Raw genomic sequence first — 72,089 nt, 5'->3', positions numbered from 1 at the left:
TCATCATGAAAATTTTATGCATAAGACTTTTTAATTAATAACAAAATATGTTTTTATGAAGTATTTTATCATTTTTTTTGCATTAAATCTTCTATCCAGACATTTCTTTCTTTTATAATGTCAGAAGCACTTAGTTTTAGCCATCTACCAATTTTGATGCTTACATTACTATTCTCCACAAAGATTAAAGTCAATTATATAAAAACTACATAAACGTTATTAAAATAGTTCAATCTTTCTGCTTAATTATTGATGGCCTCAGTTAAAAATATAATTTAAATCCCTCTTCAATACCTACACATTAAATTATTTTTTTTTTCTCTTGCCGTTTCAAGAATTTAAATTTGTCGATTTATGTTTATATAACACGTAAAGTTCTTTGCGGGGTTATATCCTTATACGGCCCCGAGTAATGATTTTAATCAATTCTTTAGTAGCAATTGTCTTAATATCGTACTTAATGCCAAAAAGCATTATCACTTAAGTAAAACATTATTCGTAAGAAAGCCCATTTATAAGCTCATTTTAAGAATATTCGTCGCAGAAAATAAAAATAAAACATGCAAACAACGAAGTTTTTGCAAAAGATGTCTATTTTCATCTCTGTCATGAAAATAATATGTCTGCGATAAAAGTTACAAATGAGATTTTATTTATATTTTGTCACAAGAAATTTTATATTATAGAAAATACTTTTTTTATTGTGAAAGCCCAAAGTAATGTGAATATAATTTAATTAGATAGTGTCAAAGTTGAATGTTTAACTAATCACGAACAAGTGCTAAAAATCAAATATAATTCCGTGCTTGTTCATTGAAAATGTAAATAAAATGTTTTATTTTTATAGCATTTTTCAACATATAGACCTTGGAGTAAATACATTAATAAGTAAGTTTATTTTTAAAATTAGACATAAAGAGTAACAGGAAGGTTTGCACGTATTATATTTTTATGTTAAATTGAATTTGTTTGCCATCGGCCTATCGACTAGTACCGAAGCTTACGCTGAAATTAGAGTTATAAAGAAGGCATTAGAGAGCATCTCCTTTGAGCACCGGCAGGGGCTTTCTAAGGGAGGATTTGGAACCAAGAATATAGTAGAGGTAGCTAGAAAGTGGTGTGATCCGATATAGAGCGCGGTAGTGAATGTAAATTGAAGAATAAGTTAAGAACAATAATGGTTTTAATAAAATAATTATATTTCTATTCAATTGTTCAATTATTATTGCTACGCATCGGGGCAAGACTATTATTGTAGTAAACAACTCTTTAGACTTTAATTTAATCGTTGTTTGTATATTTATAAATCGTTTTTTCATTCGATATACTTTATGCTACGTTTTTTATCTGTTACGCTTATACAAAGAAAACAATTTCAAATTTAGAATTATTGATATGGGCAAAAATTCACCGATATTATTCAAATAAGTTAATATACAAAGGGTCGTTTGTTTTCAATCATTATCTAAAATAAAAATCTTTTAGCCATGAAAACCTATTTCATTTGATACCCATATGATTTGACCGCCAACCACCACTATTTGATTTAACCCAATTTTATTTTATATTTTTGTCACATACATATATGCTAAAGTTAATGTGTTTTTCAATTTAAGTATCATATTATTGTCAGAAATGTAATTTTATTATTTCATGTTATAGGTTTAATGAATTTTTTTTAATTTGCTTTGAAATTCCGTATTTATTCTACACTAGAGAAAAGTTTGCTGTAAACGTCCCTAATTTTTCTTTTGTCAAGTAATTCAAATCTTATGTATTGTAACATCTAAAATAAAAGAAACCTGAACATAAAGATATCAATCGTAAGTGTAATCTTTGATATAATATTTATAACGTAAAATACTAACAATATAAATAAAAAAAAATAATAAGGGATTGAAAAATATTATTATTAGTATTAAACATGTATATAGACACTTTAGACGTTACAATAAAATGCCCAAAATACTAGTTTTCTATCAAAACGTTGATAAATTAGTATAAAAATGGAAATTTTACAAGGGAGAGCAATTAATGAAATAGCCACAGGGATATAATTTGTTGGAAATGTATAGCTTATAATAACATACGCACTAATTACATATGTAGTCGTAACCGAAACAAATAATCTTTTACATAAAAAAGGAAGGCATGTAATATTTTATTAAGTATTGTTTTTTTACATTACTTTCCAAAAATTAAAGGATTATAAAAATCAGATAGGACATCAAAAAATCTATGAAACGGGGAATGCCCAATCAATTTATTAGACTAAAATTATATCGATATAAATGTGACCTGATAGTTTTTAATGGGAAACCCTTTTTTCTTTCAATATATTATAATTTCTATAGACCTTCAAGACATGATATTCGTTCATATTTGTAGGAGTAAAATGGTCATTCTTTTTATATAAAAATAAAACTGCTAAAACATAAAAGTACTTCTGTAAAGTATTTTCTATACTCCATAGTAACCTTCTTGGTATTCAATATATATATTCTTAACAGATAACATTATTTAAACCTGACCAATCTTTAAGTATACAATTTAATTTGTTCATTGTTTTGATTTTCAAATACTTATTGGTTTACTTCCAATTTCATACACCGGAATAAAAATTATATTAAGTACATTTTAAAATAATTATTCGATCATTAAGTGTGTTTTTTTAATGATGAACAGAAATTAGGGCTTCATTTTAATTCTTTTTTAATAATTTTAAAGAATTAAATATTTTTTTATGTAGTTATTTATACCTATTGTGATGCCTTTAAGAACATAAGATAGAAAAATTAACATTAAGTTCTTTCATCTCTGCTTTTTCTTATGCTTCTCATATACATCATTACCAGATAACAATTAGAGGCCTCGTCGTCTTTTAAACATAAGTCACATAATCGATCATATAATAGATATAATGGGTATGTAATGAATAAAAAAATACTATGTAGAAAGCATATTTGTTCTAAAAACAAACAACCCCAAACTATTAAATACTAAATATATAACCACGTTACCAAAGTCTTTAACTGATTTGGGAAAAGTGCACTTACGTGAATAAATAATCTATCTGAAGGATTGTACGTAGTCATCATATTACAAATCTAAATATGTCATACACGATCGAAAAAGAAAAACAATAGCTTAACATCTTTAAAATACTTGTTGTGGTATCCACCACTAGGGAGAACATTTAAAATATTTTTTAAGCGATTTTATTCTTTCTTCTATTACTTCTTACCCCTCTTTGGGTAAAATATTTAAACTAATGTTGAAGGGGGAACTGGACGAATATAAAGGGAACCTTTTAGAATATATTTTATGGCATCAGATATATCATATAATGATTTATCATTTGTACAAAGTACTAGTTTGCATTTAACTGTCATTTTACAAATTTTTGTTAATTTATATAATGATATTGGTCTTTTTTTTATTTTATAATTGGCTATAAATTATCTAACATGAAACATACATCTACAAATCATTTCAAGTCAGTTTTAATTCTTATAAATTATCGAATAATAGTTTGTACATGGAAAATATTCACTATTATTCATGTATGGTCATTTATGAGAATGTGATTTTGTTTTTATTAATAGCCTATCTTTTATATTAAACATTTGTAATGCATAGTGCTTAGAGTTGATATTTACAGTAAAATTCAAAAGGGTTTGTTCCTATATCTAGAATTTACTTAAAGATTTAAATTTATTTTTTTTATAAAAAAAAATTCTATTGTATATGTTTTAAAATGTACCGTATTTTATACGGTTGAAATAAAACAAATTAAAAATATGTAAAATGTAAAAATTTTATTTGTCTAAACTAAAATACAACAAAACTGTTCTTATTTGTCAAAATCAAAATATAACAAGCAAAATCTATTTGTCAGTTATCTTATAAAAAAAAAAGAAGAAGGTAATTTCTATGGATATTAAAGATTTAAAATTTAAAAGTAGAACAATTTTAGATAGTAGGGGAAATCCAACTTCAGAAGTGGATATAATATATAAAAATAATATTTTTAGATCATCTTGCCCAGCTGGAGCTTCAGTGGGATCAAATGAATGCATTGTTTTAAAAGACAATAGAATTAAATATAGGGGAAAGTCGATTGACGATATACATCAGATTATAAAAAATGTAATAGTTCCAAAACTTATGGAGACTACTGTAAATCTCTTAGACTCATTAAAAAATGATGAAATAATGTTGGAAATAGATAAAAGCAATAATAAACAGAATATCGGGGTAAATAGTATTTTGCCCTTATCTCTAAGTTTGTGTAAATTAGCAGCACACCTTAATAATCTTCAATTGTTTGAGTATATTGCACAAATCAACGGAAACGTAGCAAATATGGCAGTACCTCATTTTAATATTTTGAATGGAGGAATGCATTCGGGTAATAATTTTTCAATTCAAGAAATAATGATAAAATTTAATGCTGGGGATATTGAAAAAAATATTGAATATGGCAGTGTGTTCTATCAAGAATTAAAAAATGTCATTATAAGAAGATATGGTAGTACATATACAAGTGTAGGAGATGAAGGAGGATTTGCGCCACCCTTAAAAAATGTGGACGAAGCTATGGATCTTTTAAAAGAAACTGGAACTTTGTGTGGTATTACTGATTATAAAATAGCTATGGATGTAGCAGCAAATAGTTTTTATAAAGATGGAAAATATGATTTAAACGGAATCAAAATGACTTCTAATGAATTATGTGAATATTATTTGCATTTGATACAAAAACATCCAAATATATATAGTATTGAAGATCCTTTCAGCGAGGATGATACAACAGGCTGGGAAATTTTTTCGAAAGCAGCTCCCTCAGGCTTGAATATTGTAGGGGATGATCTTACTGTTACAAACATCAATCTAGTAAAGCAAGCCGGCGAAAAAAAATTGTGCAATGTGTTGTTAGTAAAGCCAAACCAGATAGGTTCCGTCTTGGAAACGTTAAATGCTGTTAATATCGCTAGAAAATTTGGGATGAAAATTATGGTATCTCATAGAAGCGGGGAAACAGAAGACACTTTTATCAGTCATTTAGCAGTAGGTATCGGAGCAGATTATATAAAATCCGGTGCTCCGTGCAGAGGGGAGCGGGTTTCAAAATACAATGAACTCATTAGGATCAATGAACATCTCAAAAAATAAATAGTATGTTTGTTTAGTTTTTAATCTTAGTTTTATGTATTCTTTTACGTATACTATAAAATTGAAATCATAAATGATAGATTTTTATTTAATTATGCATCTTGTACATACTATGGCTCTATTTCTATCTTCATATGTTTTTCTTTGTGAGTAGAAATGATTTACATACCGTCTTTCGTCTTTCTCATCACGTCCGAGATCTTTTGATCGGCTATCGTTGAAGAAATACTTTTAAGAGTTCCTTTAGAACAAGAGATTGGATACGCGGCTCGAGGAATTTTTGTATATCAAGCCTTCTTCGATGCATGATATGGTATTTGGTAACCATGCCGCCCCATGTTAATGCATAAGAAATAATTTTACATTTAAACAATACATAAAATATTATCTAACTAAAAGATATTTCAAAAATCAATATACAAAAGCCTTAAACTTTATGACAAATGTCTCAATCATTCGAAAAATATCTAAATAACGCATATTATTTGGATAAATTACACTGACATTCAACCCTTATAATTAATACATTTTTTACTCTATATTTATTGCCGATTAGTCCAAAGTCCAAGCTAAATATACATAACCAATACAACAAGGTCTTTTTGCGATTTTTCATCGCGCTTATTTTTTCTTTGCACTTAAGAGGAAGAGAGAAATCTTACATAGGATTCAACATTTAGTCAGTCTTCTTATCCAATGCATCGTTAAGTTATTAGTCACAAAAATTAAAGCAAACAATCTACAGTATCATCAAGCTCAGCCTATCCAGTGGAGTTAGGCACCAATAGAATTTTTTTCGTTTCCCAAAATCGCGCTAATTACAACAAGCAAATATACTATATCGACATGGTTTAATAGCATGGGGAGAGGCATCATCATGCTAGCTCAGCAGTCTCTCAAATAATCGACATCTCACCCGTAGAGGTTTTACACTAACTCATTTATAGCTGGCATCTATTGGACTAAATTACACTTGTATTTCACTAGTTTTGGCTATCGTGTTTAAGGATCTTGTAGGTTGGGGCATAGGAGATCTTCTTTATACCTAACCCTCCTAGGACACTAATTAAATCTGTAAGTCCTCCCAGAGTGCACCAACAATGGCCCATACTGGGGTTAGCCCATAGATAATAGTGTGTGCTATAAGTCACTACGAGGGCAATACTGTTTTTTTTGTCTTTAAAGAGCGTTTCTACACTAGATGTTAATCCCATTAGAGTGATACGCCCACTGATTTTTTAAATCAAATTAATGATTTTATAAACGTACATATTGTCTGAATGCTCCAACTGCATTATAGAATGTAGAAAATTTATATCACTCTATATTCGAATCCAGTCATGCCAAATAACCAGCATTGCCTCTGTATGATAATCTAAGGCCTCCAATTGGCGGTTAATATTCATGAGATATCTAAAATGATATTCACAAAAATCTAAATCAATTAATATAACTAACCCAGCTAATAACACACATACTAGCGCAAAGAATGTTCTTTTTATCAACACCCATGTTACTTTTGCACAATTTCAAAAACGGTGGTGACTTTTTTTTCGATATCCCATTGACCAGTGAATATATATATACTGTGATGTACATTACAACATCACATGGGCAGATGTCATAAACATCATCTGTCATATATGTCAAAGTGTATGTCGAGCTTCAAGAGTACCCCCAAAAGATGAGTCACACAAACAAACAAAAGTTGCATGGTCGTTACTACATTCGTAAGTACGCCAATGTTTGTGTTTATTGTTGACCAAGAATAATTAATTAAAAATAAAACATAAAAGAAAGTCTGTCTTTGAAGGGTATGGAATATATGAGAAAGAACAAAACCATCAATAAATATAATTAAGATAAAAACTATTTTTGAATATTATTATAAAAATGGCCATGTCCCACTAATACATGACATATTCTTTTCAACATATATAAAATATCCCTATAGCTGTCCGCTAAATAGAGACATTTTTCACCGACGACACGTTTTTAACTGTATCTTTCGTATCTCTTATAATTTCCATATCCCCATAATTCATTGTATTATTATCAAACGATGGACGTTTTAAGAGCATTGAATATTCTTCATCTAAATTTTAAAAATAATTTCATGGCTTATCAAATACTACTTGTTGATTATATTTGTCCAGATATTGTTGCATATTTCATGCATCTTTCCGTTTAACAACAATTTTATACAATAAATCACGTTACAAAACGCTTTAATTGATCGCTTAACAACAAGACTTGGCGTAAAATAACAAATATATGAAATTATACAGTTCCAAATATCAACCATTGACTAGTTAGCATAAAAATTATTTATAAGTTTACTCAGAAAGCATTTTACTTGCTTCACGTCCAAGATGTAGAATTTTAAAAATGATTTAAGTTTTGTGATGCATTAAATAATTTTTAGCGTTATATATACGTCAAACTTCCTTGTATAATTTACTAAATAAATGAATTATTGCCCATCGTATATATCATCGCACAAACCCCCCCCCCGTATTCGACGAATGGCTTATGCGTGCTTTATAAATCAAAAAAATATTTTTATATCTGATTTTGAATTGAACCTGCTAAAATCTTTATACAATAAGGCTATAAAATCTCAATGTATTGATTGTTTTTTTCTTGCAAAGAATTTTGTTTTTGTGTCATTTTTATTTAATTAAATCTTTCTACCCCAAAATGAAACAACTATCATTAAAAGATGTTTATGTAGCTTCAATACTCAAATATTATTTGAAGAGAAGCCAAAACAGACTTGATTGTTACATTCAAAGACTATCACTTAGATTTAAACATTTAGTTTTGGAACAATTAAAAAATAAAAATCAACAGTGGGATTTTAAAACAAAAATAAGATGTTTTGCAGAAGTTTATTTGAACAGTCCAAATGTAAACAATGGCGCTGATATTGAGCATATCGACGCTTTGTTTATTCTTCCAAAAGATTCATCAGATTACATTTCTTGCAAATTATTTTCAGATTTACTCCTTTAACTATAGACTTATTGTAGACCGGAAAATTATTTCGGGAATAAATAATATAATATTTTTACTATATATTGCAATTCAATGTTAAAATAAATTTTCTTTAATTTTCAAAGTTTCTTGCCTCTTTTTTTTCTTATGTGTTTGATTTTGAGAATAATTGATAGTTTTTTTAAAAATGAGTAGACTGGAAATGTTAATAGAAATAGTCGACAACGTATACATGTCTTTTAACAAAAATAAAATAATTTTTAAAAAATGTTAAATAATTAAAAATTAAAAGATATATTATTTTTTATATAAAAACTATGTTGTGTCTTTCAATTTAAATGTAGTCAAACAATGTTTTCCAATTGATCTTGAGATTTACGAAAGATAAATATATGGAATTATTGAATGTATCTTTCTGCTAATTTTCTTGTTTAAAAGAACAAAACTAAAAAATGATCAAATCTTCTTTGACTTATCAACAACCTTCAATACCAAATACTTACACAAACTTTTATAGGTTATTGTAAAAAGGGAAATGACGATAGTATAAACTGTTTTTTTAGTCAAAACGTGTCTATGAATTTCTGTCTTTGTATGAGATAGATCACAAGATATTTAACATTCATATCAGTATTTTTGTTGCATAATATGTGTAGTTTGTGTAATATTTGTTTGACAAATATTTGCGACAACAACCAAGAAGTACTAAAAGGTGAGATGGCCATAGATACTGGGAAGTAAAGATAGATAAACTATTTATTTATTGACCTCACGATACAACTTAGGAAAATATATTTATAGTACAAGTACATCAAAAAAGGAATCTCTGTGTACAAAACATATACGAAAATTAAATGCACTAATAACACACAATACGTCCTCTCTAACCAACAAATTGAAGAAATTGAATTTAAGAAAAATTAGGATATTTTTTTTGTTTTAGAGAACATTGTCAATTATGATATTTGTAAATCATTCTGGCAAATAAAATAATTTTTATATTGTACAGTTAATTCAGAATGAGATATGTTGGTTATATTTTATAGAAAAAAAATTTAATTAAACACATAAATTTAAACTGCAGACAAAGCATAAAATATAAAAAATCCCGTAAATTTTAATAATCATATAATCAAGTTCTAGATTGTTTAGTAGCGGCTTATAAGGTTTCTTTTATATCAAAAATAAATATATAAGAGCGCTTGTATCTACAGATATGGACTCCTATTCCTGTTATATTATGTATTTATAATATTTTGTTCTTTTTATTTTTAAGATCTTTAAATATGATAAAATTAAGGGGGGAATATATAAATTTTATAATAATACAACATCCCACCGTTCAAGAGGAAAGCTCGTCTACAATTACTTTAAGTTGTGACGCATGCCTTTTGATTATTTTATTTTTTACTTTAATGTTATATGAATTCTCTCCAGCCTTGTTAAGAATTATTCCTCTGGCCTTGAATCTGGATTGTCCTTAGATCGACCTACTTCCTCCTTAATTAAAACTATATCATCTTTTTTTAATATTTCTTCCCTCTCTTTGTTGTAGTTTTCTTTACTGAACTTAATTCTTTTCTTAAATTGTATTTCCCTTAAACAATGATGATTTTTTCATTCAAGGCCTCTTCAAGCGTTATCTCTATGCCAGTGTGATATGATTTATTATATATTTTTATTGCTCTTGCTAGCTTATTTGGTAGAAGTTTATCCTGTTTATTCTTATATATTAGGTCTTGTAGAGTTCTGTTGAATCTCTCAACCCTCCATTTGATTGATGATGGAACGGAGAGGTGTAATGCAGTTCAAAATTTTCTTCTCTTGCAAAATCTTTATTTTTATTACTCAAATTTTCCTCAGATTGATCGCAAACTAACATCTGAATTTTTAATTCTTTATGGATTTCCTCTACAAACTTGAAACATTCCTATCTTGTCTTGACTTGATTATCTTTGCAAATTCCTTTCTCAAAAATAATCAATCCCAGATATTATGTAACAATTTTCTATTAGTCCTATTATATTCACGGTCACCTTTTCTCCTACTTCTTGATCGGTCACAAATACAAATCGTTTATTTCTTTTTAGATTGTAGGTTTGCATACTACACATTTTGAAATCTCCTCTTTTATTATTCTGTCCATATCATTAAAGCATATATCTTGTAGAAGCAGTTTATGTTTTATTGTCTTTTCAATTCTGTGTATACACTCTTCATGAACTTTTGTTTTAAATTTTCTTTGTTCACTTTCGTCACATTCTATGTAATTTATTTTCATTAGGACATTATTATCCGTTTTCTCCAACTCTGTACTCGTAGTGTTTCTACTAAGACAATCTACATGAACCATCTCATTTCCTTTTCTGAATTTAATATTGAAGTCAAACATACTCAATCTATCTAACCATCGCTGAATTCTAGGACATGCTATGTCTCCTTTATTAATAACCTCTAAAGCTTTATGGTCTGTAATAACATCTACCGGTGTCCCATACACAAAATATTTAAAATGTTCAAGTCCCCATAGGATTGCTAGAAATTCTTTTTCTAAAATACTATACTTTTCACGTGTTCTTTTAATCTTCTAGGAGCAAATGCTATTGAATATCTTTCCTTTTCATTCGTTTGAGAAAAAATCGCTCCTATACCATGATTGGAAGCATCTGGTTCTAATTGGAATGGCTTATCTAAATCCTGCTGGTTTAATTCGATTTTCTTTTTAAGTTCCGCCTTTAATGCTTCAAATGCATTCATTGCTGCCTCATCCCACATAAATTTTTTCTTTTCCTGTAATAAATCATACAAATGTGCTCCAAGAATTGCACATCCTTTAACAAATTTCTTATAATAATTAATAGCCCCCAAAAATTCTTGTAGTTGTTTTCGATCTAGGGCATCTTCGCATCATCAATACCTTGTGTAACAGAGTTCTATGGATATACCTTATTATGAGTGATTATATGGCCTAAAAATTCCACTTTTTCTAATTAAAAATTGTTTTTACAGTATTTATCTCCAAATGATTCCTTTTCAAAATGTTAACAATATTTCTAAAGACAGCCTGACGTAGCCATGCTGGTAAAAATGCTCCAGCATGTTGTCGTGGTCGTTTATATTAAATTTTTTATTTACAATGTTTTGTTTCTCGTTCCTCTGTTTTCTCATATTCATCGTTAGTTCGTATTTTAGGTATGGGTGAGGGCAAAATTTATATTTATAGTTTTCTTTGTTTGTTTGTAAACAATTCGTTCAGATCAAACAAACAAAGAAACAAAAAAAAATGAATTACTTGTGGGATACCACACAGCCTCATGTTCTTCTTCACTTTTACTAAAAATTAATATGTAATCTACATAAACAAAACATGATTTGCCTATTTCTTCAGCCAAAACTCTATACATATGCCTTAAAAAAATGCTGGGGCATTTCTAAAGCCCATAGGCATTACATTCCACTCGTACAATCTATGTTCTACTCGAAAAGCTGTTTTATGTCGGTCTTCTTTGGCCAACAGAATTTGAAAGAAACCATCCTTTAAATCAATCTTACTAAAATATTTCATATCTATTAAATTAACTAAGATAGTATTTATATTAGGTAAGGAGTATCGGTCTTGTTCTACTAATTTGTTTACTGCTACAAGGTTGGTTGGGACTCGGATGCTTCCATTCGGTTTAATTGCAGGTCTTATATTGTTTAACCACGTGGACTATGATTCTGAAATGTAGCCTTTTTGTAGCAACTCAGTTACTGCCTCATCAATTCCTGATTCAATTTTCTTGGACAAATCATAAACTCTCTCAACGACTTTAACACCTTCGGTTGTTTTAATTTCTGCCCTGATACACTATTTCCTCACCTTCCAGTAACATTTTGATTGTTTCCCTTCCAACAAGAATCTTCTCTGCTCTGACTTTAGGTAAAATGTAGAATTTCTTTCTTAATCTTTTTCCTTTATGCTCAATTTCCAAAAAAACATGTTCTTTAATACAAAAAGTCTCATCTAAACAAGTATTACAGGTCAATTTTTTGATGGTTACTCTTTGTTTTAACTTTCAATACTCTCCTAGCAGCATCTGATATGAAATTATAATGGGACCCGGTGTCCAGTGTAGCCTCGAATAATATTCCATTGATATAAACTGAATTATTTTTATTAATTTAGTCCTGAACAGTTTCTCAGCGTCCCCTACTACTTCATTGATCTTTTTGTATGATCTGTTATTGTCTCGCGGGCCCTACAGAATTTAGAAGTATGGCCTGACCTTCCACAGTTGTAACAAGAGAACTGTTTTGGTTCCTGAACCCACAAACTTTGTAGCTGCGACAATATTCCTTCTAATTCATTGATTCTTTCTTTTTTAGATTTAAGTTCCTTTTTTCCTTTTTCTTCTTTTTCTTCTCTTCCTTTTTTATTTTTTCTTCCTGGTTAATATCTTTTAACAAATAAATATCATTAATTAAATTCTCATCTAACACTTTACTCCTAATTATTAATCTTTTCACACCTGGAACATCCTCTTTCAGTCCAGCAAAAATTATTTTTATCTTTTCTTCATTTTTTAATTTGTGGGGCTTTGCCGATCCCTCCACCAATTTGATGTATTCACAAATTGTTTAATTATGTTCCTGCTTTAAACGAAACACGTCGCCTATCTCCAACATACTTGGGCTGCAAACCCCCTTTAACTCCTCTTTTAAAACGAATCCAGTTCATAGCAGTTTTCTTTGACGTTGAACTGCAAAATCATTCAATGATTCGATGGCATGCTCTGCTAATAATGAATTCTATCTTTTCATCTTCGCTCATGCTTTTAAAAAAAGACGTCTTTTCCAGTCTTTTTAGCTCTAGAGCGGCATTTCCCACCGTTATTTTCCTTGTCATGGGCACAAATTTGATATTCTCCATTATTTTATTTTTAAGATCTTTAATGATAAAATTAAAGGGTGAATATATAAATTTTTAAATAATAAAACAGGTCAATCTGTGTTTTATGAAATAAAATGTGTGGGTTGAACCCCCTTTAAAATTTATAATTTATGGCAAACACAAAAGAAGAAAGGGTAACAACTGAACCCCGTGTCCAGGAGAGCATAAAAACTTTAAAGAAGCTATGAGTGTATAAGCGATCATTAGAATTCAGGATGAAGTAAAATAAGTGACACAGAAGCAGACGATTAAACAAGTAAGTATTGAAGTTCAGGATCTTTTTATTAATAAAAATTTAGTGAATATAGAAAATTGGAATGAATTTTTGCTGAAATTGGAAAATTAGTTGTTATAGAGGAAGAGAAGGAAAAAAAAAGATAAGGAAGTGAAAACTGAAAGATATGGTAGAGATGATGAAAGAAAAAATAAGAAGAGAGATTTGAGGAGAACTGACCAGGAAAGTGGCAGTAAAAGGAGGCAATTTATAATATAAGAGACGAAAACAAAAACATTGTTTCATATGTGGAAGAATTGGACATGTAGATAGAAGTTATATGTAGCGTAAGGGAAGACAAGAGTAGAATAATGAAAGTAAAGTTTAATTATTTTGGTATTTGTAATAATGACTCTAAATTAAGGCTACCAGTAGAGATAAAAGGAGAAATTTAAAGGAACAGTTTGTATGTGTGAAATATAAAACAAGATAAAGGAGAAAAATATAAATAAATTAGAAAAATTAAAAGGAATTTTGTCAGAAGTATAAGGAAGAGATGGGAAGAACATAAAATACATAACAGGGGGAAATTTTTATTGATACAAAACAAGGAGTAAAAGTAGTTAAAAAAGACAAAATATTTTTTATAATCTACGTGAAAAGTTAGAAAGTATATTAATTCATTAGAAAGTAGTGGTATTATCAGAAGGACAAAGAGTGAGTGGTGAAGCCTAATAAGGGCTATTGAACCCTTAAATGAAATAGTGAGAATGGTAAGTTGCGTGCTACACAGAGATACGTCTCGTTTCAAAGCAATACTCCAAAGAACTAAATGTTATGAGCCTGTCCCCGATGGGCCTTTTAAGTTTCAGTGTAAATGTTTTTATTTGAGTTTATTGGTTTAAAATAAAATATTTCAAAAATAAGAAGGAGGGAAAATGATTAAAAATTGTAAAATACATTCCATGAGAATAGAGGTGTTTATGTGGTTGTAATATCACAACAAGAATTTTGAAGGGGTTTGACGAATTTGTTGAAGAGATCTGTATGATTTGCTTTAGATTAAGACATTATTAGAGCAACGCGAGGCTCTAAAGAATTTACGGGCATAGACCTAAAAGATGGATTCTATTATATAGAAATTGAAGAATGTTACAAACATAAAAGACAATTCGAGATAAATGTTAAAATAAAAATGCTCGGCCAAAGTCCACTTTAGCACGCAAAATTCGATATAGGGCTTTTTGTGTTTTTTTGCTTCTTTTTTAAAAAAAATGAAGGAGAGAATTTTAACGGGAGAAGAATTAGAAATCATAGATTAATGAATTTAATTAGGGTATGCTTATTGTAGTTTATATTTATAGTTTAACAAGGGTAGGTTCCGCGTTGGCGTCATCTGCTTGTAGGTAGCTTTGTGGCTCCATAGCCCTTTACACATCGGCTTCGTCTCCTCTTCTTCGGTAGTCCAGAGAAATGCTTTCTAGCGTCTTCTTTGGCGTGATCATCTGGATGTACGCTTCTACCTTCTTAGGGATTCCAAGTCTTGTGGTATATGATTTGTGGAACTGAGTCACTATAACGTCTCAAGTGATTACGTAGGGAATTATTTCTGTTTTAAACAAAAATTAAGCCAAGTTCGTTCGCAAGGACACCATACTTTTTTAGCTTGTCGTTTTATACTTGCTGTAGATTCTCTTGTGATGTGACACCTATTTCAATTATTCTGATCTAGAAATCATATATAATGATTTAATAGTGAAATTTCGGATCAGGTAAAAAATACGACATAATATGTCGTATTTTTTACCCATTAAAAATATTTTTAATTTTTTAACGTCAAAATGAGAAACAGAACTTTAAGATTGGAACAAATTTTAAGCATTAGAACCTTTGAAGTCGATTGTGTGATCGATATCTTAAGAAGAAAAAACTTATTACTTTCTTGCTTAAAGTGTAAGAATTGTGATGAATATATGTCTGAAAGAGTTAAGAATGATGTAATTGATGGAAGAGCTTTTGTGTGTTATAATTCAAAGTGTGTTAAAGCATTTTCGACTTATAGCATACGCACAAATTCCTTTTTTTATGATTTTAAATTGAGTTTATCGGACGTGTGGACCGTTATAGTTTTGTGGTTAGAAAATACAAATATAAAATCAGTTGCTAATAGTTATGGAATCACTCGACAGACAGTTTCTAAAATATACTCCAAATTGCGTTTTTAGTTTCAGAACACCTATTGTTGGACCCTATTTTGTTAGGAGGAAAGGGAATTGTATGCCAATTGGACGAATCTTTATTTTGCCACAAGCAGAAAAGTCATGTTGGTAGTATTTCAAATAATCAAGTGTAATTATTCGGTATTGTCGATACAAGCTTCAAACCGGCAAAAGGATATATGAAAGTCGTAACTAATAGATCTACTGCAACTTATTTACCTATCATTTAAACAGTTTGTAAAGAGGGAAGTATTATTTACAGCGATGAATGGGCTGCCTACAAAAAAATCCAGGAAATGTTAGGCTTTGAACATCTCACAGTATTCATTCACTTAATTTTGTTAATCCAAATACAGAAGTTCATACTCAACATGTAGAATCATACTGGTCGAAACAAAAATATAATAAAAAAAAATGAAAGGTAGAAAACATGACTTGCTGCAATATTATCTCGATGAAATTATGTTTAAAAATAGATATAGAAAACGCGCTATATCTGTTTTACTGGGTTACTGTCTGTGCTTTGAATAAATATCTTTATTTTATCTGTTATTTTTGTTTCTTAATCCGCCGAATCTTTATTTTTTAATAATGTCGTATAATTAACATTGGGTGTCTATATGTCGTATTTTTTACCTGATCCGAAATTTCAAACTAAATTTTGTGATATATGTTATGGAAGAATGAGGAAAGAAAGAAAAGACAGTAGTATCTTAAAGTGTACATGGAAATATTATAAAAAGTCAATTTTCATTTGTCATGATACATTTTTTTATAATGTAAAACAACCATATAACATGTTACCAGATACTTAACATGTGGGTTCTCGGTTATTCTCGGAAGCATATTTGTCAAATTTTGTGTTGTACGAAAAAATCAAAATCTTCATTATTGAAAAAAAAACTAAAGGAAATATGCATTTACGATAAATACTTATCTTCTCTGAACATGCTGGGTGGAGAAGGGATAATAGTAGAAATCGACGAATCAAAATTTGGAAAAAATAAATACGATAGAGGTAAATTAGTAAAAGGCTCCAGGTGTTTTGGCATGGTCGAACGAACCATAGAACGTAGAATCATAATGCTACATATTAAAAAAGGGATAAAGAAACACTTACTGATCTTTTGGTGAAATATGTAAGTAGAGATAGCAATATATATAGCGATATGTGAAGAGCCTACAATTCTTTGGGTACTATATTTAACCAACATAATATGATTAATCATTCATTGTATTACAGGGACTAAAATATGGGAGTTCATACTAATACCATAGAAGGTAATTGGCGTTCCCTTAAAATTCTACACCTAAAGAAATAGATCAGTTAATAGTGCAAAACTTTATTTATTTAGAAAAATGCTCCAGTAAAATAATTCCAATTCTGTTTTTGATGCATTATTAAATTCATTGATCTATGATTTCTAATTCTTCTCTCGTTAAAATTCTCTCCTCCATTTTTTTTAAAAAAGGGGCAAAAAACCCTATATCGAATTTTGCGTGCTGGAGTGGACTTTGACCGATTGCTCTTATATGGTAATATGATTTAAAAATCCACATATTATCCAAAGAGTGATGAAGGGAGTTTTAGATAAGTTTAGAGTTATAGGTGTACAGGTCTACATGGATGATATTATATTCATGCAAGAGATAGTAATATACAGGATAATTTATTGGAATAAGTAATTCGGCAAATTAAAGAACGCAGTTTAAAAGCAAACTAAAAGAAGATACAATACAAATTAGAAGAAGTTAAGGTACTTGTAGCAACGATTAACAAAGAAGACATTAAATTATACGAAATTAAAATGCAAGCTACATTAGAATACAGAAGATCTAAGCACATAAAAGAGCTTAAAAAAAATTTGGAGTTGGCAGACTTGGTTAGAGATTTTATTCACCATTATGGTTATCGGACAGCACGACTTACAAAAGCACTAAGAAGATGGTAAAATGGGAATGGTTGAAGATATGGAGAGAGTTTTTATGGATATCAAAGAGAGTTACGGATATAAAAAAATTAAAAATAGTATACGGTAATTAAATATTTAAGGGAGAACGGACGCACGTGATGTGGAAATTAAAGCCATATTATTTCAAGAAGACAAGGAAAGAAGATTGATACCGATACAATGGGCATCACAAATGTTAACACCAACAGAAAAAAGGTACACCTTTAGTGAAAAGGAGATGTTGGCAGTATTGTTTAGAATAATAAATTCGTGTCAGATTTGGTAAGAAAATTTCATTTAATGACAGATCATAGTCACTGGCCGAAATAACAAACAACACGTTTTTAACAATAACAGAATTAGAAGATGGATATTTTTTTAATTTCTCGACTGCCAATTGAATATTTAAAAAGGAAAAATGAAGACGGATGCAAATGCTCTCAGTAGACAAATAAAAACAACAAATGAAAGAAAAAATCGAAAGAGAGAAACTTATGCAAAAATAAATCAAGGGAGAGAACCCCCCAAGTTTAATGGAGAAGGGGAAACTATTGAAAGTTTTAAACAGGGAAAGTTACAAAAATAATACACAAAGAACCAAGAAAAATAGAAATTCGATGAGTCCATGAGGAACTAAATCATCGAGAAGCTTTGGGAACACATATAAGATTAAACAAAGATAGTACTGACAAGGTACGAAGGAGCAGATAACGACAACGCTAAAAATGTGCGAAATATGTAATATTAATAACAGAAAAACGACTGGAGGATGCATTTTCGTAACAGCATATAAGAAATAGAAAAAGTAGCGTTAGACGTAACTGATACTAGTGAAATAGGAAGATATGTGCTATTAGGGATCGATTACTTTACGAAACAAGTATAGGCGAAAAGATGGAAAAGGGAAGTGATGACATTACGATAATTTAAAAAAATATATAAAGGAAGATGAATGCCATGATGCATATATTGCAGATAATGGTAAGAAATTTGTCAGTGAGAAATTAATAGCTTGGTGTAAATAAAACGGAATTGTGTAACGGAAAAAAAGGTTTAGAAGATCAATGAAGCAATGGAATAATAGAATGATGTATAGAACAATAAGCGGAACAGTGATAAAACAAAAAGAAAAACTAGAACAAGCTTACAAACTTGTAATAACACACTTCACACAAGGAAAAGTTGTATCAATAATGGGATCATGGAAGGACCAGGGAGAAGAAGTCTTCATGAAAAACGATGAAAACGGAGTGTATGGAAGCAAGTTTAAACAAAGACATAGAGAAAAATCTAAATTGAATCATGTTGTAAGAATCGCAAGAAGAGAAAACTTTGGCAAGAATATGAAAAGTATAAAAGAATATTCACAGGTGTTGGTAAAATACTGGGAACCCGTATGAATGTTACCGATATTGTAAGGACTGATAGCAGAAGATACATTAAGAAAGGAAATTATGACTTAAAAGAATATAAAAATGAAAATCTAGAACCTTGTAACGTAACAACCCGCCTGGGGTGTGAGGGCTGACCAGCCCCTATTAAATAAATGTAAAACATTATATTCGAAATATCATTCAATATATTTCTACAATCTTTCCATAAAATTCGTCCAGTTTTTCTTTCAACGTTTATATCAATATTTTACCCAGAGAAGGGTACGGAGTAATAAAAGGAAAAATAAAATTAATAATAAAAACCATTTAAATGCTTTTCTCAGTAGTGGATTACACAATAAGTAATTATTAAATATTAATAGAAAAAAAAACTTTAAAATTTAAATACTATATTTTTTTGTGGTATTATTACACGTAAAATTATCTTTCAAATATTTTGTTCCTCAAAAATATAAAAAGAAATAATTTTTTAACCCCATGCATTTCAAGAGCAATCGAGAGAAAATAAATAAATCTTTTACAATTAAGGATTATACTACAGGGATCGATGTATCCAAGTGCCACAGCATCCTAGAGAACTACCTCAGGACAGGACACATTCCTGTGCACGACCTTACTTTTAATAATTTTAGCACCATAAAATCAAATTTAGTATCATCGCAATAAAATGAGTTAATAGAGATCTTGTTAAACTTTTCTTCTTTTCATAAAAACAAATTTGATTCTGTTTATAACTACAAATTTGTGGCTTTTTATACAGACAAATTTGTTTCTTTTCATACATACAAATTTGTTTCTTTTAGTACAAACTTATTTCATTTTTTTCATAGAGACAAATGTTTTTTTTACTGTGTAGGTATTTTTGATTGAAACCATCTGGCTCTTTCGACTTTATATTTGCTTTACGAATTCTGTGGTAATCATTGATTTTTGGATTACCATTTTGTAAAGAGTACTTATACGTAATTTCAGGCGTTTCTCAAAATACCTTATTTATATTTAATCAATTCGGTTCTTTCTGGATAAAAATTTTTGCCGTTTATTTTGCTGTCAAATCTATTTCGGTACATGACCGTTTGGAACCCGCTTTGAAAATTTGAAATGATCCCTGTAAAAAAATGACAAAATTAGTAGGAACAAATATTACTAAAAATAGATTGTTTTTGAATATAGAAATAAATTAAAGTTTTTTAAAAAATAATTTAATAATACATGACCAGCGTGGGCCTTATATGTCCTGTGTCTTATAGAAATGGGGCTATTCTCCATGGGGGGATACAATATGTATTACCAGTTCTATTGTGATCATTATCAGCAATAGCATATGATGCCGCATTGGACAAATCACTGGAATGGAGCACATGATTGTGAATAGCGTCATCAATTTCGTAAAATTACCCGATCCTGCGACACAATGCCGTACACATTGAAAGATTTTTTTTTCTTAAGAAAATATGCGATCTAGACATGAAACAAACACAGACAACACAATGAGTACCTTTTCTATTCCTCTATTCTTATCAAATATTTAAAAATCGACCTATAAATCATCATATTTATCATCTAAAATTACTTGCCAAGTCTTTTTTACCTTTTTTTTTTATTTTTTAAATATTCAAAGCTGGTTCATTTTTTCATAATGGGTTCCAAACTGTCATGTGCGACTATTTCTTCTGATATTTTTCAATTTTTTTTATAAACATCATTTCATTGGATTGCTAGCTAATTAGTGATACTTCTCTATTTCTCCAGAAGTTCATCAAAGTGCAAAAAGTTTTATTCATTGTTTATTTACCTTATATTTATTTTTATATTTATAATTTAGCAACAATTTTTTTAAATTTTGTTTACTCATTTTAATGTGTTTGTATAATAAACTTAGCGAATAGTAATGAAAAATAATTATATATTACTGACATACCCCAAGCGGAGGTACGTCCCAATAAGATTATTAGTTTTATGTATGTAAATATGATTTTTACTATATGGGTTTTATTATTATATTTTAGAACCATCCTCCTTTCTTTTTGGGGGCTATTTTATAATTTTTTAAATATTTGATTGTTTGTAAACAAACAAATGAAAGACATTTAGTTTAAGAAAGTATTATAAACTAAATGTCTTTGTGATGATGTTTCACATCCATCAATAAAGTCATCACAATTACAGTGAAAAATTTAATTGTTTTTTTAACGCTTTATTTTATTTTCGTCCTCTTCTCTTTTCTTAAGGTATGGTTAATATATTATTAAAACATATAGAAATAATTAAGCATTATAAATGCTCTCTTGGAGCGTAAGAAACTACGACAATAATATTAAGAAGTTCGTTTAAATCAAAAATTATAAACGTTATATGATGAGTGCTGCGTTAAATACTCTGTTGTGTGATCTTACAACTTTAAATTCGCTTTTTTGTAATTTATATATCTAGTTTTGATAAGTAAGTTAAAAGCTTTATTGAAATTATTATGATACTTTAGAAAACAAACTTGCATTTTTTAATTAGAGTCGATATATTCTATCCTGAACTCAACGGATTCAAAAAGATTAATTGTACAAAGTGAATTAAGTTTATTTACAATAGTTTTTGCCAATATTTAAGAGCCTGATCATTGTAAGTGCAAACGCAAACAAAAGATAAAGTTTTTAAAGAATATATGACGTTATATGTTGGTGTCCTTATAATAATTATTGTCGCGCGCCCAACGAGCGACCGCGCCCAGTGCGCGACCGGATTTTTTCCTAATTTACTAAACCTAACAGAATTTTTAACATTTGAAATTTGTAATTATACAAGCTATGAATTTCTGTATGTTAACTGTTTATGATTATTCAACTATCTTTTTTATGACCCCTAAAAAATATTCAACACGTTGGGATTCGAACTACGACCTTCAATGTGACGGATGACCATAACAACCACTGTGCCAAGCTGGTTGACTAAAATATTTTGCAAATACTTATAGTAAAGATTCATCATTTTAAAAAAATTTTTTTTTTACCCTCTATGAAAGAAGTAAAAGACCAAGTTGAGTATGATCGGCTTGTCCAAATACTCAAAGGGGACGAGGTTAGCCTAGAATGTGATAAACATTTAAAATATAGGCTAAAGAAGAAATCCCAAAGTTTTATTCTTGTGGATAACATTCTTTTCTTGAAGGATGTGGGGGGGGGGGCTGGCACAAAAGAGTATTTGTAAGTACTATGGTCCAAGCTATGAAAAAGAGGTCCAAGAACTTCATCGGCAGCATCATTATGTCGCGAACCGTCTCTATGATAAGTGTAAGGAACAATACTATAGTATACCTAGGTGTATTGTAGGGGAGGTTTGCAGTGAATGCAATATATGCATGACAGCACAACCTCTTAAAACAAAAGAAAAGTTCAAGCACATCGTCGCTAAAAGACCCTTTGAAAGATTTATTATTGATCTTGTTGATATGAGGACTTATAGTGATGAAAATGATGGTTTTAGTTGGATACTCACAGCAATAGATGTATTTTCTAAATATGCTTTTAATTCTGCTTTGAAAACTAAAACCGCCGCTGAAGTCGTATCACGGTTAGAATACAAATTTCAAACGTTAGGCTTTCCTGCTATACTTCAATACGACAACGGCAAAGAGTTTAAAAATGAAACATTAGTTGAATTTTGTAAACAAAATAAAATAATTCTTATTCATGGCAGACCTCGTCATCCCCAGAGTCAAGGACAAGTCGAGAGGTTTAATCAAACCCTTACTCGCTACCTGCAAAAACATCTGTGCGAAAAAGGTTTTAACAATAAGAACTGGCTAGCGGTCATTAATAAAGTTGTTTATGACTATAATACCGCTGTACATTCTGCTACAAAGAAGTCTCCCTATAAGTTATGGTACGGAAGCCTTGGATACAATACATGTCTAAGGGAGAATGACGATGATTGTACTGATATTGATGAAACAACTGTAAACACGATTCCAGGAAGTGATGCAGTGAGTAATGAAAAATATTTGGCTCGAATGGACAGAAAATGTGTTCATAATTCCATCAACGATTTTTCTATTGAAAATTTAGTGGTTGTAAAAAAAGATTTCGACACTAATACGAAAACAAAAAAACTAAAGGTGAGTTCTTTTTATAGTGAACCACGGGAAGTAATAGAAATTTTATCGAATAACCGATTAAGGTTAAAATACGAAGGTAAGGAGGAAATTATGTCAATGAATCTGGTTAAAAAATTAAATAAATGATCCTTTAGATAAATTTTACTATTTGTTTTACTATAAATTTTAGTTGTTTACGATCTTTTCCTATAATTTATATATTGAAAACTACAATTAATGTTTTATTCATGAAAATTGTATGTTTTTGAATTAAAAAAGTTATCTGTTTAACAAGATATCACTAAGCCCGTTTTTTTAACATAATTTATTTTATAATATATATATATATATATGATGTGCGTTATTTTAAAGAATAAAGTGTAAAAATGCAAATACCAACGTACTAGAAATATAATATTCAAATGACCTTCGTAGACTATTTATTAAACGGGCGTCTAAAATGTAATCTTTACACAGCCATGGGTACCTAATTAACTAAAATGAATTTTTGTGAACTCAAATTTAGGTATTTTTTCTAAAACTTTATATTTGAGCACAGCATCATATTTTTATTTTTTTAATTTATTTTTCCAAGATAATCAATACTTGAGTTAAGAGTTTTTAATGTAATAAAAAAATTTCTCTAGTTTATATATAAATGTTCCTTTTAATTTATTTTTATTGTTTATAAAAATTCTTATAAATTGAAGTTTAATTAAATTCTAAGAATCTTCTAAGCTGATCTATAAAAATAGAGCTAATTAAGCATTATGAAAAGAAATAATGGAATACAATGTACCCTTAAATTTGTAATTTTTTTTATGTATATGCATATAAATAAATAGCTTAATGAGTTATCCGTTAGAGATCTTTGTTATAATCTTAATGCGCTTAAAAAATTAAAAAAAGCTTAACCCAATTTGACAAAAATCAACCTTTAATTAAAAAATCTTTTATTTTGTTTATGTTCATGATGTAAGTGGGCGTTAGTAAAATGTTACTACAAAAATAAGATCATTTTGTATATAACCTTGTTAATAATACACTTTTAAACCTCAAATCTGAAGTTAGATTGAACATACAATATGTTTATGTAAAATTTCTTCACATATTCTTCCGGTCGCGCGCCGGGCGCGCGACAATTATTAAATAACCCCCTTATGCTTGTATATTCTTTCAACATTGCACCCGATACGAAACAAAAAATAGAAGGACTAACATTCAGAATTACTAAAGCCAAAGCAGACATGGAATATTTGGAGCTCCAATTTAAAGCTCATAACATTATTCATGACAAGGAAAAATATCAATCTTCCTTAGGATTCTTGATAGGGAGGCTCAAATTCTAATGATCAAAAACAAACAAAAATTTACAAATGTTACATGGAGGCAACTAAAGGGTCGATTAAAAAAATGACTGAGGAAATAACTCTTTTGAAACTATTGGAAGCTAGACAAAGGTTAGATGAACCAGTGAGTGAATGGTTAGATAGAATTATAACTGTTGCTTATGATTCTGGTATGGATGAAGAATTTGCTAAACAAATTATCTCAAGAACATTTTTAACTTTAGAAGGATTCTTAACTTTTAGAGACTACTTTTCTAACCAGTCAGTATACGAGGATTATCAGAACAAGATAGAATTATTAAGGAGAAAAGAATTTTTAATATTAATAGAGAAAACCATAAAATAAGAAAACATCAAACTCAGAACATTGAACAGGTAAGAACCCATAAACAACCTCCAAAAGAAGAACAAAAAAAGAATTCAAAAATATTTTCGATTAACAATCTACAAACACCACTAGGGGAAGTCAAGACTATGAAAGTATTTATTGCTGAAGATAAAATAAATGCAGTGGTAAACTCAGGTAGCAATTTAAACTTAATTAGTAGGACGCTTGTTGAAGAAAAAGAATTTCTAAACATAGAGACGAAGGAGATTACAGTAACGAACATTTTTGGACAAGAAAACACCCTAACTGAAGACGTAGAATTGACTGTGAAAATAAATATTATACAGATAATAACAACTTTTTATATTATGAACAATGTATCGATTTCCCTCTTGATCGGTAACCCAACTATAATAAATGTTCAAAAATTAAGACATGAGATAGGAGAACTTAAGAAAAAGTTCAATAAAGTTTTTAATGATGAACCATCAGAAGGATATAATAAAATAATGTGCACAATAGATACAAAAGAAAATGCAAAAGTTAATATTAAAAAAAGAATAATACCACAATGTGACATAGAGGGTACACAAAAAAACCATTACATTTTTCTTGGATTTAGGTTATATAGAAAGATCAACTTCGTCATAGTGCAATCCTATGCGCCCAGTAAAAAAACCAAATGGAGAGTATCGAAAAACCTGTAATATTGCAATGGTTAAACAAAATTGTAGTGGACAACAATTACTTGATCCCAAAGATAAACGACATCATTAATATGACACAGGGTAAAAAGATTTTTACGGTATTAGACTTATCAGATGGATTCTTTTAAATAAAAATTGATCCTAAAGATAAATATAAAACAGCATTTTATTTTAGAAACAATCTATATCAATATACCAGAATGCCTCAAGGCTTCAAAAATTCACCAGCAATCTTTTAAATGATAATTGACAACATCTTATGTGATATCATGGAAACTAAATGTATGGTATATATGGAAAAACTGAAAAAGAATTTGATCAGAACTTATTAGAAGCTTTACAAAGGCTCGCAGATAATAATTTTAAAGTAAATGCAGATAAAAAGCAATATAAATGCAAAACGGTATAGCTTTTAGGATCTATGATAAATGAGTCAACTCAAAGACCAATAGGAGAACATCAGAGAAAGATATTGGATTTCAAAACAGCAAAAACTAAAAAAGACTTACAAAAATTTCTTGGATTTGCCAACTACTATAGAAAATATATTGCACATCTAGCAACAATTTCGCAACCATTATATGATGCACTTAAAGGTCTTACAGACAATGATCAATTAAAATGGACTAAAGAATGCGAGGACTCCTTTTGCAACATAAAACATAAGATAAATTCCAACATAGCGATAAATGTAGCAGACTTCACAAAACCATTTGTCATAACAACGGATGCTTCAAATACTGGAATAGGAGCTTGCCTTCAACAAGAGAAGGATGGTGAACTTATAGTTATAGATTGGGCATCTAAAAAACTGTCGGAAGCAGAGAAAAAATACACAATAACAGAGAAAGAATTTCTAGCTATGGCTTGGGGAATACAACATTATGAACTATATCTAAAAGGCTATAAATTTAAAGTAATAACCGATCACACCGCTCTTACGTATGTTAAAACAAAACATATATTTGGAAATATGAAATTAGAACGAATGAAGGAGAAACCACAAAGTTATGATTATACAATACATTACAAAAGGCACGGAAATTATTGAGGCTGATGTGTTAAGTAGAATTTATGAAACGTCAGATCATATGAACGATTTAAAGCTGCCCAAAAATGTGCTCATCGATTCTAAAGATACGTGGTACTATAAAGTAAACGATACAGAAACAAAGCTCTTCCCGCCAGTCGAAGAAAGACCAGCGCTCCTCGAAGAAGCACACGAAAGACTTACAAACCACGGTGGAAGAGATGCAATGATTTATGCAATTAAACGAAAATATTATTGGCCTAAACTGAACGAATCAATTGCTCAATATCTAAAACGCTGTAAACCTTGTCAATGCAATCAACAAAAGACACAAGGAGGAGAAAAGTTAGTGGAAGCAGATTATAAACTGGTAAGGTTAACATCGATCTCTTATTCCTGGAGCAGGCTATGCCCTTACTTACATGTATCGATCTGCACACAAGAAAAGTTAGTATAAAATATCTAAAGAATAAAACTAACAAGGGAACATTTTAAAAAAATGAAAGAAATATTTGAGGAGTGGGGACTACCGAAACAAAGGTTAAATTGCGATGTTACCCCCCCCCCCACCCCTAAAAAAATAAAAAAAAGGGGAAAAAATAAAAAAAGGGAAAAAATAAAAAAAAGGGGAGAACTAAAATTTTAGAAAACTAATATATAAAAAAGAGGAATTATTTTTATTTCTTCTTGAAAAAAATATATTAAAGGTGCCAATGTGCAATAAGTGCATGACTCCCATGACCAAAATTAGAAATAATTTGGACAAATATCGTTGTTACTTACGACGAAATGGGAGAAAATGCTCAAACGAAGGTAACATTTACAAAGAAAGCATTTTTAAAAGTTCTAGATTAGATATCGAAGATCTTTTAATTTTGCTGTGTGAATGGGTTAAAGGTGTAAGCAATGTTTTGGCTACTATCGAATTGGATATAGATAGTAGTACCGTATCTCGCTGGTTTACGCGTTTTAATAACGCTGTATTCTTATCCTATTTCGACTACATAAAAAACAAAACCATAGGAGGTTTAAACTGCGTAGTTGAAATAGACGAGACATTGCTTGCTAAAAGTAAAAACCATAACGGTAGAATCCTTCAATACCAAGTTTGGGCCGTTGTGGAGTTGTAAGAGGAGACAGCAATTCTTTTTTTTCGAAATTGTTGAAAATCGATCAAGAAATACTCTTGTCGAATTAATAAAACGAAAAATCGCACCTGGATCTACAATTATTACTGATTGTTGGCGGGGTTATGAAGGGTTTTCGGAACTATGTCCGGAATATAACTATTTACATTTAACTGTAAATCATAGCCAAAATTTTGTAAATCCAACAACAGGCGCCCACACCCAAACAATTGAGGGAATGTGGTCTGTAATTAAAAGGGAATTGCGCAAAGAAGGAACAAGCCATGGTTCTATAATGAATTTAATTCGAAAACTTTATATAGCTCGTTTTAGGTTAATTTATAGAGAATCACTACTTGAAAGAATGTTGTGCTTTTTTGAAGTTCAGAATATATGGTTTTTAAATTACGATTTGGCCCCTGAATTTGATTTTAAATTAGTTGAATAAATTTTAGTTTTGTATTTTTTTTATTTTTTCCCCTTTTTTTTATTTTTTCCCCTTTTTTTTTATTTTTTTAGGGGTGGGGGGGGGGGGGGGTAACATCGCAATTTAACCGAAACAAATTATAATAGATAATAGTAGAGAATTCATATCGAAAGAGTTATCAACGTAGTGCGAGAAAAACTCGATTACAGTTCACAATACAATCCTCGGAAATCATCAATTTAACGGAAGAGTCGAAACACTAAATAGAAATGTATGGCAGATAATAAGGAAAAAGTTTTTGAAGATCCCAATTATAATTTAAAAAATAATTTACCAGATATAGTTACACGATTCAATAATACCTATCACAGAGGTATTAAATGTACACCAAATGAGATGGAATTCAGAATTCCCCCAGAAGTAAAAGAAACACAACGAGTGAAATACGAAAAGGAATTTAAATTATTAAAAAGAGAAAAATTTGACATTGGAGAAAATGTATTTACACAGGACATAAATACTAATACATCATCTGCCAAAGCAGATAGCAAATATGTATTTGAAAGAAAGATCGTAGAAATTTTAGAAGGTGATTCTTATTATGTTATGATAAATGGAAAGAAAACTAAGCGTAATCACGCTCAGCTTAAAAAATTTCAAAATTCTAAACCCTAAAAATGGAAGCAGCGATGGGACAAAAAATAACAAAAAAAGATCTGCAGTTCATAGCTGAACTTTTGAATTTAGATAAAGAACTTACACCAGAAAAAAAATCAAGTTATTTAATTAGAAATTGTGATATGGAATTAGGAAAGTTAATAATCGAAAAGAAAATCAAAAAGTGGGAGGATATCTCAGCACTTTACCCCACCAAATCCACTGCATCAGATGAAGTATTAAAAATTTGTCTCGAAAATAAAGTATACTCAGAAACAAGAGACGAATTTATAGACCGAATAGCAACCAAATTAGAGGACTTAGGATGCTCGGAAAATCTCATTATTAAACATCTGGCGACAAAATTATGGCCAGGTAACGATTTCAGGGCTTTGGAACTATCTGGAAATACTTCATTGGATGAACTTAAGGTACATTGTAATCTTATTAGTAACAATAACATGAGCAAGAAAGTGAATAGGAAAAGTAAAAGGAAAGAGGAATCCTTTAAAGAAAATAAAAATGAAAGAAGTTAACCGATAAGGTACTTCAGAGGGGATGTTGGTGTCCTTATAATAATTATTAAATAAACCCCTTATGCTTGTTAACTCCTTCAACATTATATATTCTTATATTTTTGAGCTCAATTATGATAAATAAATACATGGGGCGATACCAAATCGTGAGTTAACAAGTGTTGGCTGTGGTCAAGAGGCCAGAAGGTTATTAGAAGAGTTTAAAAGGATTGTTTATGGTTTAGTATTGTCTGATTATGATTTTGAGAAGAATGTAAAGAAGGAGATTTTTGATCTTAAAACTGATGAGTTGAAAGAATTTATAGTTAAGAATATTAAGATTGGAGATCATAGGAAAGTTATGGAAACCAAATTAGAGGAACTGGTTAAAGTACAGGAGGAAAGGGATATGAGATTACGGATGATTGAGGAGGTCACAAAGATGGAGGCAGAGGAGATTAGAAATATTAGTAGAGAGGAAAAAATATTTAAAAGAGAGGAACAATGAGATGTTATAAACGTTCAAGAATGAGACATAAGAGTCAGATGTGTTATTATAGATGTAGAAATGAAAGCCATAAAGACGAATGTGAGAAGATTAAAAAAGAAGGTAGCAGTAGCTGTAATGAAAGGACTTATAGGAACACACGGGATGTTAAAAGACAAAAAAAACAAGAATGGAAGACAAGAAATAAAAGATGTTATGATGAGGTAGAAAAAAACGGTCTAACATTAGAAGACATGAGAAAGAGGTTCAGGAACGTTGTAGACAACGAAGAAGAGAAAATAAGATATTGTAAAATCGAAAAATGCAGATTCAGAGCTGAAGAAGGTAAGAAAGTTGTTAGGAAAGGTCAACAGGTGCCACAAGCGCATAAAGAAGAGCTGAGAAAATATATTCAGAAGTTAGAGACAAGGAATGTCAAAAGAAGATCGAAGTCGGAATGGAGAAATCCGATTAAAGCTCTAGTTAAGCCAGATAGAAATATAAGACTGGTTAGCAATCTCATGGCATTAAATGATTTAGTGGAGAAAGACCCTTATGATTTAGTTAACATTGGGGATATCATAAGGAACACGCAAGGGTCGAGGTTTTTCAGTGTTATAGACCTTAAGGAGGCTTTTTATGAAATCGAAATAGAAGAGCAAGATAAGCATAAGACTCCATTTGTGTATGATAAGATAGTATATGAGTGGAATAGTATGGCCATGTGTTTAAAAACTCGCCTCATATCATGCAGAGAATTATGAATAAGATTTTTGAAAACCATTTGGGTTGTAAAATAGAAGTATACATGGATGATGTAGTGATTCATGCGAAGACTAGAAAAGAAAATGATAAATGTTTTGTAGAAGCGATGGAATTGTTAGAACGGAATAATATGCGATTAAATTCAAAGAAAATTCAGTATTGCCAAAAGGAAGTATAGTTATTAAGAGTTACACTAAACGGAGATGATATGATGCCGTCTGAAATCAAGAAAAACGAAGCACTGGAGTTTCCAACGCCGCAGAATGTGTCTGACATAAGAAGATTTTTAGGACTGAGTGGATGGTTTCGAGGATTTATTAAGAATTATGCGGAGAAGACATTATATATGACTGAAAGTTTGAAAGGTAAAAGTAAAGTATGGAAGTGGACTGATGACCTGAATAAAGAGTTCGAAAATTTGAAGGAAACGTTGAGAAGTATAAGTAAATTGAAAATTGTAAACTATGACAAGGGATTTTTATAAAGAACTGACGCGAGCAATATAGGAATGGGCGTAGTACTCATACAGAAGAATGATAAAGAAGAGTGGGTACCAGTACAATGGGCATCGAAGAAATTCATCCCGACGGAAACTAGATATGGTATAAGTGAAAAGGAAATGTATGCCATATATTAAGGAAAAAAGAAATTTGAGTATGAGTTAAGAGGACGAAAAATTAAAGTAGAAACGGATCACAAAGCATTGGCGAAAATAAGAAAAAAGCCGTGTTTTAATAATAATAGATTTAATCGATGGATTGAAAAGATCCAAGAGTTTGACTTTGAAATAGATTACAGGAAACCAGAACATATGATTGTGGCGGATGTTTTGAGTAGGATACGCGAAAAGGTTGATACGAGAAAAGAAATGGTAAAAAAAGAATTGAGCGCCAAACTGAAAGTAAATGGTTGAAGCACGTCGAGACATAAACGGTAAAGAATTCTGAGAATTTGATTCACGGAGGAAAGCATTGATTCCTAAAATAGAAGAAAGCATGAGCTTATGAGACGTTATCATAAAGAGCATGGACACAGAGGACTAGGAAGCATGTATTATGCCATAAAGTTTGATTATTATTGGCCAGGAATAAAAAAGATATAGTGAAAATGATAAAAAGGTGCGAGGAGTGTCAAATTTACAATAGGAAAAAGTCTGGAGGATGTGATTTTGTTGCTACAAGCAGGTATTTAGAAAAAGTAGCGTTAGATTTGATTGATTCTAGAGATAAGGGCAAATTGTATTAGTTGCGATAGATTACCACACGAGGATAGTGTGGGGATGTGTATTATCCGATAAGAAGAGATCCTCTGTGGCCCAGTTTATTGAATACTTATGTAGAAATGGCAGGAGGCCGGAGGAAATAATAACGGATAATGGGATGAAATTTGATAATGTTGACTTTAAGGATTTGTATAGAAAATTGGATATTACCCGTAATAAGGTGAGTGTCGAGTCTCATAGAAGCAATGGTAGAGTTGAAAGAGTTATAGGAACGCTGAGAGAGCTAATATTGAAATTGAGTTAGATGCGGCGAGTTTAGAAGATATAGTGATGAAAAGTTTTAAGATTTATAATAATAGTTACCATGAGGTATAAGAAATACTCCCAATGAGGCGGCAAAAGACAATACGGGGAAAGTGATGATATTAAATTGACTAGAAGAACGCTACATAAAAGATTTGTTAGGAGATACAGAGAGCGGTTTATTAAAGGACAACGAGTAAGGATAGATAAGAAAAAAAACATTAAAGAATGTAGTAAATATGAAAAGGGAAGGTTTTTAGACGAAGGAATTATATTGGTGGTATGCCTCGGGGACTCGTATGTTGTGAAGCTATCTAATGGACGACATGTCAAAAAGAGACATTATGCCTTGAAAAATCTGCTTTGGGTTAATGGTGATGTAGGAGACTAACCATCTTGGAGGGGTGGATGTTATATATTCTTATATTTTTGATCCCGAATTATGATAAATAAATACATAAACTATTAATTTTACAAAGTTTTTAATGAAAATCTAATATTTGCGGGACTAATGCTGTAAAATAAAGTTTGTACGAAGCAAGAAAGAAGACTTAGGTTAGACACAAAAAAGATTTAAACTACTGCCTCCTTAACATGATTAATGTTTAAATTCAAATTGTAAAGGTGTTTATATTCTTTGGCTTTTGGTTTTATTATTACTTTTGTTCCCGTCTAAATTTTATAAAGACGTTCTTTAAAACTAATGTTATTGTGGCGAGCGAGCGTTGATTTCTCTTCAGAACGTACAAAAATAATAAATAGAAAGAACATGAATACATTAAAATTGATTGTTTTGTATTAAAGGGTAACAAGATTAGATATAGTGAAAATCTCTGTATCTTCTATAGTTTTACGTTTCACTCTGTTGTTTATGAGAATTTCTGCAATAGTAACTTCTTTAGAAAAAAACAAAGATAATTTTAGTTTTTTGGTTTTGATATTATTATCAAGTATATAGTTAAAATGACCTCGTCACCTATTTCAAGTGTATATTGAGATATGGACATAAGAAATACGATCCATATATGCAAGGTAGATTAAAGTTTCTAACACAGTTTGAATTGTTCTCTAAGAACATTTTCGACACATCTCTTTTATTTTGCTGTCTCAAGTCAAAATTCTATTTTTTTCAGACTATAATTCAATGACTCGTTCTAATCGTGCGTAAAAACGAAATTAAATTCTGGTATTTTTTTCAAAAAAAATAAATGAACTTGTTTTGTCGCACTATTGTTTTCTAAATTTAATTTGATTAGAACTTTATAGAATGTTTAAGCCATTCATTTTCATTTTCGGTTCTAGATTTGTCAAGCTCAAGCAAACCTTTTATAAAAACTTGTTCTTAAATAGTACTAATTAATGTTGGTTAAATCTTTCTATTTACCAATTTGATGGTGAGTGATTGGGCACACTATGTTTTTGATCAATAAAAAAGTCTGCAAAAGGTTTATTTATATGTGAATTACAGAATTTTCATTCATTATTGCTTTAAAGAATCTTGGAGAGACCAGTTATATTGTAAGATAAATAGTAGGTTTTCTATAACCTCTCCTCCTGTTTTACTTTTTTGGAAAGGCCCAGCCAAACTTAGAATACACATTAATATTGTTAAAATTCAACAATTCTCATTGTCAAACTTTTTATAGTGCGTAATAGCGATTAAATCGATCATATTAGCTTCATCGGTTTAGAGGCCGTTATATAGACTTGGCTATTACTGTTTACAGACGCGATTGTATAATATCATGCATTCGGAAAGGACTTTTATAATATTGTCCCTAGGGATTTACTGAGAAACCCTTATTGCATGATGACTTAAATCTGTTAACGCCCTTGTGACGAGGCTGATGGAAGCTCAACATTTGACTTCGATGGCTTCAAGATGTTTACTATAAAAACCGGTAGGTGGTTTTCATATGTCTCATACCTTAAATATATTGTCTCATCTACAAGAAAGAAATTGGCAACCTTTTGTTTTTACTGTTTTTTGTTACTTTTCTAAAACAACTTTATTATTTTTGCCTTGTAAGATTAATGTTAAATTTTCGTGTTTAACAGCTTTTCTGAGAGAAAGAATAATTTTAGATGGGAAAATTTATTTTGGCCAAAATGTTATTATGCCAGTATATTCTTTTTGAAAAAGTTTACATTTTTTAAAATGCCATGGTTCAGTTGTATACTATTGAGTTTTCTGTGCACAGGCCGTAGATTTGAATCCAGTTTGGAGTGTTTTTTAATTTAAATGAGATATGATTCAGACAGGGCCTTACGTAAGGAAAACTCAAGGGGCAATGCTTGAACAAGGCAGGAATCCTAAGGAATAAACGCTCGCTCGCCACATTAACTAGCTATAAATGTAAGTTTTTATGCAAAAGTGCTTTATGTAGTTAAGTTTTTAGTCTTTCTTCTTATCTTTTTTCTTTATTTCCAGAGATCAAAACTGATTGAGCAGAAAATATATAATAAATTTAAATTCAAGATAAAAAACGTGAAAATAAGCATTATGAGATAAAAATAGATGTAATAAATAGATAAAAAAATCTAAGTATGAGTTTAAAGCCATTAAAATTTGGCGGAATATGAAGCAACGGAAAGAATTAGAAGAATATCCGAACCACTAGAAATAATATCTAGAGTCAATAGGATAATCAAGATAAAGCGAGTATTTTTTTAATTAATCAAGCTATACAATACTTTTTTGATAATTTAGGGAAATATAAGGCCGATGTATGGATTATAGTAAATAGTCTTACAAAAAAAATTCTAGATATTTTGGAATTGATATAGAGAATAATTAAATTATAACAAGTGATTTAAGCTAAATTTGTAAATTCAAAAAAATGTGACAATATAATAAACTCCGTTTTTATGTGGGCTAATATGGTGAAGTGTATACTAAAGATTCTTATAATGTTCTTAAAAACGAGGAACATAAACTAACAGACAAGATGAATTTAGTAAAATGGTAGTTAAGTATATTAATAAGAGAGTGTATCGCATAGGGAGAGGTATTGTTATTTTATGTTTAACCCTTATTAATTTAATAGCAATATTTAATTAGATGTTACAGCGAAACAACCTTAATTAACGTCGCTATGATTTAATAAAATTATAAATAAAGTAAAATGTTACAGTTTAATATTAGTGCGAGCATACTTTAACATCTATATAAAATTTAAATCATAATATAGGTATTGACGATTTTTCTAAAAAAAATTAGCTTTTGGTTCATACAAAAAATACGTTCTAATATTATACTTAGCATATATAAAAAAATTGAAATTTCAATAAGAAAATAAGTTCTATGGCAGCCCTAATCATAAACAACGCTCAGATAGTCAAAAGGTTTTTTATAAGGGTCTAATATTTTAATTGTTTGTTAATCTGAATTTTTTTAATGTATGCTTGAAGTTGCTTACAGCAAATTTTTGTTTCGTAAACTGCGTTTAAGTTTTTTTATAATAGTGCTAATTCCCAGTTTCGAAATATCATGAAATTATCTTTGTAGATTTCTAACTTTGTCTGTTTTGTAGACATCTATTAGAGCAACTCATAAAGTCATTTACAAATGGCAAACATACAATTAAAAACCATAGTTAAATGTTTTTTGCTTAATAAACAAATAGTCTTTAATGACAAATCAAAACAATTACGCCTCAGAAATCTAGACTAACGCAATACCATGTTCCTTCAAGAAAAGCACCCTCATACATATACTATAAAATATCCTAATTAATGCACACATGACACAAGCTTCTTTTTATATTAAATTTAGCAAAATACTATATTTTTTAGGTTCTTGTTATTTTAAAAAGATTATTAGATAAGTTTTTGGTACATTAGATATCAATTAAACATTTAAATCAGAACACAACTTATACCTATGAGGTATACATAGTTCTACACATGAAAAATTTTTAGTTCGTGTATGATATTGATCTTTGAAATACTTATATAGCATAATGTTAGTTTTGATTTTGTCATGTTTGTTTATTTTATTTACTGTGGTGCCAGAAACATTATCGGTGAGTAAAAACTCTACTGTTTTTTACACAATTTTGTAAAAAACGTATCTGTATTGACTTCTAATTTCCATTTCTTTCATTTGGTTTTTTTTGTTCCCTTCTTTCTAAGAAAAATGTTTGTAAAAATTAATTTAATATACAATTCAATTTTTAATAAAAATGAGAGAATTGACATGTCGTAAGTTTGCAGCCCTTAAAATTTACACAATTATAAATGTTAGCAATCTTCATTAGTTTTATGCACTGTAAAGCAGTGACTGACCTATCATGTCTTGCTTTACATAAATAATTTTTTACCCCTAAAAAAAATTATTCATCCAATTTAATATTATATCATTTTTTAAGTATATTATGCCAAACATAAATATTCAACCAAACAATAATAAGGAAATCAAAAAAATAATTATTCTTAATATACTTTCCAGTCGATTGAATATTTTGTTTATTAAAGGTGTTTGTTTATGCGCAAATTGGTCCAAAGCACTATTTAAAAATTGTTACTCGTTTACATTTTTTTGCTAAAAAATGCCTAAATGGCTGTCATGTCTACATGATTCATATAAACATTTACTTATTGACATAAATTTTGTATTGAAGAAGAAGACTTTTGTATAAAAAAGGATTTGTTTATTTTTATTACTCATATTTTTCTATTATTTGTAATTGTGTCTCTAATATTAATATATTTGTTTTTTGCCTATTTTTTTAATAGTATGGTGGTGAATATGACCATATTGAAACAATTAGATATTTTTTTCTGGTGTGTTTACTCTCATGTGTTATTGTAAATATCTTTTTAAGTTATTTTATTTGTAAAACACAGTTTCAAAATAAGTATTAGAATCGTTTTTAGAATTTTTTAAACCTTTTAAAAATTGAAAAAAACTTTATAACCATCGAAAAATGAAAACGCAAAGATGTATAAGCAAAAATGAACTTTTAATGATTATTTGAAAACATTCGTATAGTATTTTATTTGCGATTTAAATTTAATTTGACTATTGATATGTTGCTTAGAAGTACTTTCTAAATTTCATGTTTTTTTAAGGTAAATCTTGTGTTCGGATTTTGTTAATGATAATGCGTGTATGCAGTAAGTGAAAAGGGGATGCTTTAAAAAACTTCTTATGTTTTGAACTATATATATATTATAAATTATATTTTTTGTGTTTTTTAATTTAAATCGATGTTCTTTTTTATATATTTACCAACAAATATTACTTTCATCAATTATATTTTCATTAGTATAGGAATAAATTCAAAAGTATAATTGATGAAAGTAATATATGTTATTCAATATATAGAAAAGATAACCGATTTAAATTAAAGAACACAAAAAATATAATTTATTGTATATTTACAGAAAAAAAGATTATAGATATAGATATATACAGAAAAAAAGATATTAGATACTGTCCTGTATAGACGGGACTTTGCTATATTTATAATAGCTTTCTAAATAATTTTTAATATTATATAATTTATTGATGGTTTCTCTATTTCTCTTATACTCCATGCCCTTCACAGACAGACTTTCTTTTATATTTTATTTTTAATTTATTATTTCTTGTCAACATTAAACACAAACATTTTCGTACTTACGAATGTAGACACGACCATCCAACTTTCGTAAGTTTGTTTGTTTGTGTGACTCATCTTGACAGGTCATTTGAAATGCTTGACGTGTCTTTAGACATCAGTGACAGCTGATGGTTTTAGCAGCTGTCCATGTGATGTAGTAATATACATCACAGATACATTCGGAATATTTTAGATATATTATACAAACAAGAATATAGATTCTGTGGATATATGAAATAAGATTAAAGATATTAAGGAATGGATAATGAATATTATCAAACAAATACAAAGATACGATAGATATAGATAGATGGTCAATGTAAATTAATAGATATAAACCAGGCAAATATTGATTATGAATATAAGGGGGTTTTATGGTATCATTCTTCTTACTTTACACATACACGCATTATCATTAACAAAATCCGAACACAAGATTGACATTACAAAAACATGATATTTAGAAAGTACTTTTAAGCAACATATCAATAATCAAATAAAATTAAAATCATAAATAAAATACAATACAATTATTTTCAAACAAAAATTTATAGTTCATTGTTTGATCAATACATTTTTGCATTTTTCAATGGTTAAATATGTTTATTCAATTTTTGTTACGGTTTAAAAAAATTCAAAAACATTTTTATACTATTTTAGAACTGTGTTTTCACAAAGGTAATATTTTAAAAAAATATTTACAATAATACATGATAATAAATACAAACAAAAGAATATCTGTTGGTTATATTGTGGTCAATATATATTTCTACACTATTAAAAAAACCATGTAAAAAGTAAGTAAAAGATTACTTATACACTATGAAAATTGTATATTGACTTAGAAAATAGAAGTTTTAAGATATTAATGACAAATAATAATCATTTCACTCGCATAAAATCATTTTTTCCATGTATTACTTATAATGATAATGCTTGCTAAAATCATTTTTTCCTGACAGCTGACATTATTACGTTTTTTTTCTATATTTAACCCTTAGATCAAGATTAGTCACTAATAATTCTGTGCTATATAGCAAGCTCTTAAGCTTTTTATTTTTTTCTTTTATTAAGATGAGTGATTATTATTTTTTAGCTTTATAAAAACAATTACTGTATCTGATTCCACTATAAATTTTAATAAACATATATTCCTTTGTAATATTTCTACATATATAATCTAACTGACGTTATCGCTGGGTACTTCGCTCATTTTTAATAGTTTTTAAATAATTTTTTATTGAAGACGACGGCTCCTCTGACCTGTATTGGTCTTTGTTTAGTTTTGACCCGTCATAGCTTTGCTTAGCATTTCTCCTCTCGAAGCTACAACCCTTCTTTTCTAAAATATGCATTTATAAAAAATTAAATTCTAGAAAATTCATTTTTTATAGAAAAGTTTTTGTAAGAAAAAATATTTTTCTTAACATGTTGATGATACCACATTAAAAATCTAAATTCTAATCGTGGGTCAAAATAGCCAAAACTGATGACCATCGATATAAACTTAATTCTTTGATATATTGCATTAGCCGTTTCGACGTATTTCAGCTGTTTTTGATCGTTCTCATCGCGGTTCCTTTACCTGGTTTTGTATTATATTTTCCGTGGTCGAATTATCGCTTGATAATCTCTATCTTCTTTATAGTGTCTATAATACTTCATCAATTTTTTTAACTCCAGTGTTGCTTTTTACACTCAACTCGGCCAAAGTAAGCATTAGCTACAAAAAATCGATATAGGGGTTTTTTGTTTTTTTTTGCCCCTTTTTTTAAATAACGATGGAAAGAATTCAGACAAGAGAAGAATTGGAGATCATATACAATGATCTAATAATTAAGAAACAAAATAAAAAATGTAGCGTCTGTAATCAAAAAATGAAGCAAAGTTCTCATAAGGTGTCCATGGAGTTCATGTTAAAACACAATTTCAATTTGGAATGGAACTTTCTTTCAGGATTCTAGGCTAAAACACATTAAAATATTACAAATACTAAATTTATAGATTCTATCTTATTCACGTTAGTCCATTTCTCAAGTTTTAGGTTGTACTAAACCTTCTATATCTTCCGTTCTAAAAAAGTTAAAAGAAATGAGTCTTTATGATAAGTATTTATCTAGTATAGGGACTATTGGAGGCGATAATACGATAGTGAAAATTGATGAGACTAAGATTGGGAAGAATAAATACAATAGGGGAAGTTAGTAAAAGGATTTTGGTGTTTTGGAATGGTTGAAAGTACCATCCAACGTAGAACATAGTTGTATATATTAAGAAACGAGACAAAAGAAACTTACTGAACTTCTTTTAAAATATGTAAGTAGAAGCAGTATATATATAGCGATATGTGGAGAGCGTATAATTCTTTAAATACAATATTAAACCAACATCATATGGTTAATCATACATTACATTAAAGAGATGCGAATACAGGAGTACATAATAATACCATAGAAGGTAATTGTTGGCGCTACTTCATTTTCTTGCCCCCCCCCCCCCTAGAAAAAAAAATTATTTAGAAGAAATTTTATTTATTCCAACCTACAAAGTTTTAAAATTTTTATATAAGCACACCTATGAATATCATTATTGAAATGATTGATATTTTTTTTTCCCAAGCGAATTCTTTTAGAAATAAATTTATCCTATGCCTTTTAAGCCCCATTCTCAATCTATATTCTTTTTTCAATTGGGACCACAAATTTTCTATATTATTTGTGTGGTCTCCTTCTGCATTTATAAACCCAAGCGAATGATTTACTTTGTAATGTTCACTCCCAAAATTTCTAGAGGCTGATGGTATGAAGGGTATCCATCAGTAATTATAATAGAGCCACGTTTTACTCTGCGTCTAAAAAAGTCTTCAATAGTACTAGATTGTCGATTAGGTAGCAATTCAAGAATAAATTCTCTACAATTACCTTCTACTATGCCGCCTATATTTCATTGAATTCCAGGCATGGAATCCAAAGTTGAAGAAGGATTAGATACAATTACACCGTTGCATATGGAGGTTTCATCAAATTGTATACAAACAGAAGTTCCTCATATTTGGTAGCTATCATCGCTTTTAGAAGCAATGACTTCCATCACTGTATTCTTAATTTTAATATATGAATTTTCACATATTTTGCAAAGATATATTGCTTGGTAAGTAGTATAATTTAATACCCAGCCATAGAATGCTCTAAGAATTTTGTGAAATTGAACACTTATCCCTATAAAATCGTACCATTTTTAAGTGAGCTCTTCGAACTACACTTTTTATTAACACAACGATAAGCTTTACCGTCAATTTAGCCGGAACATCCATTAATGTTCATAAGAACAGTTCGTTTTGATGTCGAACAATGTCTGCAAGCAATCGATCTTTTTAGAAGACCAATATCTAAAAAAAATCAATTGCTGCTTCATTGTTCCTAAAGCACGCATCTTCGCAGATATTTAGCTCTCGAATAGCCTCCTGCAGATTCCTCATTAAGGGCTTAAAAAATTTTAATTTTTTAACCCCTTAATTGAAGAATCTGCAGGAGGCATTTAAAAATTCTCAAATCGACAAAAAATACCTTAACTTCATTTTCTTGCCCCCCTCAAAAAAATGTTTAGATTTGAAAAATAACACGATTTTGTATCTTTTTATTAATGTTTTTTTTAGGGGGCAAGAAAATGAAGTAGCGCCAACATTTAGATGCAGAAGTCTATGTTGTAACAGACATAATACAATTTTATAAAGTATAATTATGTAGAGAAGATGATAATGGAATTATTATAAAAGAAATTGTATTAGAGATCTCAGCGTTACCAGAAGGAGAGCTGGTTATTGAAGAAGGCTTTTTATTAGAAGAAGAACTAATTTATTTGGCATGTTTTTTCTATTTAAGATTTCTTAAATAGTTTTAGTTTCAGATCATTATCATTTGTTTCATCTTTCAGTTTCAGTCTGATTATTGGCGTGTGCAACACAGCCGGTAACACTCTCCCCTCTAAAGAACAAGGCTTCACTTCCAGGGAAGAGGTTATATCCCCCAATATATCGTCATCTTTATTATATACTACAAAATCGTTTCGGTTTATAGAGTGTTCTATTCCATCTTCAAGACTCCTTACTTTGTAGGCACTTTTAAGCTTGTTTTTCGTCACTATGTAGGGTCCGATGCATTTTCTATCAAGTTTGCTACTAATTTTCCTATTTCTGATAAACACCAATGTTTTTTCTTTTACGTCGTTGGCGGGAAGTTTGCTCGACTTCTGTTCATCATATTTCCTAATATCCTCATCTTTCTTCGCACATACGAATTCTCGTATCTGGTTAGTTAGTTGTAATCCGCTCAGATAATCCGCAGGGTTTATGTACAACATTTCAAAATCACCTGGCAATTCTTTTATGGCGATAAGCAGTACACCTTTCCTGCCATAGAGCATTTCAAATGAAGACATATGCAATTTCTCGATAGGAAATAGCCTGTACTGCATTAGTACAAGTGGTAAAATCCTATCTCATTGGCTCTGATAATTCGTTACCGCCTTCGATAACTTCACTATATAACTTTGGTTTGTACGTTCTACGAGTCCATTTGATTGTGGGTGATAAGGGCTCGAGTGCCTGAAGTGAGCACCGAATAGCTTTGTAATCTTTTTTACAATCTGATTAGTGAATTCTAATCTCTGGTCGCTTTTAATTATTTCTACTGTCCCGTGTCTACAGAAGATATCTTCCATAATAATTTTAGCGATTTCGAATGCAGATTTATGCTTTACTGCCTTTGCTTCTACCCATCTAGTCATGTAGTCTGCAGCTACAATGATGAATCTCTTACCCGACGAACATTTGGGTACAGGGCCAATGCAGCCAATGCAGCCAATTCCGATCATTTTGAATGACTAGTCCAGTCTTATTGGGAACACTACAAACTTTTTGCGTGGTTTTTTATGTTCTACGCACGTCACACGTCCGTTTATAACCCTTTTTAACGTCTTCCTTCTTGATACTAGACGCTAATCCGTGTGACTTTAAAAACAGGATGGTCGCTTCTGTTCCTCCATGTCCTATGTAAGAGTGTGCTTCTCTTATCAAGTCTTTTAGGCTCTTCTCCTCGGAATATGACACGAGCTGCATGTTTAACGCATTTACTCTAGATAGGCAATCTGGTAGGATATGTGACTTCCCTTCCTTGTACTCTATCTTGAAGCGTAAGTCGCTTAGGAACATCAACCACCGAGCTATTCTTCCTTGTGGATTTTTCACTTTATACAGCCACATGAGAGGCTTATGGTCGCTCTTAATTGTAAATTCATCGTGTAAGTACATTTTAAAGCTTTTAACTGAGAAAATTATAGCTAAAGTTTCCTTTTCTAAAGTCGTATAATTACGTTCATGCTTATTCAGAACTCTACTCGCACAGCGTATTGTTACTTTTTTGCCCGCCTGTACCTGTTTGAGAGCTCCCCCGATACACGAGTCCGAAGCGTCTGCTTCGATAATAAATGGTCGTTTCATGTCGGGAAGTGCCAGCCATGGACTGTTTATCAGTTCTAATCTAAGAGAATCTACGGCTTCTCTTACCTTCGTTGTGATGGGGCCTTTCTCGTTTATAGCCCGGTGTATATCTAGGGCTTTTTCACTGAAGTTTCTTATGAACATACGATAGAATCCCAAGAGTCCGATAGCTTATTGTAGTTGTCTAATATTTTTTAACTCAAGAGCTGTTTCTAGCGGACCCATTCTTGATTTATCAGGCGTCACTGATCCAGAGACTATCGTATATCCAAGGATGTCGATTGTATCCATCATAAACTTACTTTTTTTGAAATTTATTTGTAGGTTGTTTTCAGCTAAGATATCAAAGACTTCTTTAAGGTGAACCTCGTGTTCTGCCCTTGTTTTTGAGTACACGAAGATATCGTCTAAGTAGACTACGGTGGTTCTATTTAGTTGTTTCCTAAATATTTTATACATTAAGCTTTGGAACGTCGCTGGCGCATTTGTCAGACCAAAGGGCATTCTTCGAAATTGAAACTTCCCAGATGGTGTCATGAACGCAGTGAGTTTCTTTGATTCATTTTTCGCGGGTATTTAATATCCCTTTTCCAGATCTAGCTGGGAGTATATTCTCGCGCCGCTCAAGTGCGTTAAACATTCTTCAATCAACGGGGGTTGACATACTTCCTTCACAGTGATCTCGTTTAACTCCCTGAAGTCTATGCACAGTCGCATACCACCATTCCTTTTCGGTACTACTACCGTGGGGGCATTCCATGTACTCGTGCTTTCCTCGATTATTCCTTCGTCTAATAGTCTCTCGACTTCTTCCTGTATGAATTTCCTTTTGTCTAGACTCAAAGGGTAATTTCGTTTACATATAACTTTAGGGACCGTTAGTTGAATCTCATGTTCCACTGTTGAACTTGTTCCCTTGTGCTTAGATACCCGTGTCTTATAACGGTCTATGAGTCTAGTAATCGAGGCTTGCGTCACTTTAAAGTTCGCAACAACAATTAGAAGTCTAGGCCGCCTCGTGCTTAACAAAATATAGGAGTTAATAATTTTATTATTTAACCTGATTGTCTGATTCTCATGATCTATTTTGACTCCGTGCTTCATCATAAAGTCGCGCCCGAGTATAATGTTTTCGTTAAGGTTTGGCACAACAAGCAATGTCGTTTTGAATCGTTCTCCACCAAGTTTGATTTTCGCTTCCAATGAATCGTTTACTACAGTGCTAGAAATTGCAGTTCTGAGTGTGACTCCTTTCCCTTTCCTTAATTCCTCTCTGCTAACCAGGTCTTCATCAATAAAAGAGCTAGAGGCACCTGAATCGAAAAGCATTCTGACTACGTCGCCATTAAAATATCCTTCGACCGTAGTGTAATTTGTGTACTTTGACACAGGATCTGTTTCAACTAATAACACTTTCTTTCCTTAGTGTTTATTACAGTCCTTAAATAAGTGCTCACCTCCGCACTTATAGCATACTAGCTTTTTGGACTCTCTTTAGTCCTTGTGGTATCTGGCCTCGAAGTCTTCGCTTCTCTTGGCCTACCCTGTTCGGGTCTCTGCCTTGAACTCTCAATGAACTTACTATTTTTCTCGTAAATCTCCAGTACAACGTCCCATGACGTTGCCTCTTCCACCTTTTCTTTCAGTGATGGTGGGAAATATTTCGCCAATTCCTCAGTGATTCCAGTCATGCTGACCTTAGCTTTCTTGTTTAGCTTTACCAGGTCGTAAATGAAGTTTTCAATCTTCCTAGATTGAGGTCCAGAGTAAAGTTTCTTGTAAAGCATTCTAGTATAGTCAATTTCTTCCTGGAACTCTTCTTTTCCATACTTTCTTAGGAAAATTTGTTTAAATTCCGTGTATGCTTCCACCTCGTCTATAACCATAGCCTCATACCATTGGAGCGCTATATCCCCCAGGTATCTCTTCGTATAGTTCAATAGTTTATTGTCACTCCATTCTCCCTCGAGATATTTGAATTGGTTAATCCAAACCCATGCATTCTCGCATTGGGTCCCGTTGATTTCACCATCGTGTTAGTTGATATTCCTAACTTATCTAGCAGGTGATCCAATTCGTTGGATTTCGAATAGTTGTCGCCAGTGTTACCAGAAGGAGAGCTGGTTATTGAAGAAGGCTTTTTATTAGAAGAAGAACTATATTTATTTGGCATGTTTTTTCTATTTAAGATTTCTTAAATAGTTTTAGTTTCGGATCTGAAACAAGTATGTTTCAGATCATTATCATTTGTTTCATCTTTCAGTTTCAGTCTGATTATTGGCGTGTGCAACACAGCCGGTAACACTCAGGTTGCATGGAAATGAATAAGGTACTCAAAATTTTGTTTATTTTATTTTTCTCCTTTTTTCATTATTCCCTCCCATTATTATAAAAATAAAACAAAAATATACCCCTAAAAAATCGAGAAAAAAATTGGGCAGTCACTAAAATCAAACATTTATTTGTTCTTATTTTCTGGTTCGCCCCTCATTGAGAGATTTTTTTTGATTTTTTACCCCTTGCGTCCGTTGCGGACGTGCGTCCGCTCCGGACTGTGACATTATATTTAGTGACGTCTGAATGTCTGCAAGTAGATATCTTTAACTTAGAATAAATTTAAATTTATTCCCACTAGAAACGAACTTTGGACCTTCGATGTCCCAAATCAAGGTGCAACTATTCTGCCAAGCACACTTATTTTAATTTTTGGTTATCCTTTGAGAAAACAAATCATAGTTCAACTTTCTTTTATTTTTGTTTTCTTTCTATGCATAAAAAAACATTTCATATTAGTCAGATTAAAAGATCATTAATCTGAATGAATCAAATAATAGAACAATTTACAATGTTAGTTTTATGCTTTCTTATATACAATAAAATTATATAAGATTTTCTTTGATCCGAATATACCTTTCTAATATATATATACTTAGTAAACTAAAAAAATAAAATATATTTTACACGGCAAAACGAGTATATATCCTATATTATATATACAAAATACTTTCATATGTTACGCATATTTTAAGATTTAATGGCTTCTTATTTCAATCTCTCTATTATATCTGGCAATTTTGTTATTCTTATTTTCCATACCCTCTAAAGTAAATTTTTTTAAATAATTTTTTCAACAAGTAAAAACTGTCATTTGTAAGAATATGATTAATATGTATTTGATCTGCTACAACTATATATGAGCTACATTCTTTTAAAAATTCAAACTACAAAATAATAAAAACATATTTATGTGATTTAACTAATATTTTTTATTGAGATTTTGTTTTTCTTAGATACTGTGATGTACATTACTACAACACATGTACAGATGTCAAAAATATGTCAACCGTTTCGGATAACATGTCAAGTTGGGTCACACAATCAAACGAAAGTTGCATGGTCGTTACTACATTCGTAAGTACGGCAATGTTTGTGTTTAGTGTTGACAACATATAAAAGATATATTGAGTTAATTTATCATTAAAGTTAACTTAGCACAGTTTCCCTCGGTATTGCCCACTAGATTCGGCTCTTCATAGACTTTGGTTTCTGTGGAATTATTTATGTTTTTCAACTCCAAATTTTAAGCTTCATTCTCCTTTGCTGACACCACTTCTTTAACAGTCGCCATATTCGCTAGTGCGCTTACAGCTCTAGTTACTTCTTCTTCTGCATAATCTTTATCGTATCTTGTTCGTCGTTCCAAAGAAATGGACTCTGGAGTTTTCTTCATCACATTAGACTGAATGTATGCTTCCAGAAATGTTTAGATTTCTGCAGAATGCAAATAAGATCTTAAAATATTAATATATATATATATATATGTATACAATAATAATATAGTTTGGCTAAAGTCAGCTTTAACGGATAAATTTCGATATAGGGTTTTTTTTTGATTTTTTTGCCCCTTTTTTAAAAAAATGGAGGAGAGAATTCAAACAAGAGAAGAACTTGAAAATATATATTATGAATTGAAAATAGAAAAAGCGAAACGCAAATGTGAATCTTGTGGATCAGAAATGAAAATAAAGGACAAAAAAAGCATGATCCTGCGATGTAAATGGACTAAATGCAAATTTAATGTTTCTGTATGGAAAGATACTTTCTTTCAGCATTCTAGACTAGACCATATTATAGTATTGCAGATACTTAATATGTGGATTCTTGGATATTCTCGTAAGTCTATCTGTCAAATCCTAGGTTGTTCTCAGCAATCAATATCTAATATACTAAAAAAGCTAAAAGAAATTAATATTTATGAGACATATCTGGCCAGTATCGGAATTATAGGTGGTAATAATACTATTGTAGAATTTGATGAATCTAAGATTGGTAAAAATAAATATAGTAGCAGCAAACCAGTAAAAGGTTTCTGGTGTTTTGGTATGGTCGAACGTACCATACAACGCAGAATTATATTTATTTATATTGAAAAAAGAGACCAAATAACGCCAACTAATCTTTTGTTAAAGTATGTAGAAAGAAATAGTACAATTTATAGCGATATGTGGAGAGCCTACCGTAATTTGGGCTTAATATTTAACCAACATCTGATGGTAAATCATTCTCTACACTTCAGAGACCCAATAACCGGAGTTCATACCAATACCATAGAAGGTAATTGGCGCTCTTCAAAAAATTCTATTCCAAATAGAAACAGATCTGTTCGTGGTGCGGAACTTTATTTATTTAGGTATATGCTACAAAGGAACTCTTCTACCCCGGGTTTTCACGCATTATTAAAATATTTATTTTATTTGTTATTTTTGTTCTTCCTCAACATTTTCTCTCCTCCATTTTTTTAAAAAAGGGGCAAAAAACCCTATATCGAATTTTTTCCGTTAAAGCTGACTTTAGCCTATAGTTTAGAAATAATGAATTCCTAAACTTATAAAATTTTACAACTGTAACTATTATTTTGGAAAAAATATTTTATTTGACATTACGATTGATTTTTAGTAAAAATTTAATTAAATTTTGAATTTCTTCAAAAATGCCAGAGAATTTAAAAAATTTAAAGGCCGTATTTTATTTAAAAAAAAAACCATCTGGTCATCTTTTTAATTGAGTTGTTACTCTGTAGACAATGAAAAATAAGTGATAAATTTTAAATAAAGATCATTGAATAAAGATTAATTAACGTTTTTGTTTAGTTTTTGGTTGTATATTTTTTAACTAATTTATGACAAAAATTTGTTGTATTTTTGCTATAAAATCCTTTAAATTCAAAATCTACGCTCTTTTCAATTTTTGTTTATTTTAAATTTCCCTCCTAAAATAAAAAATAAAATTTTTTTGTTTATGGGCAATGAGAAATCAAAGATTGGATTGGTGCATAAAAGAGATAAGATTAGTTTGGAATGACAATAAAGATTTATGGAATATATAGTATTTTTAAAAATAGAGTATTATACAATATCTAATCCAAGACAGTCAATTTTTTTCTGCTAGTGTAATAATCTTTATATTTTATGCTCATGATCTTTTTTATCAGCAAATGATTATTATACGAATTATATACTTCAGAATTTTGAGTACCGTTAGTTATACCAACTTCAATGGACAAGACCTTATAGCGCTTGCGCATCCCACGTGTCGCGAGAAGTTGGGAAGTTGGAATACAGATGTATACATAAATTTCCGAAGTATGAAATTGGGCTAAAGTGGGCTTTAGGTAACAAAAATCGATATAGGGGTTTTTTGTTTTTTTGCCCCTTTTTTCAAAAATGGAAGAAAGAAATCTGACAAGAGAAGAAATCGAAACTATATATAATAATTTGTTTAATAAAAAAAAGAACCAAATATGTACTGTGTGTTATGGTAGGATGAGATTGGTTAGTAAGCGGGATTACCTTATTAAATGTACTTGGAAGGACTGTAAGAAGACAGTATCTATATGGAAAGACACTTTCTTTGAAAACAGTAGACTCGATCATATCATAATTTTACAGGTACTTAATTTGTGGATTCTTAGCTATCCTCGTAAGAATATTTGTCAAATTTTAGGTTGTTCTAAACGTTCTATATCCTTCATTTTAACAAAATTAAAAGAAATAAACATTTATGATAAATATTTATCATCTTTGAACAAGATAGGCTGAGAAGAAGTGATAGTAGAAATAGATGAAACTAAAATTGGCAAAAACAAACATCATAGAGGTAAATTAGTAAAGGATTTTGGTGTTTTGGTATGATAGAACGTTCTCCAGAACGCAAAATTATACTTATATATATATATATATATATTAAAAAAAGAGATAAAGAAACGTTAACAGCTCTTTTATTGAAATTTGTAAGTAAAAAGTACTATATATAGTGATATGTGGAGGGCTTACCATTCTTTGAATACAATATTCAATGAACACCACATGGTTAACCGCTCATTACACTTTCGAGATCATAGTACTGGGGTTCATACCAATACCATCGAAGGTAATTGGCGTTCCCTCAAAAATTCTATACTTAATAGAAATAGGTCGGCAAATAGTGCTAAACTTTATTTATTTAGGTACATGCTTCAAAGAAATTCCACTAATTCTGTTTTTATGGCATTATTAAATTTATTGTTCTAATTTTTATTTTTGTTACTTTCTTCAAATTTTCTTTCCTCCATTTTTGAAAAAAAGGGGCAAAAAAAAACAAAAAACCCCTATATCGATTTTTGTTACCTAAAGCTCACTTTAGCCTGAAATTGTATAATAATCATTAGCTGATAAAAAAGAATATAAACATAAAGTAAAAAAAATTACATTAACAGTGAAAAACGCGGGCTGCCACAAGAATTGTAATTGCAACTTTTTACTATAATTATAATAGAAGCTCTTCCGCTACATTAGCTTTGACCAAATTTAGTTATATAATCTATTGATTGATAAACATAAGGTTTCTTCGGTCATATATTTCTAGTCCGTAGAAAATAATGATTTATATGATCGCATTTATACCTAATTATTGCCCAATCAAAAATAAGTATGATTATTACATAATCATTGTGATTTTTTTGGTTGCGAGAACTTCTATAGATATAAGTTTACCATTATCTTAATAAATGTATCAATTATTAAAAGGAATCATAGAATTAAGATCAATTTATGAATATTAGATTATTTGGAAACAGTTTTATTTAGAATAAAGGTGCAATTTTATACATTTAGAGTATTTAAATAATCCCACTTACTAATATTATTCATAGAGCATCAGTCTGATAAATTGTGTAACTAAACATTGAATTGTGTGATATATGTAAACAAGAATATGTTGATGATTTTTTTAGTTTTATTATTTATGATTATGAGAATTTAAATAGATAATTTATGAAAACTTTTAGAATGCTAAAATTTTTTGTGTCCCTCCATATACTGATATAAATAAATGGTAAAATTCAAAACGTTATCATATTTAGTGTTATAACACTATATTATAAACAATGAATAATTTTAATTAGGATGTATTTTTAATATCCCTAATTCTCAATTTGCTTTTAGTTTAAAACAGATTTATAAGGATAAAATTTTAGAAATATCGAAAACAAAATATTAAACAAAAAAGTATTATATATATATTAAAATTGTTATTAATGAGGTTTCTATACAAAAGATATACAAAAAATATTAGTTTAAAATGTTGAGTCCTTTTTTACTTTTTTTGAACAACTACTGATTTAACGAGTATATATTATACGATCAGATATAAAATATTTTCTCTAATAGAAAGATACTAACATAACAATCAGATATATATATATACATATATTTCGTTTTAATTGAAGGTGGTCTAATCATCTCATGAACAGGTTTGCCAATATTATCATATATTAAAAGTAAGTTTTTCTAGAACTATTCTTTATTAAAAGTAATTTTGATTTCGTAAAATCGTGAGATATCTTAAGATCAAGATGTTATAACTAATTTTATAATCCTATATTGGGTCGCGAACTCTATGTTATACTACCATAAGATATCGTTGGAATATAGTTATTTGACATAAAAATAAATGAATCAAATTAGGGTATGCTTATTTTAATTTATATTTATAGTTTAACAAGGATAGGTTCCGCGTTAGCGTCTCCTGCTTGTAGATTGCTTCTCATCTCCATATACCTTTCCACATCAGCTCCGTATCCTCTCCTTCACTAGTCCAGACAAATGCTTTGTAGCGTGATCATCTGGATGTTATTTCGACATAACATAATTTTTATATTTATGACAATTCTTATTCAAACTTATTTTTTTAGAAATTCTTATTAAATTATGCAAAAAATTATATATAATTATATAATATAAGTATCTTGATTTTGTAAGATGTTATTTATTTGAAATATGTCAATTTCTTGATTCTTATTTTCCATGCCCTCTCTTGGAAATTTTTTTAAAAACTTTTTGTAGCCAATTAAATCTGCCAATTTGTGAGAATATGATTGATCAGTATTTGATTGGCTACGATAATATCTACATTAAGTATGAAAAATATAATTTTTAGATAATTTGAATGTTAAATTCATACATATGTACTTATGAGATTTTGCTATTATTCTTAATAGAAATTGTGTTTATTTTCGATGCATTTATATAATCGCTCTCTCGTATTAGATGAATAAAATATAAAATCTTCATGATATTTAAATTTCGTTTTATATTATATTAAAAGTTGTATTTTTATACAGTATTATTTTCCAATGGGGTATTGGTTGTTTTTTATCCACAATTATATTCTTTCTAATGTACCTCGATGTATTTCAATAGTAAGAATTCATCTAAAAATTCAAAAAATCTTTGTTATTGATTTATACACAAATTATATTCTGATTTGTTTAATTCAAAATCTATTTATTCTATGTGTTGATACGGCAATAATTATATAATTGAATGTTTTAAATACATAAAAATACTTATATATTATTTATTACCATTAAAAAAATTTCTATTATTTCAATACAATTAATTTCACTGCACTAATATTTATGTATATTTTTCTTGATTTTTTCGTTTTTTATTTTGTACTTTTATATATATATGCAGATAGATACCCTTTAGAAAAATTTAAACATGTATGTAATAAAGGTTTTAATTAGAATAAAAAACTTCAACTTCTACTTACATATACTACATGTGTTATTTTAATAGGTTTTATGAGATGTCAATTTCCCCTTTTTCGTGTTCATTATCTCTCTCATGTACAAACATACAAAGATACTTTCCAAAGCCAAAAAAATTAGAAATATTGCTGGTAATTGTGACTAGTATATATATATTTAGATGTAATTGTAATTAATGTATAAAATGTTTCTGAGAGTTTTTAAAATATTTAATCAATATAATAAAAAATTTTATTAATTAGTATACATTTATTAATTTTATTCTTATGTTAGAATGTTAAATCGTAAAACGCCCACGATTACACTAGAAACTTTTAGAATCATTCTGTTTTAAAATCTTCATAATAAAGACATACTTTGATTTACTTAAAGAAAAAATAAATCATATAAACCAATAAGTACGCATATATATATACACAGATTTTTTGTTATCACATAAGACCGTACAATTATATGCATTTTCAGCTGTTCTTAATTTTTTCATATTTTTCAAGATTTGTCTTCTTATATATATATACAAAAAAGAGAAGGAAAATGGCAAATTTCATAAATGCTTTAAGAACAAATAAAGATACTCAAGTGTCGCTTATATAACAATAATGTGTATTAATATGCATTTTCAGCCGTTCTTAATTTTTTCATATTTTTCAAGATTTGTCTTCTTATATATATATACAAAAAAGAGAAGGAAAAATGGCAAATTTCATAAATGCTTTAAAAACAAATAAAGATACTCAAGTGTCACTTATATAACAATAATGTGTATTTATATGCATTTTCGGCTGTTCTTAATTTTTTCATATTTTTCAAGATTTGTCTTTTTATTGTATCTCTATTTATATATACAAGAATGAGATGGAAAATGGCAAATTTCATAAATGCTTTAAAAACAAAAAAAGATACTCAAGTTTCACTTATATAACAATAATGTGTATTTATATGCATTTTCGGCGCAACGGCCCGAGCCCGGACTTTTTTTCTCTCTAAGTGTCCCCTTATAGAGAAACGAAAAAAAAATAATAATTGTCACGGTCCGGAGCGGACGCAAGGGCTAAAAATTAAAAAAAATCTCTCAATGATGGTCGAACCAGAAAATAAGAACAAATAAATGTTCGATTTTAATGACCACCCAAATTTTTTCTCAATTTTTTGAGGGGTATATTTTTGTTTTATTTTTAAAATTATGGGAGGGAATAATGAAAAAAGGAGAAAAATAAAATAAACAATATTTTTAGTACTTTATTCATTTCCAAGAAACCTAAGATCCCTTGTACTCATTTCATCTATAATAATTCTATTATCATCTTCTCTGCATAATTTCACTTTATTAAATTGTATATGTCGGTTGCAACATAGATTTCTGCATCTAAATGTTCATAAAGCGAATGTCTTCTGGTATTGACATTGTTGTCCAGATAAGGTCTTATAAGAACTCTATCTCCTATTTTAAATTTTAAGAAATCATTTCTTCACATACTTCTTTGTACCATTCTATCTGCAGCAGTTTGTGTATGAATTCTAGCTGCATCATGATAAATTTTATTTAAAAAAAGGTTTGTATTATTAAGAGCATAGAGTTACTGTATTTCTTCATTGGTATTGCCATCTAGAACATCTGATAAACTTTCTTCAGCGCGTTCTTCGTCCTTAAACTCTTGTTCATGATTTTCGCTATTAATCGAATCTAGAATGCCCATGATTCTGATTCGTCCATTATGTCCCTAATGGGTCTACCAAACATTAAAGAGAATGGTGTTTGTCTCGTAGTAGAGTGTCTTAAATTATTATATGACCAGGTAACTTCTTCTCTTACCTTGGTCCATTGCCCTAAAGTATTCTTTGTCCTGAGAGTAGATGCAATCATCCACTTTATTATTTGATTGCATCGTTCTTTCTGTCCTTGTATCCATGAACATCTAGCTCTCCCCCTTACGTGTCTTATTTCATATTTCTGACATAAATCGTCGAGTACTTGATTTACAAATTCTCTACCGTTATGAGTATGAAGTATAAAACAAGGGTTAAACGTCCTAAACAATGTTTCAAAAGCATTCCCTTCACTAATACTTGATTTGACATATAGTGGTACCGTCCAACAAAATTTGGTAAAAGAATCTACAACATTTAATAACCATTTATATCCTTCATTGAGTTCGTGATATAGACGGAGATCAATCAAGTCTGCAACATATCTTTCCCTTGGATATTTTGATAAAATTATTCTAATAACTGGTCTAGTTACTAGATTTCTCTTTGATTGACATATTCCACAGCTATTCAAAACTCTCTGGATATCGTTTTTAGTTGCGTCGTAGACTTTTGTTTGCAATAATGGAAACAATCTTTCCCGCATGCCCATTTAAGACGTGGATCAATTTTAAAACGTTGCTCGTTGGTGGTAAAGAATCTTAACGATCTATATAGACCTACTTTAAATCTCACCGTGAGCTCTGTGATACCATCAATTACATCCTCAAAAAGGATAAATTTTTTTGCTTTTTTCCTAAAAGCGCCTCTTGCTTGTCTTTCAACCAACCTTGTTGGAACGATACCAGTCTGTAAAAAGACAAAAACTTCTTGTCTTTCATTGTTATCCAATTTTATTTTCATGCCCTTAAAATTAAATAATTTTTATATACAAATTACAAAGAAAAACCAACGATTTTTTTTACTTTATTTTTTACCCTTCTCAAGTAAGCATTTTCCCAGCGTCCGCTCCGGGCGGATTTTTTTTTACCCTTCTCAAGTAAGCATTTTCCCCTGCGTCCGCTCCGAACGGGGACATTCAATAATGCCAAGAAGGCCACCTTGTACTCCATAAAAAAAAACGTGTTTGAATGTAGACGGCCTTTTCATTATATTATGTGCTTTTTATAATTTATCTGTAGCAATTTTGGCGGCTTATAAACTGCCTTATACCAAATTATTAGTACCTATCATTAAAACAGATTGTGGGATTGTGCCTTACGAGGTCATGTATAGTAAAAGGACGATCCCATAAACGAAATCATGGAATGATTATGATTTTTAAAGATATCATTTATTTAAAATGCTATGACGAAGAATGTAAAGGTGGTCAAGAAATAATAACTGAAAATGTTTTAGATTGTAAGATAATAAATTTAATTTTTGAATCGGGTGCTATGTATCTATCTGCAGTCAATGAATACTTACAATCAACATGATAAGAGTGCCTTCTAGTTTGAATACGACGGGGGAGGCATAATAGAAATAGCTGCTTCCAAATATTTAAATCCATCAATCTTAAATGCGTTTACTAACAAGAAAGATCCAAAACATGTATTGAGAGGCAATACTCATGTTGTTAGTTCTCCATACGAGGATAGGGTTATAACCGTAGAAGCCTATAAAAATTCAGAACCTTATGCCTTAATAAATAATATTGAGATTATTATTAATAATGATAATAGGAAAATCTATATTAAATTTATTAAAATTAATCCGCCTGCAATCCCAAGAAGGGAATCAAAATGTGATAATCTAGAAAAAATATTATTAATTAATGAGATTACATCGAAGTATTCGGAAATAGAAATGGAATTACAGGTGAAAATAATTAGAACACAAGTAGGTGAGGTGGTGGGTATATATTTAAATTGTCATCTTATTTTAAAAAAATTTAAATGGTCTAACTTACAACTCTTTTAACGAGAAGGGTATTTTTGGAAGAAGGTGTCTAGTAAAGGCTTTAATTTAGCTATTGTAAATTCATTAAAGGATTTTTACGGCCATTCACTGACTTTGTACAAAGTGATGACATTGAAGTCTATTTAGCAAGGGCAGGGCGCAGATTTGTGACTGATATAGACCGAGTAGGGGTTATACTTATCTATGAACGATTCAAGTTTTGAAGAGAAGCTCGATACACAATCCGACCATACACCGAAGGGGATTTATTTTCAAAATGTTTCGATTTTGATTATAAGGAAGAAGATACTTATATGGCCTATTCTCTATTAAAGTCAATCTTCCCAGACCCTAATGTATTGAATTACGCAGTAATCACTATGGCTTATTGGTTGGACAGTAGGAAACCCAATGATAGTCTATTGTTTTCAGGGGGGTTGGTAGTAATGGGAAAGTCTTTTAATGCGACTTCTATCCTTAGTTTTTAAAAGTTTTTCCGATACACTAAAGTCAACTTTTTTTTTCTACCGAAAGCAACAGTGGAAAAACTGTAAATCCAGTGGTAAAGGGTCTTAAAACGATCAAAGTTGGTTTACTTTCTGAACCAGAGTCTTTTAAGTTAAAAACCGAATTTATTAAAAAACTATGTGGTTCGGACGAAATAGCAGCCCGTAATTTATACGACAATTATATAGTAAAATTTAAATTAAGAACTAATTTTGTTTTTGCCATGAACGATCTGTTTTCCTTCTCCTCAACTGATTATGCATTATGGATGCGGGTTAAGATTATACCCTTTGAAACTAAATTCGTGGAAATTCCTAAACAAAAATATGAAAAAAATAGATCTAGATCAATGTATGAAAGTAGAGAGCGATTCTAGGTATGTTTGTTCGATGTTTGCATTGCTGATAAATACACTGAGAGAATATAGAAAGATTACGATACAAATACATGAAGCATGTCAGTTGGAATTAGAGACATTAAAAAATGTGGAAGATGAAATTAAATCTTGGTTGGAAAAACATGTAGTATATAGACCAGGTTTTGTTTTGAGTAAGAAAGAGCTCTTTAATAGATATGAAGATAATAATACAGAGAGATTATATTTGACCAAAGAACAACGCGAAAAATTATCGGTAGTTAATAGGCATATAGATGAAATAAATAAAGAGCTAAAAGGTGAAGTTGCTAAACAAAATTAGTAATTGATGGAGTACTGTGGTATCCAGGGCTAACTACCCCGGTGAGTAAATACAACTCTAAAATATTTCTAGTATAACTATCTTTATTTATTTTATTTGTTGTTCATAGCTCCTTTAGCTTGTTTAGTCTCTTCTTATCTCATCTGTCTCCTTTTTTGTGCCCTTCACTTGTGAGATTTTATTTATTGTAGTTTTTGTAGAAAATTCTATGATAGTTTTGACAGGGAATGAAATAAATTAAATTTTGAAGACTAACAGTCCACAACATCCTGCCTCCTCTCAAAGCTTTAACTGTTTCATGTGAAACCATCCTGTTAGTTTATTTAATTTGTACCATAATCCATTCTTCCCCTTCTGATTTGCCCTGTATGGACAAGTAAATTTTTTATCGAGTTTATTTGTAGAGAAGTTTCTCACATAAACTAAGCACCGATTTTAAGTTCATAATTATGTGTTTTCTTTTGATCTTACTTTTTCTTATTATATCAATATAGGCGCTACTTCATTTCCTTGCCCTTCCTAGAAAAAAATTTATTTAGAAGAAATTTTATTTATTCAAATTTACAAAGTTCTAAAATTTTTATATAAGCACACCTATAATCATCATTATTGAAATGATTGATATTTTTTTTTCCCAAGCGAATTCTTTTAGAAATAAATTTATCCTATGCCTTTTAAGCCCCATTCTCAATCTATATTCATTCTTCAAATGGGACCACAAATTTTCTATATTATTTGTGTGGTCTCCTTCTGCATTTATAAACCCAAGCGAATGATTTACTATGTAATGTTCACTCCCAAAATTTCTAGAGGCTGAAGGATAAGAAGGATATCCATAAGTAATTATAATAGAGCCACGTTTTACTCTGCGTCTAAAAAACTCTTCAATAGTATCATAATGTAGATTCGGAAATTTAAAAACAAATTCTCTACAGTTACCCTCTAAGATGCCGCCTATAATCCATTATATTCCAGGCATGGAATCCAAAGTTGAAGAAGGATTGGATACAATTACCCCGTTGCATATGGTGGTTTCATCAAATTGTACACGAACAGAAGTTCCTTCAATTTGGTAGCTATCTTCGCATTTGGAGCAATGACTTCCATCACTGTATCCTCAATTTAATATATAAATTTTCACATATTTTGCAAAGATCTATTGCTTGGTAAGTAGTATAATTAAATACCTAGCAATAGAATGCTTTAAGGATTGCGCAAATTGAACGCTTATCCCTTTAAAAATCGCACAATTTTTAAGTGAGCTCTTCGAACTACACTTTTTATTAATACAACGATAAGCTTTAGCGTCAATGTAACCGGAATATTCACTAATGTTCATAAGAACAGTATGTTCTGATGTCGAACAATGTCTGCAAGCAATCGACCTTTTTAGAAGACCATTATCTAAAAAAATCAATTGCTGCATTGTTCCTAAAGCACGCCTCTTCGCAGGTATTTAGCTCCCGAATAGCCTTTAATGATTCCTCATAAAGGGATTAGAAAAATATAATTTTTTAACCGCTTAATGAGGAATCTGAAGGAGGCATTTAAAATTCTTAAATCGACAAATAATACCTTAACTTCATTTTCTTGCCCCTTCAAAAAAAAAAAATGTTTAGATTTGAAAAATAACACGATTTTGTACATTTTTATTGATGTTTTTTTAGAAGCAAGAAAATGAAGTAGCGCCCCCGGTTCTTATACGTGGGTCAACCCATTGTTCTATTTAAACACGTGTTAATATTTTTAAGAATTTGTCGGGTGAAGGATACATTAGACCCTCCACCTTTGAAGCGCTTCGATTTTTTTTCGAACCCCGAAATTGATGTGGAAAAAAAGAGATGCAAGAAAGGGACAAAAATTTCCTACTACTTTAAACATTAAAAATACAATTTAATCATATAAAATGCTTAAAATTAAATCTTAAACCAATATCTTAAAATAAAAAATTTCTACAACAAATTTAAACTAAAATCAAATTCATCTATTTTATGACAATTTTCATTTTTTACCCTTAAAATTGACAGAATTCTATGAGGACGATGAGAAAATACTGGAGAAAATAATTACATCTACTTTAAATTCAAGGTTTTGTCTATTTTGTTTTATGAATGTGTTACAGTCAAAGTGTACATTCCAGGCAATGTATACATTACCTAGTGAATGTATACATTCAACTAAGATTTGTAGTTAAAGTATTCATTGTAACTGAAATGAACACATTACCTAGTGAATGTATACATTCACGAGCTCCCTCTAGTCAAAGTGTTGTATGTTAAATCCGTAGGTTAAATCGTTAAATTTGCTAGGAAACCTTAAACCTAACCTCTTTATTCGTGATGCACTGTGTGCTGTTGAATGTTGCTCTATCTGTGCAGTTTAAGAGAGTACACACTGGCTGATTGTTGGATGGTAAGTGAGTTATTTAAATTATATGTGTCCATAGAAATTAATAATTTTTAATTATTTTACCCTAAAAATAAAATGGATAAACAACCAATGAAAGATAAGTTCTACCAGCACATTAACAATACTCCACAAAAAGCTAACGGCTTTCGTATGAATACGGAAAGATATGCTCAACTAATAAGTGATGTTAAATCCGCTAAATCAGCTCAGAAAAAAAGAAAATCGTCACTTCTGGTTACTAAAACATTATGATACAGTGTATGTGAGTAATGTGGATAAACTAATTGCACCAATAGCAGATGAAAAAGTGCTGTATTATGTTACTGTTGAAGAATTGTTTGAAGTTTTATATGAAACTCATTTATCAATTGGACATGGAGGACGAGACAGAATGAAAAAGGAGCTTAACCTTCGCTTTAAAAATATAACAGCACAAGATATTCAAATATTTTTAAATAATTGTGAAGTGTGCCTTAAAAAAAGGGCGAATGAAAAGAAAGGCTTGGTGGTTAAGCCAATGGTGTTTTCTCACTTTAATTCAAGATGTCAAGTAGATTTAATTGACTTCCAATCACAACCAGATGATAATTATAAATTTATATTGGTGTACCAGGACCACTTAACAAAGTTTGTCATTCTAAGACCCCTAAAGAATAAGACAGCATATGAAGTTGCTGATCAACTCCTTCAAATTTTTTTACTATTTGGGGCACCATCTATTTTGCAATCGGACAATGGCAGAGAATTTGTCAACCACGTCATTGATGATTTCAAAGGTCTATGGCCTGAATTAAAAATTGTGCATGGAAAGCCCCGCCACAGCCAGTCTCAAGGCAGTGTGGAGCGTGCAAATCAAGATATTGAGAATATTTTAACCGCATGGATGCAACAGAATCAAACTAGTAATTGGAGTAGAGGACTGGGTTATGTGCAGTTTATGAAAAATCGAGCCCTTCACGCTGGTATAAAGCGAAGTCCTTACGAGGCAATGTTTGGACAACCCGCCAAGGTCGGCCTTACCTCTTCTTCCCTACCACACGAGGCATTAAGCAGTATAAACAGTGAAGAAGATTTGGAAAATATTCTTAAAAATATCAATTGTAATGAAGAAAGTATCCAGGAGATTACTCAAGTAGAAGTTAATGAAGAAGAGGATCTAGATCTAGAATCAGATAATCTTCGAGAAGGCGTCAGTGAATGGCTAATGAATGACAAGAAACAGTGTAGTTCATCACATGACAATGAGAACCGAAAATGTGATGGATGTGACATTTTACTCAATTCGGAATGCAATAAAATGTGCAATATTTGTAAGTTGCAATCACGCATCAATTATGTTCGAGCAGAAGCAAAAGAAAACTTGAACAAGCAAGCTAAGCGCATGAAACAAATTTCTGATGCTTCGCATACTCCGGCGGAGGTTGGAATGACAGTTAGAATTAAGGTACCGGAAGTTGATAGAGGACGGGGAGATTCACGTGCAGTACTAGGATGTTTATTAACAAAAACTGGTGATGATTACTATCAAATCGGAACACGTAATGGTATTTTAAAAGGATTATATTCTAGATCTCAATTTGGCGTGTGTCCTGAAAGTATATTAACGCCAAATGATATTGAAAACAATGCAATTGAATTGCCATTACGTACTATAGCTACCAAACAGTCGATAGGTAGCGGACAGGGATTTTCCAAATGCCAATGCAAAACAAAATGCGCAACAAAAAGATGTGCATGCTTTAAAGCAAATAAATTATGCAACTCCAAATGTCATGGAAGGTTAAATTGTGGAAATAAATAACATTTTTTACTAATTTTACTTATGTTTATGTTTCAAATTATTCTTTCTTTTATATTGTATTTTTTTGCTTTATATTTATATCTTTTCTAATTTTATGTTTTGTCGCTTTAGTGCAATCATCATAGAGTCAATTATTAATTCGTTTTTTCGATATATTTTATTTAATATTATAACCTATTTATGTTGTTCTAACTTTTGTTCTAATTATTATGTGTTTCAATTTAAAACTAAAATTTTTATTTAATATAACCTAGTTTTTACTGTTAAAACTCTATCATTGTGTGTGTTCTAATTTCAATTTCCCAATTCAACATTTATGTTTTAACCTGAATCTAGAACGGCGATCATAGTCTTGTGCCTGTAAAAAACTTGTTCCAACTTAATTTTATTTTAAAATTCATCAATTATCGCTTGACTGCAGTTGGTTAGTAACCCTGCTTACATTGTCTAGATAATACATGCATTCACTAGTTAAAATGTTCATTTTAATAGTGAGTAAACACTTTGACTAGAGGGAGCTCGTGAATGTATACATTCACTAGGTAATGTGTTCATTTCAGTTACAATGAATACTTTAACTACAAATCTTAGTGAATGTATACATTCACTAGGTAATGTATACATTGCCTGGAATGTACACTTTGACTGTAACAAATGTACAAAGACGGGAAGAAATACAAAATCAAATGAGATGTACAACAAAAAGTTGCAGAAAAGAATTTACGATAACAAAAAGGAAACCTTTTCATGGATCAAAATTGCAAGGCTGATAATATGCCAGGTCATATTTCTTTTTGTTGAAAATACGGCCATAAAAACAAATAAAAAAATTCATAGTTTTAATCGAAAAACGATTTATAGAATTATCAGAACCTTAAGTAAGCATGTAACTGGTAATAAAAAAATAGGAGGTCCAGGTATGATTGTAGAGATTGACAGTCTAAATTTGGAAAGAGAAAATACAACAAAGGCCACAAAGTTGACGGCGGATGGCAACTTGGGATGGTGAAGGACGACAGAACGAGTCTTAGTCTTACTTAAAGTTAAAAATAGAAAAACAGTGACCCTCGAAAGATTAATAACAGAATATGTACATCCTGGAAGTATTATTTTTCCGATTGTTGGAGAAGGTATATAAATTTAACTCAATTAGAGTTATACGAACACTATACCGTTAACCATTCCCTTGGTTTTATAAATCCAGAGAATGGTGTTCATACTTAAAATCGAAGGAACATGGGCTGGTGTAAAAAGAGTGATTCCTGCAAGATATTGGACTGAAAAAGATGTAAATCTATTTCTTAAATTGTTTTCTTTTAAAAGAAATAATCCCAACAACCTATCGAAAATATAGTTAAAAGGTGTTTTTGTAAAACGTATATTGGTTTAAATTTAATTTTAAGCAGTTTTATACAATAAAATTGTATTTTTTATGTTTTAAGTGGTAAGAAATTTTGGCCCCTTTCTTGCTCCTCTTTTTTTTGCACTTCAATTTTGGGGTTCGAAAAAAAAATCGAAGCGCTTTAAAGGGGGGGGGTCTAACGTACCTTATCTCCGAATTTGTCATAGTGCATTTATACATATTATACATATGCATTTGTCATGTTCATTATTCTGAAGCTAATCTTTTTAAACTTTATAATTGTAATTTAAATTGCAATTTTTAGAATGTTTTTATCTATGTGTTATGGATATATGTGTCTGGCATCGGCTCAACGAAGTAATATTGTTGTAAACTTGTAAAATCTATATAGTCCTCTTTCCTTCGATCCCTTTTGTTTGATCCCTCTTCGTTTTATCTCCAGATGTGTTTTTTATATAATTATTTTTGAACATTGATGATATTTAAATTCAAGAAAGGGCGCTCCTTAAATTCAAAATCACAGGGGTTAAAAAAATTAAAAAATTCGCGAACATGTATTGTAAACATTCTACAAAAAAATTCCAAATGCCCCTATGATTTTGAATTTAAGGAAAGCAATTTTTTGCCCCTAATGCAAGTTAGAAATCTCTACAGCATAATATTTGTTGAAGAAGAAGCAGCTATAGAGTACTTAAAGGCTTTAAACTTCTACAGAAATACTATAAAGTGTGACTGTGGTTGTTTTATGAACCAAGTAAAATCTAAAAACTACTTGGAAGGAATCTGCTTTTATTGTACAAATGGCTGCAAAAAGCGAAAAAGTATCAAAAATGGTACTTTTCTCCAGAAGTCTCGAATGCCCACACATATACAACTTAGAATGTTGTATTGTTGGGTAATGAAAATGACTAACCCTATGGCCTCAGTAACATGCGAGGTCTCCGAGCCCACATATATTTCTTTCAAGGGGGTCATCCTTGAAAAAATAAAAAATGAAATAAATACATTTTTTGTAAAAATAGGGGGAATAGGTAAAACTATTCAGGTTGACGAAACAGCAATCTGTAGAGGTCGTATAATTACGAATCCTACTACAGAGGAAGATGATGTACCTGGAACAACTTGGTTGGTTGGGGGTATAGAAAATGAAGATAGGGACTGTTTTCTAAAAATTGTTCCTAATAGGACTGCGGCTGTGATGTTAGAGCTTTTTAAGGAGTATGTTGTCGAAGGAACGATAATAAGAACTGATGGTTTTGCATCTTACCGTTCTGCTGTTCGTGACTTCGGATCTGTTCATGAAGTTGTTAATCATAGTGTTGGCTTTACTAATGAGTATGGACATCATACTAATAAAATAGAGAATCTATGGAGTCATTTAAAAACAGAATTAAGAACAAGAAGAGGAATAATGAAGGTGAATATGGAAGATTTTATATATGAATTCCAATTTAGAAGTAAATATCTAAAAGACAAAAATATAGATACTTATGCTGAAATTTTCAAAAAAATACTTTTGTTAGAATAAATGGTTTTGGTTTTTTTTAATTTTTAATTTTTTTAATCCCTGTGATTTTGAATTTAAGGAGCGCCCAAGAAAGAATTCCTAGATAAATTACTTTATAGGCTTCGATTATATAGATTGACCTGCTCATACCACTGTAAAAAGTCAATCGGGGTTGGGGTCCAATATAAGACTGTCACTTATTGCTAATCCTTGTGTTGGGAAAGTTCCAGTCTGCAAATAACTTCTTCCGCAATGTAGAATGAAATTCTTATGTATTTATGAAATATAGAGTCGAAAAGGTTTCTTGAATCATTTAAACTCGATTTTTAGCTGTGTATTTACAAAATAAATAAATACAAGAAATTCCGGATTATCTGTTTTTTAAGATTTTGCTTTAATTATATACATAATTGTGATGACCTGATTAAACAAAACATTCTCATCACATTATTTGTTTACTTCTCTTAACAAATACTTCATGTTCAAGTAATAAGACGCTATACTCCGTTATAAGAATAATCTTTCTAAAACTTCTTGTTGTTTGTTTGTTTGTTTACAAACAAACATGTAAAACTATAAATAGCGAAAAAGCCCAAAAGGGCATGGTGAGCAAGAAGGATAAAGCAAACTCAATAAACAATAAATATAATAGTTTTGAAAATGCCTTTAATCTCATCAAGACATATATCCGCCTAGGATATGTCAATAATACCCTTTTCTTCGCATGATAGAAAAATTGGTTAAATTGCGATGCTACCCCCCCCCTAAAAAATAAAAAAGGGAAAAAAATAAAAAAAAGGGGAAACAAAATTTATTAAATTAATTCAAAATCAAATTCGGGCGCTAAATCGTAATTTAAAAATGATATATTTTCAATCATAAAAAAGCATAACATTCTTTTAAGTAGTGATTCTCTATAATTTAACTTAAAACGAGCTATATAAAGTTTTCGAATGAGATTCATTAAAGAACCATGGCTTGTTCCTTCTTTGCGCAATTCCCTTTTAATTACAGACCATATTCCCTCAATTGTTTGGATGTGGGCGCCTGTTGTTGGATTTACAAAATTTTGGCTATGATTTACAGTTAAATGTAAATAGTTATAATCCGGACATAGTTCCGAAAACCCTTCATAACCCCGCCAACAATCAGTAATAATTGTAGATCCAGGTGCGATTTTTCGTTTTATTAAATCGACAAGAGTAGTTCTTGGTCGATTTTCAACAATTTCTCAAAAAAGAATTCTGTCTCCTCGTACGACTCCACCAACGGCCCAAACTTGGTATTGAAGGATTCTAACGTTATGGTTTTTACTTTTAACAAGGAATGTCTCGTCTATTTCAACTACGCAATTTAAACCTCCTATGGTTTTGTTTTGAAGGTAGTTGAAATAGGATAAGAATACAGCGTTATTAAAAACGTAAACCAGCGAGACACGGTACTACTATCTATATCCAATTCGATGTAGCTGAAACATTGCTTACACCTTTAACCCATTCACACAGCAAAATTAAAAGATCTTAGATATCTAATTTAAAACTTTTAAAAATGCTTTCTTTGTAAATGTTACCTTTGTTTGGGCATTTTTTCCCATTTCGTCGTAAGTACAACGATATTTGTCCAAATTATTTCTAATTTTGGTCATTGGTGTCATGCACTTATTGCACATTGGTACCTTTAATATATTTTTTTCAAGAAGAAATAAAAATAATTCCTCCTTTTTATATATTAATTTTCTAAAATTCTTTATGTTCATTTTAGGGGTATAATTTTTCCTCTTTTTTTTTATTTTTCCCCCTTTTTTTTATTTTTTTAGGGGTGGGGGAGGGGGTGGTGGTAACATCGCAATTTAACCCATATTTCTGTGTTCTTTCGATTCAGCGATTTTTTCTGTTTTTGTAAAAAACGGGTTGTTTCTTATCTCCACCAGTGTTTTGTGATCCGTTTCTATCTTAAATTTCCTACCTCTTAAATCGGATTTTAACTTATCAGTGCCTCAATATATCGCAAGCAGTTCCTTTTCTGATATACCATGTCTTACTTCGGTTGGTGTTAGCTTTTTAAATGCTTATTGTATAGCAACCCATTCTCCATTCTTATTCTTCGAAAGTAACACCCATCTAATCTCATGTTGCTACCATCTGTTTTTAGAATGAACTCCTATTATAGTTAACACTCTTAGTCTTCCCATAATTCTTTACACACTTTTCATTTAAGTAAATTCCCCTTTCATCTCTTCCGTCCATTTCCACATATTGCCATTTTTCTTCAAACTATCTGTAATTTTTGTACCCGGTTTTAGGGGTTTAAAAAATAAAAAAAAAACGAACTTTTTTATTTTTTTATTTTTTACCCCCATGACTGGACGAAAAAGGATAATTTAAAGCAACAGAAATATGGATCAAATTATAGATAAAAATCTATATATTTACGAGAAATAAAGAATTAACAAAACTACTATAAAGTAGCGATGCAATGTACGAAGCTGTAATGCCAAAGCCATTAGTAGTATTGTTTACGTCAATAATCTCGAACCCTTATTTTTTCTTCGGCTCATAATCATGAACCAAATCTAGAACTGGTCTTTAAGAAGAATAAAATAAATAAAATAAAACGGGAGATTATCTCTGGCAAAGATTCTCCTAGAAACATTTTTTTTTCTGCCTTAAGAGGAGCTGGGGAAGAAACAATCGCTGCAAATGGTCCAATTGAGCCTATTACAAGGATATTAAGGAATGCTCGGATGAATTCCTTAAATCCAAAACCATACGTCGACCAAAAATTGGGTCTATGTGCTGATTTATTAATCAGTCATACAGGCGAACAATGGTATCGATATGGGCCTGAAAATTACGGGAGTGAAGAACCCAATAACAGTATAATAATTTTTTATACAGATTCTGCTATGAAAAAATGGCTCTATATGACATGTGGGCGATGGATGGACCTTTTACTGTGGTTCCAATTCCATATTATCAACTTTACACAATAAGTTTCATCCGTGATGCGCATGTATTCCCGATAATATTTGCAATTTTGAAAGATAAAAGTTTTGAAACCTATTGTTTTTTGTTTCAAATGTTAAAGAAAAGGTTCCCGGAGCTCAACCCAGGGTTGATAAAAACTGATTTTGAGTATGCTGCGATAAGAGCATTTTTTAGAGTTTCCCCGGATTGTCAAATTTTAGGTTGTCTTTTTCATTTAGCTCAGGCTATTGATAGGCGTGTTAAAAGTTCGGGACTTTTTTCTGTTTACACATGTTCACCTATGGTGAAAAAGTTTGTTTTGTCTCTTACGGCACTTGCATATGTTGAATATGACGAAATATTGTCTACTTTTTTGGAACTAAAACAAGACGGAAATTTTCCGGAATGCTTGACTGAGTTATATTGCTATTTCTTTACAAATTATATTAATTTAGGATGCCGTTTTCCGCCGAATTTGTGGCACACGCGAAATAATATGGATATAGAATTTCCAAGAACGAATAATGCTATTGAAGGTTGGCATAATACCTTAAAAACACATTTGGTACTAGTCGCTACAGTTTTTATCTATTAATGAGCAAGTTAAAGGATGAAGAAGATATAGTTAGAACTAAGATAATACAACAAACAGTTTTAAATCATGTTTTTTAACGTAAACAAAAATATATTGATAAAGAGATTCGGCTACCTGATTTTTTAAATAAGACTGTGGATTTGGGGTTTTATGCAGATTTTGTCTTTGAAATTTTTAAAATATTTAGGCTTTATTTTTTCCGAAAGTTTCGTCCCGTTCACCCTCACTGGATAATATCAGTGAAATGCCATTAATAGGTACTATTGATTTTAAAATTCAATTATCTTTGTCTTAAGGCCTAAAGAGCTGCTATAAATTTGACATTTCACAATATTTACATATTTTAAACTTAATTTTAACCCCAAGCATGATGGAAGGAGGAAAAGAAAAAACAAATAACCAGTTTAACATCGAAAAGATTCATAAGAAAATAATGAATATTTATATGTTAGAGACATTAATAGAAAGCCAGTAAAATCTGAAAATAACTGGTTATATGTGTAAAATATTGTTTCATATTAGATATTAAATATAATTTTAGCGATATAATGTTAGTTGTTTTTTTGATTTATTAGTGATCTATAATTAAAGAGAATAAATATAACATTCTAATAAAACAAAAGGATCAAACTATACTGCAACTGTACTTATATTTTTATTTATCTAGTTAATTTTCAAATTTGGCAAACTGAAATATTTCTTTATGTGTAGAAGAAAGTATTAACCTGAAAAAGACAATCAAAAAGGGGTAAAAATAACTTTTTAAAAAAACATTATGTTTGGCACAGTCGTTCACTTAAAAAGATTCTGCTTTTAGTCCACGAGTTCGATTCCCATTGTGTAAAATCATATATTTATATTCTCAGCTAGTAAAACTTAGATGATGAAAATGTCAACGAATGACAATAAGATCTGATATATCAAATATGTACGACCTCAAAATAATGAATTAAGCCACTTAAATAGATTACATCAAGGAGCCAAGATTGTACTTATATATTGAGTTCTCATTACACAATGTATTAAATGTGTTTCAACAATACTATTACTATATATTCATGAATAAATTTGTGAGCTAATATTGACACTTGACTGGAAAAAATTATATAGAATTTGTTGTTATGGACTACAGCATGATATGTAACCTGGCCGATGATCTAATTATAGTGATAATATAGTCAAAGAGGTATTAAAACAAATTGCTGGTGATATTATGTGTAGAAGGGGAGACATCCAAGGTATAGATGACACATAGATACATAAAGCAATTAAGTGATAATTTTTCTCTGCTGATGTATATATATATCGTTATGTAAATATATTATCTGATTTCATCGATGTAATTTAAGCTATAGGGAGAAAAGGATTTTCATGCTGACAAATTTAATGAATAGGCAGAGATCTGTGCAGCAGCATGTATTTGTAGGATTTAAAAATAGTAGAAATCCATATTTCAATTATGTTATTTACCAAAACCATTGGGATTCTTGTATAAATCTTGTTCTTATTCTACTACTTGTCAGGAAGAAAAAAAAAATCAAAGTAAGTAAAGATCATAAGTTTATATGACGCTTTTGTGTTTAGCAAAACATTTATTTCATAATGCAATAATATATAGGCAATAACAAGAAGAGAATAAAATCATGAAAAAACGAATAGTCTAAAATAGCATTGTGATGTATATTACTACATCATAAGTGCATGTGTCATAAACATCGCCTGTCACGTATCTCCAATGACACGTCGGGCATCACAAGCAACCTGTCAAGATGGGCCACACAAACAAACGAATGTTGCACGGCTGTTTCTACATTTGTAAGTACGCCAATGTTTGTGTTTAGTGTTGACAACAATTAATAAATTAAAAATAAACTATAAAAGAAAGTCTGTCTTTGAAGGGTATGGAGTATAAGAAAAACCATCAATAAAATATATAATATTAAAAACTATTTAAAAAGCTTGTTACCGGCTGTGTTGCACACGTCAATAATCAGACTGTAACTGAAAGGTGAAACAAATCATAATGATCTGAAAAATACTTGTTTCAGATCCGAAACTAAAACTAATTAAGAAATCTTAAATAGAAGAAATATGCCAAAAAAAAAATATAGTTCTTTCTCTAAAAAAAAGTCTTCTTAAATAACCAGCTCTCCTTCTGGTAACACCGGCGACAACTATTCGAAACCCAACGAATTGAGCCATCTACTAGAAAAGTTGGGAATATCTACCAACACTATGGTGAAGTTCAACTGAACCCAAAGCGAGAATGTATGAGTTTGGATTAATCAATTCAAGTACCTCAAAGGAGACTTGATTGCTATGAAACTGCTTAACTACATTAAGAGATACTTAGGGGAGTCGGCTCTCCGATGGTATAAAACAATGATTGAAAACGAGTTTGAAGACTACACGAAGTTTAAAGAAATATTTCTAAGAAAGTACGGGAAAGAAGAATTCCAAGAAGGAATCGACCCTATCAAAATGCTCTACAAGAGACTTTATTAAGGACCTATAAATTTGAAGATTGATGACTTTATATATGACCTGGTAAAGCTTAACAAGAAAGCTAAGGTCGGCATATCGGAAATCACGGAGGAATTGGCTAAACTTTCCCCACCATCACTAAAAGAAAAGGTGGAAGAGGCAACGTCGTGGGTCGAGGTACTAGAGATTTGCGAGAGAGATCGTAAGTTTATTGAGAGTTCAAGGCAGAGACCTGAACAAAGTAAGCCGAGAGAAGCGAGGATTTCGAGGCCAGATACTACAAGGACGAAAGAGAAATCAAAAAAGTTAGTATGTTATAAGTTCGGAGGTGAGCACTTATATAAGGACTGTAATAAACACGAAGAAAGAAAGTGTTATTAGTTACAACAGATCCTGTGTCAAAGTACACAAATTACACTACGGTCGAAGGATATTTTAATGGCGATGTAGTGAGAATACTTTTCGATTCAGGTGCCTTTTATTGGCGCTAGGGCCTATTCCCGGGTAATGAACGTAAAAAAGACGGCATTTCCCGGGAATAGGCCCTAAACTGGGAAATTTTTACAACCCCTAAAAAATGAATAATTTTGAAGAAAAACCAAGAAATTTGAGATCTGACATTTTTTCTTCAAATAAAGCAGCCATGGCCTTTATTCAAAGGCATGACTTACTTGAAGAATTTAAAACATGCTCGAAATGTTATGAGAGCAATGTTTCGGAACATGATTTTTTTTATTCGAACGGTTTTCGATTCAGATGTACTAACATATTGTGCAGAAAATCCAAATCAGTTTTTGAGGGGCTAAAAGTTTCAAGTCCAAAGATAGACACAAGCGAATACTTTTTTATAATATATTCATGGCTGGAAAAAAATTATAAATATAATATTAATAAAAATACTTCGGTTTCTTTAAATACTATAAAAAGAAATAAAAGGAATATTATAGAAGAAATAACTGAAGATAAAAGAATACATGGGAGAAATTGGGGCCAGAGCATCCAATACAAGTGGATGAGAGTGTTATAATAAAAGGAAAACTTATTAAGTCACCATCTGAAATGTATGATTCAATCAGTAAAGCTACTTGGATAATTGGCGCAGTGGAAGAAAAAACTAGAAAACTAGTTCTTAAAGTTTTACCAAATAGAAAAAAAGAAACTTTCTTCGACTTTTTCTCTGAAAATATTAGTCATATTCTGTAATAAAAACAGATGAACACAGATCCTACCCATACTCTGTTGCGGGGATTGGCGGAGTACATAAAATCGTGAACCATTAGGAAGGATTCACCAATACTGATGGAGACCACACTAATTTAATAGTATGTGAGTGGTCTCATTTCAAATCGGACATCAAAACGAGGAAAGAATTACCAGGTTATTCAATACCAGGGTATATATAAGAATATGTTTGGAGGAGAAGAAATTTAAATTTCATGATTCCAAAGCCTATAAAGACGCTTTTTTAACTCTCTTAAAACTTTTAATTCGAAATAAATAATTGAGATTTCTTTTTTTTTTTCTATAATTTTTTTTGTTTAAAGGGAGGACCCTTTAAGCAAAAAAAATACCCGGGAATAGGCCCTAGAGCCCTTTTATTTATTTATTAATGAAGACCTAGTTAGCAGAGAGGAATTAAGAAAAGGGAAAGGAGTCACACTCAGAACTGCAATTTCTAGCACTGTAGTAAACGCTTCATTGGTAGCAAAAATTAATATTAGTGAGGAACGATTCAAAACGACAATAATTGTGGTGCAAAACCTGAATGAAACCATTATACTTGGGCGCGACTTTATGATGAAGCACGGAGTCGCAAAAGATTATGAGGATCAGACAATCAGGTTAAATAATAAAATTATAAATTCCTATATTTTGTACGTATCCGTGCTGGTAAAAATGTTCCAGCACGCTTATAGAATTAACTTTAGTATTTTAATTGTTTTATTGTTAGGTGTTTTTGTTTGTTTATTGTTAGGTGTAAAATATGTGTTTAAGTTTCTGTTCATTAATTCGTGTCTACGACATAATT

At 30.3% G+C, this 72,089-nt stretch overlaps 6 protein-coding genes across 6 annotated transcripts; 4 read left to right on the top strand and 2 right to left on the bottom strand.

Moving 5' to 3' along the window:
- Positions 1-3,933: 3,933 nt before the first annotated feature.
- VNE69_08059 (enolase) lies at positions 3,934-5,175 on the top strand (the record flags this gene model as incomplete). Its single annotated transcript, XM_065474375.1, has 1 exon — positions 3,934-5,175. The coding sequence occupies one exon, from the start codon at positions 3,934-3,936 to the stop codon at positions 5,173-5,175; it is 1,242 nt and encodes a 413-aa protein (XP_065330447.1).
- A 2,700-nt stretch (positions 5,176-7,875) lies between these two features.
- Positions 7,876-8,190, top strand: VNE69_08058 (uncharacterized protein; the record flags this gene model as incomplete). The annotated part of the gene is made up of 1 exon (XM_065474374.1): positions 7,876-8,190. One exon carries the CDS (start codon positions 7,876-7,878, stop codon positions 8,188-8,190), a length of 315 nt encoding a protein of 104 aa, XP_065330446.1.
- A 4,323-nt stretch (positions 8,191-12,513) lies between these two features.
- VNE69_08057 (uncharacterized protein) lies at positions 12,514-13,060 on the bottom strand (the record flags this gene model as incomplete). The annotated part of the gene is made up of 2 exons (XM_065474373.1): positions 12,514-12,762; positions 13,043-13,060. The coding sequence occupies 2 exons, from the start codon at positions 13,058-13,060 to the stop codon at positions 12,514-12,516; spliced, it is 267 nt and encodes an 88-aa protein (XP_065330445.1).
- A 15,556-nt stretch (positions 13,061-28,616) lies between these two features.
- VNE69_08056 (uncharacterized protein) lies at positions 28,617-29,132 on the top strand (the record flags this gene model as incomplete). The annotated part of the gene is made up of 1 exon (XM_065474372.1): positions 28,617-29,132. The coding sequence occupies one exon, from the start codon at positions 28,617-28,619 to the stop codon at positions 29,130-29,132; it is 516 nt and encodes a 171-aa protein (XP_065330444.1).
- A 24,269-nt stretch (positions 29,133-53,401) lies between these two features.
- Positions 53,402-54,692, bottom strand: VNE69_08055 (putative integrase-like protein; the record flags this gene model as incomplete). Its single annotated transcript, XM_065474371.1, has 4 exons — positions 53,402-53,549; positions 53,664-53,783; positions 53,822-54,369; positions 54,525-54,692. The coding sequence occupies 4 exons, from the start codon at positions 54,690-54,692 to the stop codon at positions 53,402-53,404; spliced, it is 984 nt and encodes a 327-aa protein (XP_065330443.1).
- A 404-nt stretch (positions 54,693-55,096) lies between these two features.
- VNE69_08054 (uncharacterized protein) lies at positions 55,097-56,935 on the top strand (the record flags this gene model as incomplete). The annotated part of the gene is made up of 5 exons (XM_065474370.1): positions 55,097-55,240; positions 55,284-55,674; positions 55,992-56,154; positions 56,265-56,596; positions 56,658-56,935. The coding sequence occupies 5 exons, from the start codon at positions 55,097-55,099 to the stop codon at positions 56,933-56,935; spliced, it is 1,308 nt and encodes a 435-aa protein (XP_065330442.1).
- Between the last annotated feature and the right edge of the window lie 15,154 nt (positions 56,936-72,089).

Source organism: Vairimorpha necatrix, chromosome 8 (genome assembly GCF_036630325.1).
Source record: "Vairimorpha necatrix chromosome 8, complete sequence".
Lineage (NCBI taxonomy): Eukaryota > Fungi > Microsporidia > Nosematidae > Vairimorpha > Vairimorpha necatrix.
The sequence above is the reverse complement of the archived record's forward strand: the minus strand, read 5'-3'. Positions and strand labels throughout refer to the sequence as shown.